The sequence below is a fragment of the Natator depressus genome, chromosome 18 (assembly GCF_965152275.1).
Source record: "Natator depressus isolate rNatDep1 chromosome 18, rNatDep2.hap1, whole genome shotgun sequence".
In the NCBI taxonomy this organism is placed as follows: Eukaryota; Metazoa; Chordata; order Testudines; family Cheloniidae; genus Natator; species Natator depressus.
The window spans coordinates 20,557,967-20,630,055 of NC_134251.1; the positions used below are offsets into that span (position 1 = coordinate 20,557,967).

General features: G+C 44.2%; 2 long non-coding RNA genes across 2 annotated transcripts; one reads left to right on the forward strand and one right to left on the reverse strand.

The window, feature by feature from the left end:
- Positions 1–12,080: 12,080 nt before the first annotated feature.
- Positions 12,081–22,104, reverse strand: LOC142000880 (uncharacterized). Its single transcript, XR_012642348.1, has 5 exons — positions 21,702–22,104; positions 18,584–18,664; positions 17,890–18,004; positions 15,036–15,134; positions 12,081–12,226 (listed from the first exon to the last, which is right to left on the reverse strand). It is a non-coding gene; the product is annotated as an uncharacterized LOC142000880 (long non-coding RNA).
- A 2,233-nt stretch (positions 22,105–24,337) lies between these two features.
- LOC142000873 (uncharacterized) lies at positions 24,338–57,939 on the forward strand. The gene is made up of 3 exons (XR_012642342.1): positions 24,338–24,702; positions 56,968–57,053; positions 57,559–57,939. It is a non-coding gene; the product is annotated as an uncharacterized LOC142000873 (long non-coding RNA).
- Positions 57,940–72,089: the final 14,150 nt, after the last annotated feature.

The window sequence follows — 72,089 nt, forward strand, 5'->3', positions numbered from 1 at the left end:
TGGACAAGAAATTATTGCTGAGCATCCGGAGACATGCAATCTTTGTTAATGCATTCTGGTACCAGTGACACCCTTTGTTACTTCATTACTGGGGCCTTCGTATTCATCTGCCAAAGCTCCTCACTATCTTAGTATCCCAGAGTTGAGCTTTCTCACACTGCAAATGAGAGTTGCATTGAATTATGCCAAACTAGTTTTGGGAGGCAGGGAAAGCCCCGCAGGGACTAGAATGAGAGCAACAAACTTATTTCTAGTCCAGATCTACTTTAAGGCAGCATCTCATCTTATCTCCCCAGAGGGGAAATCTTGGTGGAGAACTCACACTCCAACTCAGCTTTCAAAATAATATTTGAAATGTTTTTCTCCTAAAGTTTGACACCACTTTAATTACTTTGAACACACCTAGGCCCTTTGGAGCAGACACACACACACCACTAAAATTCTACTTTAAATTTTACCCTTTGACATATTTTCTCATTGGTTTTTCATATGGTTCCACTCATTCCTGGAACTGATGAATACATTAAAGTTTTAAGGGAAACAGTAGCTCGATAACATGTTCTTCAAAAGGAAACAGTCCATTTTTTAAAAATTCACTTCTAATATAGTAGTAAAATAACCCCTAGTATTATAGTGGCATTAAAAAAGCAGGATTTCTCAATAAAGAATGGGTTTTTCTGAATATTATGAATGTATATAAATAGCAATACCACAGGAGATATCAGTAAACAGTGCTCCACGATACAGGATTTAGAATGCACTTAATTCTAAACTAACCTCTGTAAAGCCAAAGTCATGTGAAATGCATAGACATTTCCTTATATCCATCCCAAGTATATTTAACTGAATCAGTCTTTCATTCATGTATTCACATATAAATACTTTATGCTGCTTTACCCCTTTAAGCAGCCTGCTACAATCAGAACTGAGAAGGATACAGATATTAACCACAGCACCTGATTACATTTGCAGACAGGTGCCTGACTATGTTAACTTGCTTTCTTCATCATCTCATCTTTATTCACATATGCTGGTCCTGCTGTTCAGCATAGGTGTATTGAATGCATCATACCAAATACCAATTGGTTCAGGAGGAAAAGAAGTTCAAGGCTAAAGAGATTGGGATGTTTAGCTTTCCCACTGCTCTAGTCATAGAATCATAGAATAACAGAGTTGGAAGGGACCTCTGGAGGCCATCTAGTCCAACCCCCTGTCCAGAGCAGGACCAATCCCAACTAAATCATCCCAGCCAGGGCTTTGTCAAGCCTGACCTTAAAAACTTCTAAGGAAGGGGATTCCACCACCTCCCTAGGTAACGCATTCCAGCGTATCACCACCCTCCTAGTGAAAAAGTTTTTCCTAATATCCAACCTAAACCTCCCCCACTGCAACTTGAGACCATTACTCCTTGTCCTGTCATCTGTTACCACTGAGAATAGTCTAGATCCATCCTCTTTGGATCCACCTTTCAGGTAGTTAAAAGCAGCTATCAAATCCCCCCTCATTCTTCTCTTCCGTAGACTAAACAATCCCAGTTCCCTCAGCCTCTCCTCATAAGTCATGTATTCCAGTCCCCTAATCATATGTACATTGGTCAAACTGGACAGTCTCTACATAAAAGAATAAATGGACACAAATCAGATGTCAAGAATTATAACATTCATAAACCAGTCGGAGAACACTTCAATCTCTCTGGTCACGCAATCACAGACATGAAGGTCGCTATCTTACAGCAAAAAAACTTCAAATCCAGACTCCAGCGAGAAACTGCTGAATTGGAATTCATTTGCAAATTGGATACTATTAATTTAGGCTTAAATAGAGACTGGGAGTGGCTAAGTCATTATGCAAGGTAGCCTATTTCCCCTTGTTTTTTCCTACCCCCCCCCCCCAGACGTTCTGGTTAAACTTGGATTTATGCTGGAAATGGCCCACCTTGATTATCATGCACATTGTAAGGAGAGTGGTCAGTTTGGATGAGCTATTGCCAGCAGGAGAGTGAGTTTGTGTGTGGAGGGGGGGTGAGAAAACCTGGATTTGTGCTGGAAATGGCCCACCTTGATTATCATGCACATTGTAGGGAGAGTGGTCACTTTGGATGAGCTATTACCAGCAGGAGAGTGAGTTTGTGTGTGTATGGGGGTGGGGGGGGTGAGAAAACCTGGATTTGTGCTGGAAATGGCCCACCTTGATTATCATGCACATTGTAGGGAGGGTGGTCACTTTGGATAAGCTATTACCAGCAGGAGAGTGAGTTTGTGTGTGTGGTTTTTAGAGGGGGGTGGGGGAGTGAGAAAACCTGGATTTGTGCTGGAAATGGCCCACCTTGATTATCATGCACATTGTAGGGAGAGTGGTCACTTTGGATGAGCTATTACCAGCAGGAGAGTGAGTTTGTGTGTGTATGGGGGTGGGGGGGTGAGAAACCTGGATTTGTGCTGGAAAAGGCCCACCTTGATTATCATGCACATTGTAGGGAGGGTGGTCACTTTGGATAAGCTATTACCAGCAGGAGAGTGAGTTTGTGTGTGTGGTTTTTAGAGGGGGGTGGGGGGGTGAGAAAACCTGGATTTGTGCTGGAAATGGCCCACCTTGACTATCATACACATTGTAAAGAAAGTGGTCACTTTGGATGGGCTATTACCAGCAGGAGAGTGAGTTTGTGTGGGGGGGGGGGCGGAGGGTGAGAAAACCTGGATTTGTGCTGGAAATGGCCCAACTTGATGATCACTTTAGATAAGCTGTTACCGGCAGGAGAGTGGGGTGGGAGGAGGTATTGTTTCATGGTCTCTGTGTATATAATGTCTTCTGCAGTTTCCACAGTATGCATCCGATGAAGTGAGCTGTAGCTCACGAAAGCTTATGCTCAAATAAATTGGTTAGTCTCTAAGGTGCCACAAGTACTCCTTTTCTTTTTGCGAATACAGACTAACAAGGCTGTTACTCTGAAACTAATCATTTTTGTTGCCCTTCGCTGGACTCTCTCCAATTTTTCCACAGTCTGTGTCAACTCCAAAACAAGACTAGTTGGCTGAGCAATAATTTTATACAGAGCCCGGGTCTACAATACAAACGATTGTAGGTATAACTACGTCGCTCGGGGTGTGGAATGCAGCAACACATTTATACCGACAGCACTTCCGATTTAGACAGTGTTATGTTGATGACAGGACTTCTCCTGTCGACCTGGCTGCCGCCTCTTGGGGAGGTGGAGTACCTAAAACCAACGGGAGACGCTCTCCTGTTGGCACAGGCAGCGTCTGCACTATGCGCTACAGTGGTGCAGCTGCAATGCTGTGAGTGTAGACAAGCCCTCAGTCTGATCACTAAGCAGTTGATCTGAGACCAGATTCCGCCCCCAGTACATAGGTACATCTTCCACTGAGCACTGCATGAGTGTTTCTGAAAGCAGGATTTGGTCGTTATATTTATTTCAGTGCAACACCTTATACAAAATATTAAGCCAATATATTCAACATTCCTCAATAAAATATTCCTCTGTTTGTTTCTTCAGAATGTGCTCACTTAAAACATTTAAAAATATATTTCAAAGTAAAAAATGTACAAATATACTTTTTCACAGCTCTGTGAGGAAACCAGATAGCACTTTGAGCCAGAGAGAGATACTCTTACTCAAGCTGAATAGTACCTGACACTATCAGTAGCCCACTGATATCAGTGGGTCTCACTGGGAGTTAGGATAACACACGGTAGAGGGAAAGAGCGCACACCTAACTGCGTGATCCTTGCGCTTTTAGAGTCTGCTTCAAAGTTCACTGTAATCAATGAGTGTCTTTTGAATTCCTTCAGTGGGCTATGGGTCGGGCCCTTAGATACTGTGGTTCAGTTCTATGAGATGTTGAGCACCCTCCAGGAGCTGCTGGGCTGAAGACTCTCCAACTAGAGTAGGTTGGAAATTTATCAACAAAACGTTTGTCAAAAATGTCAATTTTTTAAAACTGAAACCGTTTGTGAAATGAGTTTGGATTTGGCAAATCTCCCTACATAAAAGAAGTTGAAACAAAAGTTTTGAAATTGTCAGAATGCTCTGACATTTTCTAAACAAAACATTATGTTTTTCTGAGGCAAAATTAGTTTTCTTTTTGAAATGTAAGCTAATTAGACAGACACTGAAATGAAACATTTCAAACATATCTAAATGGAATATTTTAGTTCACCCAAACTGAAAAAAATTTTCAGCCAAGCCAGTTGAACATTTTTTTATCAAAACATTTTTTTCAGTGAAAATGGCTTTTTGACCAACAATGAAGCATTTCACAGAAAATTTTTGCTTTAGTTGAAATGTTCTGATTTTTCAATGAAGATCTGAACATCAAAACAAAAATTGAGTTTTCTATCCCCGGCTCCTCTTCTCTGCATTTCTCTCCTTTTCCTTCTCCCCTTTACCAGTGGAAAGGAAAGGGAAAAAAGGGTGACAAATGTATAGGGATGGGTGGAGTGGGGGGAGATAAAAGAACAAAGATTGAACTTTTAAGAAGTTTTTGTTTCACTGAGGAATCGGAACATTTTATGAATTTTTTGTTAAAAAACAAAAACTTATTTGTTTGGTTTAAAAAATCACAGAAAATATATTAAATATATATATTAAATTTTCCTAATCCTGATCCAAGTGTAGTCAATGGAGTTTCTTGCAGGAAGTTCAACAGGGGCCGGACTGAGTCTTTTTTGAAGCCCTAGGTCAGTGATCGGTCTGATTTTCTTCTCAAGTTTAACCTAACAGATTTTCCCTTAGACTATGGTTACCTTACATTTCAGATGTTTAGTCTCTGTTTAACTTGACTGTAAAGGAAAGTCATGCATTTATTGAGGAAAAACCCTTCAGGAGCATGACTAAGCTGTAGTGCATGGCCCCGACACACAGAATCCTGAACATTTATCAGAGATTTACACCTGTTTGCAGGCAAACACTCTCTTTTGGCTCACTCGCTGAATCACTCACAACTGAGACTCTGAGTCAGAGGCAACTATCCTTGTTTTACAGACCCTGTGGTTGCTCCATTTAAGTCTGAGGTTCCAGAGTCACATTAAGTTGCTGGAGTCACATTCTTATCGCTGGAGAATGGTAGGTTCATTAGATCACTATTGCCTTGTTAACAACCTTTGCTTTTATTTAAAAAGCCAGCAAAGGAAGGATGTGGGGGAAAGTATTGTGCAGAAAGGAACATTCACATTCAGCTTTCAATCCATTCTTCCTGTGAGTTCAAAATGAGACCAAGAGAATGTACTAAACTTGGACCCCATGACCAATTGTGTCAAAGGGATAATGGTAAAGAGATATAGAGATGGATTCTCTCCTGTCCTGCACCGTGTGTGGCTATTTACACTAGTGCACACTGGGTGTGAAAGGCGACATCAGCTCAGAATGGCAGAGTTTTACACCCAACTGCACTGGTGTAAATGAAGGAGCAAGGTCGAGGATGATGGAGAATCAGGTCTGAACTTTGCAACCATCCACAGAAGAGGTGTCAAGCCTTGCAGCATCACTTCCGTGGTTCAGCACCTTTTCAGTTAATCTGCTACTATTTATTGACTGATGGAAGATCAGCACTTGGCACATATTAACCATCGATGGGCCAGCCTCAAATGGCCCAGAGTTTGAATTAGTTTGAAGCAGCTTCCAAAGGTTCTGATAGGCCCCCAGACTTAGCAGGACTATTTAAGCCTGGGGCTCAAACTGGGAATCTCATGGGAACCGTATGGTGATAGTGGAATGTAAAGCTTAAATCAAATGTCAGTTCCACTGAGACGTGTGGAGCCCATGTCTGAGCCCAAAGTGATCTCAGGTACAGAACAGTAGCAGCTCGTTTCCAAAGGCATCTTCCTCTTCTACTGAAGGTTGGAAGAAGGGAATAAAATACAACCTTCTAAATGACTGTTTAAAAATGGGTAATTGGAAAATAACATGCACTGAGCAAAAACCTTCCTGACAGCAATGTTTACAGCCATTTGTTCCCATTCCCCTGGTGCATGTGTGGTTGTCCACGACAAGCCCGTGTGCTGGTCTCATCCAATATTTACATTACATACAAACTGAAAAAGAAAAACAGCCTATTTCCAATACTGAATGGGGTGGGCTATTAGGCAGGGGCCTGCCCATCAACATGGGTGCTAACTACCTCCTTGTACACACAAACCCAAGAGTATTCTACTATACCTTTAAAAAAGGACAAAATACCAAAGCCCCCCATAGCTGAATATCCTGAGTGATCACTATATCACTGATGTGTCGTCAATGAGACACTTTACTTTTCCAGCGTGATGCTACAGCCCTCTGAGGCATGCAGGCCACATCTTCATCCTGCAGTGAGTCCTGCCTTCGTTTGCTCTCATGTTATTAGCTCACTGTGGGGGCCTTCTGGCCAAGCGACTGCCTTCATGTGTCATTGTTCACAGCTGCCTTCCACAGTCACTCCTCGGGGTCTGACCTTGCCGCCCGCTATCTGGCGGTGAAGTGTGGAGCAGAATGAGGTGAGCGTGATTATCTTACCTCCTAAAAATTGAAAATGTAAACAAAGACTCCATGAACTCTGCACACTTGAAATAAGAGTGGAAAAGGTGTCAGTGTCAGGCCTGAATGAGAATTAGCATTCCTGTACAAAAGGGGCATCTGCTGCCCATCGTGGTGAAGTGCAAAAACACCAGAGGAACGTGTAGGAAAGCAGAGAAAGGGCAGGGATAAAGTTTTACATAAGTTCTGCTGGTACCAATACAGGCAAACATCATGACTATTAGCATTACGGTACAGCATACAAGCCCCAGCTGAGGTCAGCTAGGCACCATTTATACAGGCTGCAATAGAAAGGCAGGTTCCCAGCCCAGAGAGATTACAGCCTAACTTCTGATCCTGCAAACACTTATCCACACATTTAACTTTACACAGATAAGTAGACTCATTGAGATCGATGGGCCTACTTATAGGAGTCACATTAAGCATAGGCAAAAACATTTGCAGGATTGGGGCCCACATCAGCCAATATTATGACTGACCCATTTGTTTTTATTTTGCTTGAGAGATGAATGGAAGCAGCTTGCTGTGTGAGTTTGCCAACAGCTGAGATTAGCTAATGTCTGCCTACCACTTTGGAACATAAAGAACTATATGGAAGTGCTAAGGATGACCGTGATTATTACTGCTATGACAATAAAAGCCTGTACTTGACCAGACTTGTCCTGATCCTACAGTCATGGAAAGAGAGGAGCCACAAGCTAAGTTTTAAGGCTCTGTCAAATATGCCTAATTTCCCCCCTCCCCAAAAGGGATCCCAATTTCAAAGCAAATATTAAAATTCAAGGTTATCGTTGGTTGAGATCTGAATTTCTGTCTTCTGCTGCAGCGGTTTTGTCTTGCAATGGTTTTGAAGTTTTACATTTTAGCAGCATTGAGAGAATGAGGCAGGATTTGCGTGTGAAATGAATCACACTTGGTGTGATTATAAATGGCCATAAAGGTTGGATTTAAGACTTCTTTGTTACATACTATTATAGTTTTCAGTAATTTTCCACCCCCTGGGATGTGCATCATTCAGATGAGGTTGGAGAGAAAGTTTCTCTGCAATTCGTTGCTTACAGACTGATCCAAAGGGAATTCTTGATTTTTAAGTAAAAAGCAAGACTAAAAATAAAAGTTGCTTTTACCAGAGAAGGATTTTTGTAGAAATGCAAATGCTTTGAAGCATCAGAGAAACATTTTAAAATTTAAAATGCAGAACATTAGCAAATTGATAAATTACTGAGCCCAAGGCTAAAATCCAGGCCCCACTGAAGTCAATGGGGAGTTCGCTATTGACTTCAATGGATACAGGATTTCACCCTGATCTCTGTTAAATTAGGATCCTGGAACATTTCTGCAATGTATGGCTCTCTTAACAGATCTCTGCCACATCAGACAGGACAGCATTGACAGTGATGAAATACCAGGCTCAGTGGTGGACTCAGCTCTTGCTGCTTAGAACCAGAGTTTCCATAACCTGTGGGAGCTGAAGTTTCTCCAAAACAAAGTAGGTTCTGGAGACATGGGGCGTGGAGAGGGGCGCTCCAGGGGCAGGAAGAAGCAGAGGTGCCTAGTGTTCTGCTAGATCCCAGCTGGTGCAGCAACTGGCCACGAGTGGGGTAATTTGGAGACACCTAAGTGTTGATATAAGTTACACAGAGACCGGTTTGGCCTCTGGCCAGCCCAGGATCAAGGAAAGAGAAAAGTGGCTCAGGAGAGCTAAGCCCCACCCTGGACTTCAGAGCCAAGCCCAAATGTCTACACAGGTCTTTTTGGCACCATGGTGCAAGCCCTATGAGGCCAAGTCTGTAGGGTCGAGCTCTGAGATTCGCTGCCGTGGGCTTTAAAATGCAGTATAGAGGTGCCCTTAGAGTCACTTACCCCCAGCCTCTTCTCAGCTGTGCCAAGTGTATATTCAGCACAGCAGAGGACTAAGCCCAGCTTGTCTCAGGCTTGGAGCGCATGCCTAGAGGCCAAGATTCCCTGGTTCTGCTCCCCCCGGCTCTACCACTGACTAGCTTTGTGACCGTGGGCATATCACTTAACCTCCCTGGGCAAAACTCACCCCTGCAGAGAGGGTCAGCACAAAGCCCATACATCAATTACATCCGAGGCAAACCCTACATGTAATGTGAATGGCGCACAGGTCATTCTGCACAGGGATGAATGTTCCCCACAACGCATTAGTATTTCCACAAAATGGGGTTAGTAAGAACATCCCAGGGACATTGTGCAGGTTAAACCATTAATGCTGGTAAATCACTTTAAGATTCTTGGGTGAAAGGGGCACTACAGAGCTAAAGTATTGTTAGCATTAGCATTAATGACAATATAATATAATTTGACCTGGAAAACACAGCACCAACCAGCTGGGAAAGGATAATTTCTCCCTGTAGCTGTATCATTCCTTGCACAGCTCTGACATTGATTGACAGGGCTCTCGGTTTCTTGCCAGTGTGCAGACCAGAACTGCCAACGGATGATTTCAAATTCTTTATGAACTGAGCTGGGCCATCCTTAAAATCTTTAGCACTCAAATAACTAGAGCAGAGGGAAGCTGTTTCCTGTCAGTCTTTTCTTGATTGTTTCAATCTCAGCCCACCACCAGCAGAGACTTATAAACAGGGAAACACTTCCCAGTTTGATGGATAGGTCCAGGATATATAACCCTTGCATCTTCGTCCAGCCTCAGAATGCTATGTAGAGCCAACTATAGAGATATTTCTCCATGCTAGTTTAGTTAGTTAGGAAGGAAGGAAAGCAAACAAGCAAGAAGTTAGGGGACAGCCCAGCATCTCATGAGATGTCAAAACCTAGTGAGATATCAGCTTTAGCTCGGGAAAATTAAAGTGTGTGTGTGCTAGCGGCTTAATTTTAATAGAAAGCTTAAAGAAAGATGAGATTGGGGAGAGAGACAGTTAACAATTTTAAAGACAACTGAGTAGATGGAATTATCTTTAGCTGAAACAGAATGTGACAATTCATCTGTGCAAAATCAATATTAGTGAACCAGAGCGCCGAGGAATACGATGCAAAGGACAGGAAATCCAGGGGGAAGGTTAATAGCAAAAATCAATGCGGGCTTAACTCAGCAGAAGTGCCATTTCCATGGGCAGCGGCCAGAGAGTTTTCACGGAATTCCACAGTTCGACATCTGCATACAGTGTCTTAATCTTGAGACAGGGCACAAAACTCTCCTTTGGTCTCTCAGATACTATGGAATAGGCCCCGTGCTCCCGGCTTTGGCTGCATGCCTTAGATCGCCATGGAACATGCCGTACATTTGGGAAGGATAAATGTGTCCAGCTCAGTAGACAAGCATTATGGTTGCTAAAGCAGATAGTGTCTTGGATGCCTCCTCTTATACTTTATTCCCTGGTGAACACTGAACAATTTGTTAGTCTCTAAGGTGCCACAAGTACTCCTTTTCTTTTTGCGGATACAGACTAACACAGCTGCTACTCTGAAACCTAGGATAGATTTAACACCTTCCTCCCCATTCCCTGTTTCCTCAAGTCCATACCTTCGTACAGGGGGAGCCTCCTGCAAATATTTTCAGGGACTCTGCTGAGGTCTTCTGGGGTATTTCTGAGCAGATTATCCTGCCCTCCAGGGAACCCTACCTGCCACAGAGCTCCTCCTGATAAATGCATGCAAGTTGTTCTAAGCAATTGGTTCAGGCGTGTGGTGGGACAGGGAGACTGGACCTGACTTCACAAAGGCTCGTAAGTGTCACTATTTAACAAGGAGCCTTCTCCTCTCCTCACCAGAGTGGGACAATCCCACAGTAACAGGGTGCTGTCCCTCTGCCCCCTAGCTGGGGTGCACTCCTGCAGCAGGCTGCTGCATGAAAAGTGTGCCTACCTCAGTTTCCCCTCCTTCCAATCCCCAGTAACTCCATGCAAGCTTATTTGATTCAGCAATACACTCCTGGATCTGGTTTATTACCAATGAACAGTTCAAGTAAAGTGCCACAAAAGTCCCAAACATAATTCTCACACACATGCCTTAAAACCCCACATTCTCTAATCCATCAGCATAGCACATACCAGCATCTTCCACCACACCTGGACTCTTCTTTGGACCTCTCATCTCCTTTTACTGGGACAGCCACTCCACTTTCAGCTGAGGAGCAACTCCTCTCTTTCCAGCAGGAATCCCCACAGCCCCCTTCCGCTCTTCGGCTTAGAAGTCAGCAGGCAAGTCCATCTGCTACTGTCTGATCTTCAGTCTTCTCCAGCCCTCTGGCCCTGGCTCTCTGGCTTCAGGACCCCAGCCAGCAAACCCCTCTGCTGCTCTCCTGCCTTTAGCCTTCCGCAGGAACCACCTACAGCTTCCTTCAAGGACCTTCTGCAGCCTCCGGACCTCTAGCAGCTCTCACCTGCCAATCTGTACCCTCTAGGGCACAGGTTCCTTCTTTGAAGCTCAGCTGAACCAGCCTCTTCCATCTTAAAGGGCCAGTGTTGTCCTGTGATACCCACTTACACCGAGAGAGATGACAAAGGAACAACAGTGCAGAGTAAATGCCATGGGACATGATGCTGCCACACTAGAGGGGAGTATGTGGTGAAAAGCAAACTCCATGAACATTCACTGATATTGGGAAGTGATTATGGATTTGCATTCGCTTTCTGTGCACATTTCAGAGCTTTGCCAGCATGACTCCTTGCAAAAAAGGACATTTTCTCTCAGCCTTAGAGATGAAGTGCTGCTGTGTACATCAGGTAGGAGTGTCTGATTTCTCAAGGAAGATAGCTGTTTATCTGCAGATTGTCAAATTTAAAGATGGATGGGACATGGCATTCTTGTCCCCTGAGTATATTTTTAGAGTTCAATGTTTTTCCCCAACTCAGATCAGGATGAAACATCAAACTCTCAAAACTATTCATGCACCAAAAACTGGTTTGTGTTTATTTCAGGCAATCAAAAAGTGTCATCATCATTTGATTCGACTTCAGTGGGTTTTTTTTCAACGTGTTTTTCAGTCTAATTAGCTTAAATTTGGAAACAAAATGTAATTTCAAACTGGAAACCTGGAACTTTTTATTTGGAAAGTGCTGAAACATTTTAAACCTTTTCCCTCGACATGGTTTGAGTCAGGAAGTTTGTCAGAAATAACCTTGTTTCATGCCCAGTTTTGGTTTGGATAAATCAGCACTTTTCAACAACAAAGATTCATCTAAAAATTTCCAGTCAGCTCTAGTCATATTAGGAAGCCTATGGCCAAACTCTGCAGGGAGGTTACTCCCTAGTACACACTGCTGTCTGGGGGCCCTCTGCTTTTCACCTCAGCTGAGATTCATCTGGGAACCTGGGAGTCCACTGGCAGCAATTTTACAAGGTAAAGCAAAAGGCAACTTTCCGCTGGCTGAGCCAGTAGGAATTTCATTGAGCTGGTCTAGGCCTGAAGTTGCTTATTGCATATTTCACACAGACCAAGCACTGTGCACTGACACACAGTTGCTGAGGTAACTGTGTTTCTTCCCGTGAATAGTTCCTGTGAACTAATGATGAGCAATAAATGATTAGCATATAGAGCCTGCATAATTTCCCACTGCATATGTTATTCCTTCTGTGGCAAGACAGTTCTGAGACCCTGCTTCTCCAGAACTTCATCCAAAGTCTCCTTGGCAGAACTTCTTGCTCTTCCTTTTCCTCTGCTGATTCAACATCTTCTTTCCTTTATCTTTTGTCCCCTGTTTCGAGTGATGGGAGCTATGTGAGTAAAGAACCAAAACAAGGATATCAAATAATAGAGCAGTAGTATTCAACCTGTCGTCCAGGGGCCCCTGGGGGTCTGCAGTCTCTGACTAAGATTTCCAAAGGGGCCTGGACCTTCTTTTGAAATATTTTAGGGGTGCACAAAATAAAAAGGTTGAAAACCACTGTAGTAGAATGATTCCAGGTTATTTACATGTGGTCCTATAAGTGATGTATTGACAAGTGATTTTATCCCCTGGTCCATATCGATACTGGCAAGATTCAATTGGTGATCGAGAAAGAAAATACATATTGAAAGTTGAAATGATACTTGTATGCAAATGTGTTGTTTCTAATGCATGTTAACTAATCAGTTGCTATAGAAGACACTGAGTATTCATAGCAGGGAAGCTTTTTAATATGGCAAGAGCTATCGAAAGTATTTTGCATGATTTTTTCCCTGACTGTCAAAGTTTTACCACAATGTAAATTAAAAAATAATTGAAACAGATCATATGCAACTCAGAGCAGGCATTATTCTCCAGTGAGGGGTAAGGGAAGAGTAAAGCGGCAATGCATGGCTTTTGTAGTCTTGTCACTTTGATGAATTCTTGAGTAACGTCAGCCTTTAAAGCAAGGATACTCTTGCTTTATTCTACATTTCTGTCAATTAAATACCAGATGGAACAATAACTCAGGTTGGCATCAGAAGGCCTAATTTCTGTGTTTTCTGCTAATCAGAAATATATTTTTTGTCTTGTAAAAAAAATTGCAAATGGAAAATTTGTTAAAAGGAGCCACTGATTCATTCCTTTACAGTGCAGTGTGTTTCCCTGTGATCTGTGCTTTCTGGCCTATTGCAAAAGGAAACTAGCTGGCAAAGATGACTCTGAGTTCACTCTAGTCTCACTCAAGAAGGAAAGCAACATGAACTATTTTTGTTTAAAAAACCCAAAGGTTGTGAAGTGTGGCGTGAGTGAGTGAGTGAATCAATACGGAGTAGGGTTTATTTTCTAATTAACCATGCATGTTATTCACAAAAGCAATCTCTTATTACAGTCGAACATGCATCACTCCGAGGGGGCTCCTCAGTAGCTTACAGAACATCAGGAAATAGGGTTTAAAACAATATTCCCTGAATGTCAAAAACAGATTTTCTTTATCAATGGCTGCATTCAGAAAGGAGACTCTCTGAACATGTGCCTTACATTCTATTCTCTGAAGAAAAGATTATCTGAAAGCCTAGTAATATTCTTGTGCTCCCTGGAATTTCTCTTATTATTATCCCCCCAAACCATACAATTCCAGCAAGGCATGTGAGGTGCCGTTTGCACTGAAGGTTTGTAAGATATTTCAACTTCAATTATTGCATTTTCCCTCGGAGACAGCTGATGAGAGCAATGCATATTGATTTTGTTATCACATTCTATTCCTTCACCAATAGCAAGGTTTTGTGGATACCTGGGTAGATCATGGAATTGTCGAAGCAATAGGCAAGCTCTGTGGCCTGCTGTTGTGATCTCATTCATGGTTTAGGAAGCAGATGGGAAGGTGACATAAATAAGCAACCTTTTTGTGGGTCTCTACATGTTTTTGTGTTTGAAGACAGGTGAAATGTAGAGCTGAGTGAAAAAATGTGCAATGACTAATTTATGAGCCGAAAGTAGCCTCTTGTTCCTCTCCTGGAATATCCACAAACAGGTTAAGCTTTTTTAACACAGTCATTTGTGTGTGAATAGGTCTGTGTGAACAATCCAAACTTCAAAATTAGTTTTTTGCAAGCATATATATATATTGCTAAAAGAAAAATACAATCACTTGCATGTGCAGAGAAACATAAAGGAGGCATGAACTCAGCACAGTAAATATTTGCAAACATTTTTTTTCTAAAGTATTCCCCGAACTCTAACAAATATTTCCCAGCCTTTTGCTAGAGTGATTGGAATGCCCTCATATATTCAGTGAATTATGATAGTAATTGCACTGTCTTGATCTTGTCAAAGTCAGTTAATTTGATTTGACTAGCTCTTCCTCTTCTCCGGTGTATACAGTGTCACTAATCCATGTGGAAAGGCTGAAATGATCAACATACAGAACATGCAAATGATAAAAATTACCCAGCAAGCCAATCACAAAGCAACATAAGTCAGAGATGCTCATAAAAGGGCTTGCATGCATACTGCGCAGTACGGGGCTGTAATTTATTTTTCATTAACAACAGTACGCAGTCTGCAAAACCTTCCATCTCCTGGGGTCGGGGTCTCACTTCCTATAAAGTCCAGATAATTTCCAGATGTAACAGAATGGGACGTTTCTTGGACGTTTACAAGACATAAAACTAAACAGTTGTGTGTGACACCGTTCAGATTGGAACCAGTTTGCCTCCTTATCAAAATACATGCATCACACACAATTTCAGCTCGAATCAAATGAAAAGCCCCATGCAGGACAGCAACATGACCTTTCCAATCCAATTTCCAAGGATGGAAATATTTGCATAGCATCATTGTAAGCACAGGCTTAGTTTAGTTGCCGTAACAGCTCAGACTGTAGGTCCATCTAATCCTGCATCCCATCTCCGGCAGTGATCTGTACACGGGGGTGTCAGAAATTCAACCTTCCATTGTCCCTAGCGCCTTGTGACATTCATACCACCTGACATAGGGGGCTGTGCAGATCTGCACCACCAAGAGGAGGGAGTGAAGGAGTGAGCAGACCCTGTGCTCCCTTAAAGGCACGGTCTCCAGTACCACATGCCCCATTGCACAGGACTTGATATTTTGGGAGACCTTCACATGGGTTGAGCAAGGGGAGGGGAGATTACCTGCATTCTCCTCCAGCCCAGCCTCGTAAGAGCCATCACAATGAACCCCGCCGATCTGTGCAGGGCTGATCAGGAGAGGGGCAATCTCTTTTCAGTCACCTGGGGGGACAGACAGAAGTGCTGAAGCCTGAGGTTTGGTTACCCCCCTAGCGATGGGTCAAAATGCATCCCTGGGATAACTGTCACAAAGCCCGTGGAGATCTGGCAGGGGTGATTATGGCCCCACGTTGTTAATGTCCACAGCTGCACATGTAAGTGATCTTCACAGTCATCGAGACCTTCCTAGCAGTCAGACACAATGTCTGTCATTTCAATTACTTCCCCTAGGTTCCTTTTATAAAACCCTCAGCTCACCCTGATGCTTTGGTTAAATACCCATCTCATCCCACATGGGACGTGGTCCAGGGAATAGAGGAGAGATGGTGGGCAAAATCTAAAGTTTTTAATGACCGCCTCCAAAATTGCACCAACAATGCCTTCAGATGCCACTTTCACACAAACATTTGGGGGTTCATGTTAATCAAACTGCTGACATAAAATTGGAGCCTGAGCTGAGAAGCCCCTTAAAACATGGTCTCCTGCCTCCCACGCCATCTTTCTGGTGATTATTTTCATCTTGTTTTGCCTCCTCGCAAATAGACCTTTCCCATAAAAATAAAAACAAGGCATGGTTTAGAATTATATCTGTGCATGAACATTTTCATTTCGCATCTGCTGCTTTGAATTAGGACTTGAATATTCATTTACAAAATGTATAATTTATTGGTGAGGCAGACAATTAATAATTTAAAAGTTATTGCCCTAAATTAAGTATAACGTTTAAGCTGGCAGAGGATGGGAGCACTGAAGCTTGGAATCACAGACAAAATTGGAGGAAATCCTTTTAGGTCATCACTGGCCCAGCCCCTGGAAGGAAAAGATTATAATTTACAGCACAAGGCATTTGGGTCCAAGGGCCTGATACTAAACCTAATGAAGTCAAGGGAAAGACTCCCATTGACTTCAGTAGGCTCTGGAACAGACCCTAAAACACACTGCAGCCAGCACAGGTCTGCATCGTTCAGCTAGTTCTCCTCCTCCTCTGATAGCATTTATTAGACAAAAAGAGACAGCAGAAATGAAAGTAGAGAATTAAACATGAAAATTTAATTAAACCATCCTTTGATCACTCTCTGCGGAATGGACTTTGGTTCGAAAGATTATTTGTAGGAGTGCAATAATAGCATCTAATTAGGATAGGAATCAACCTGAAATGAAAGTTAGAAAAACCCACAAATCAACTCACCCCATAAACATTAAAGGGAACCAAATCTTATTAAAGTTATATTTTATAGCTCAATTATTTGCCTCCTTTCTATTGTGTATCAGCTTGCTCTTTTTGATTTAAAATAAGCACATACATGTAATCAAAGAAATATGTGGCCAAGTTGGAGTTTTGCCTAAGTGAGGATTGCATGACAGTGACCGGATTTGATCCTGTGGAAATTAGGCATGGAAAAGACCTTTATATACTCTAAAGTCACATGCATTTCATCTCCTCCACATGCCCGTGTGGGACTGTTGCCCTCAGTATGTTAGGGAGTGCTTTTTCCCTATGCGTTTTGGTCTAATGCTTCTGAAGTGGCTTTGGATTTGTGACATGAACTAATTACTTCCCTAAGGGCTTGCTCAGCCTTGCTCGGTCACCAGGGAAGAGTGCAGACTGGAAAGGTTCATCCAAAAAGGATCCCCATCTCCATCACTAACTACGTGGATACAGAGATACAAGAGCAGAAAAGCTAATCACTTCAGACACTAAAGAGAAAATATGCATCCAATTATTACAGGGACTCACACTCTCCGGGAAACATTTTAATAGAGGCTGAGGTGATAGAGAAGAACTTGTGCAATAATTAAAACCCCTTTTCTTGGCACCCTTTTGTAATATTTGGGGATATAAGGCTAGAATATGTTTCTTCTTTTTGGAATATATGCACGCAGGACATTCTTCAAATAGCATTCGCAATGGAAGCAGATCTGTATCTCTAGGACCTCAGGGCAGACATACTGATAACTAATGTGACATGTTTGTCACCCTCTGGTATCACTGTCTTTTATTATTTGTGTTACAGTAGCAGTCAGAGATCCCTTGAAATCAGGGTCCCATTGTAGGAGAGAGGTAGTTCCTGCCCTAAAGAGCTTACAATCTAAATAGACAAGACAGACAAAGGATGGGAGAAAGGAAAGATTGTTATGCCCATTGTATAGATGGGAAACTGAGGCTCAGAGATGAAATGAGTCCCCCAGTGTCACACAGGGTGTCTATGGCGGAGCTGAGAACAGAAAGCCAGCATGTTAACCAGAAGACCATCCTCCCTTTCTAGCTTTATGGACATTTCTGGAAACCATACACTATCAGTCTCTGCTGGGAATATGGTTTTTGTTCCGTGCCAGGGAATAGGTCTTCCACTATATGTGAGCCTAATGGTATAATCATTCAAAGGGTGGTGGAAAGCAGAAACTTTGGATGGCAGTAATTATCTTTTAGGCTTTTCCTCACACAGAGTAAATTCCACAAAAGAATATGCATGTACCTGGCTTGGTTTTGTGAATGAGGCCCTTAAAGATTTGCATATATCATAATAAATGTGAGTCATAGCCAGTCTGCATTTAAAATGCTCACTGAAAGAAGGAACCAAATATCACCATTAGTGTTTTTATCCTCTGCTATTTCATATCACAATAAAATGTCACAAGAAAAAGAGAAGCAGATTTCTGATATTATTACTTTGAACTTTTCTTGGCTATAGTCCCCCGAAGCATGACATTTAGCGAGGGATTAAAAAAAACGGACTATCTCCTTAATCATTTTTACCTGACTGCGGTGGTGCCAGGCTGCTGGGTTTCATCGTCTTATTTGTACTTCAGCAGTGAGTTGGCAGTGGTGCTGAAGCCCTGGGACCTGACGCGTTCCTCACTGCGCTGCCAATCTTTCCAACGCACAGGCACAAAATACATGTCATTTAAGGAACGATGCTCTAGGTGAAGCCCATGGAAGGCATTTGGCAAATTCAATAATAGTAATATTTAGCATTTTTAGGGCCTGATCCACAGCTATATACTAGATGTAGCCAGTTACTAAGGAATTCTTAAACTACATAACATTAAACAAGCCTGTTAATAAAAAGTAGAGGCATGTGGGAATGGAGGATTGGACAGCTCAGATGGCTTCACAGGGCACAAGTTACCAATGTAAATTCAGTCCAGGTTAGCACTATGGGAAACTGTTCCTATTTGCTGGTCTTCTGGTGTGCTATGGTGCCCAAAATGAGTTGGAGGGTCTCAGTCCAATTCCTAATGGATGAATGTTCACATCGCAAAAACCACCATGATAACGGGCATGGACTATCTGGTAGCGTGGGTGAGGGTGAAAGAAAGGGATGGCCAAAATCTTGGCTCACACCCTCAGGACTGAACCAGCTACCTCCAGATCTAAACGAAAGTTGTAATAGATGTACATCACCTGGGGATTGGGCACAGATTGGGCACCTGGGGATTGGGCACATCACCTGGGGATTGGGCATCAGCGCTCCCTGTGGTCTTGGGGGATTACAGCTTGATGTGCTTGCTGCTCTCCTTCATCTTCTGGCCTGCAAAAAGGAATCTCTTGTTTATCAACAGTCTCTGGAAGACATTTTATTGACCTAGTGCATCAGAGCACTCTTGTGTGCTGAGGTAAGTCTTTGTAGACCATCTTTCTTAATGGTGCCATCAATAGTTGGCTTTGAAAAGGGAGTTTCCTTGGAATGTGAATTTGTCTTGTGGAGGATTAAAAATGAATTAGTAAAAAAAAATTACAAGTCATTAAAAATTCACGGTGAAAGGAAAAATGTGAATAGATGTGATAAAAAAGTTATAAGAATAAAGTGTTTTTCCATCAAAGACTTTTATGAGTTCACTTAAAAAAATCTCCATTTTAACTGTATTTAATTTAATTTATGGACCTATCATCAGGCTTAGGAAAGACCAGATTCTTCTTTCTTTCTTTCTTTCTTTCTTTCTTTCTTTCTTTCTTTCTTTCTTTCTTTCTTTCTTTCACTTCTGTCAGAAGTTGTGTATGTCTCATAGGGATGGGAAGCTACTAACATAATAAATTATTTTAATTTTTGAACAAATACTTTCTTTCATGAGCAGATGGTGGCTTGAATTCAAGGGTGCCTTAATAATTGAGGATTACAGGTCCCTTTGACTTTCCAGAGGACTTATGCTCCTAAATCACTTGGAAGATCTTGAAAATCCTTGTGAGCCTATTTTTCAAATTTGGTCCCTAGAGCCTGGTCCAACTGTTCTTTGAGTCAACATTCCAATTGGCTTCAACTGGAGTTGGCTGAAGCCCTAGATAAAAATTCCCAATTTGGGTGCTCAAATCAGCATAAAGGACCTCAATCTTGCAAGATTTTCTGCATGGAATCACTTGAGAGACTGGGGCTTAGGTGCCTAAAATGGGCATTTGGGTACCCAAATGAAGAATGGACTACCCTAATTTAGATACCTAAAGTTTGAAAATGGGGCCCCAATAGACTGTGAGCAATTTATACACAGAATTCCACACTTTTTTTCATTTGGGAATTGTCTGTGGACATGTCACTAAATTCCTGAATTCACTCATTCTTCAAAATTATCATGAATATTTTCAGAGAATAGTTCTTGGTGTCCAGATCATTTGCAAGCAGCTCGCTGAAAATATTAAAAATCTATGTGGTGCTGCCTAGCTGCACAAGTCACATAACATTGTCTCCATTCCTTGAATGGATGACTTATGAATACATCAACAAAAGTTCCAGTTTCAAATTGTATTTTCAAGCATAAAATTTTCTATTTGACATTCAAAATTTGCACAGTTGTTGGTTAATTCTGCAATTCCAAATTTGCTTCTTGTAAATATTCAAGCTTTGAGCTATTTATGTATTTTCACACTAGCAAAGATGGGTTTCTAGGATATTTGCAGAAAGCAAACACAAAAGGGGTGTGAACACAGCTGAAGCAAATTTATTTAATAATTTGAATGAATATGGATGGAAGCTGTTTGGCAGTATTTCCCCACTTCTGCATATTATATGCAGGCTCTTTGACTGCTGAAAGTGAAAAGCTGATAATTGATTGCAGCAAGTCAATATAATCTGATAATATAAAAGGAGATGTTGAAAACACCTAATTCTATTTTCTTATTTCTTATGGTTCTTTGTATCAGGCTTTAGGAAGACTTCCTTCTTTCTTTCTTTCTACTCAGTTTGCCTGCCTTCTGTATTTTCAGAAATGTTTTTTCTTTTACATGAGAGATTCTTAAGCATCTGATATTCTGTATCAGTTTTTCTGCCCACGTAAATTCCATGTCAGGTCCTTTGACATTTTGAATATTTCCTCCTGTCAATCCCTTTTATGTCCTGTTGGATCAGTCACACACTGATGCCCATACTCTGCAATACTCTTTGATTTCATTTGGGTAAATGGTATCATAGAGGGAGGCTCTGACCAGGACATCCTACATTTTTTGGCTATGAGAGTTGTATACTGCCCTTAATCCACAGGTGTAGCTGATACAGACTAGCATTGAGATTGTCAGAACTGACGAGGGGATTTAGACACATGACCTCCATAATGCGAGCTGTGTGTCTAGATCCCTAGACCACTTGGACAGTCTCAAACTAGAGCTGCATTTAACCCAGAGGTTTCACTTTGCAGGAGTTCACATAAACCCTCCCTTAGGTTTCGATTCTGTGGGTCTCAACCCCTTTGTCCAATTCTCCCATAATTGCATATGTGCAAATCTCATTGTCTGGTAAGCTTCCCATTGGCTGGGAGCGTGGACAGGGCTCCAGCATTTTTACCGCAGTGTCTTCTAAGCCTGGTCCTAAAGTCTACACCTTGTCCACACTACAGCTTCCAACACAGTGACCACTGGTTAGGAATTATAGATCCCATTCCCGGCCAGTGTAGCAAGGTCCTAGAAGTTCTGTGCAGTCTATCATGCACGGACAAGTTCATATATCAACAAATCATTGAAAACATTATGAGTTTGATTTAAATCCACCAAAGCTAAGATAATTCGGAGATAAAATAACTAGGGCATTGGCCTTTTTTCTGGCCTTGTGAAGAGGGAAAAATGTCACCCTAAATGATGAGCTATCCACAGGCCGCAGGATTTTGTAACATTTTATACCAAAGAAATTGTTCTATAAAGCAATATAATACTATACTGTAGTTTACATGGCTGTTAATGCATGGGCCATCATGAAATAAAATTAATTTCATATAGTGGAGGTGAAAAGAGACAGCCTGGATGAAGGAAGCCCCCCCTCTCTCTTCATAAACAGTCTGGTCAATAACAGCACAAGTTCACCACTCATTCATTCACTTAGACTATTGTAGTGCCAAGAAGCCTCACTTTCATTGGGGCCCCATCATGGTCGGTATGGTAGAGCCACATGATAAGTGACAGCCCATATGCCAAAGAGCTTGCAGTCGGAAAGACGTGGGTGTAACAGGTGGATGAGACAAGCACACAGGCAGGAGATTGGAGAGGGGAGAGCAGACTAGCAAGATACTTTTGCACACACTAGCTGTACACAACCGGTGCACACACAGCCTTATCCCTGAGCTGGAGTGACTTGGCAAAGGGTGGCTTACCTTCCATGTCAGCTGGTCCTCAGCCTCAGGCTACCAGGAAAAGAATCAGCAGGAATGATTTGTGATCTGCCAGGACACCAGTCCTCCACGAGCTGCACTGAGACTACCAGCCCAAGAACTATCTGACAGATAACAATTGTCAGTCACTACTGTCCTAGGCTGGATTTGAACTGGGAAAATAGAGCTGAAAGGGTCCCTTGGCCATTTCCAACCCTCCGAGCTACTATCTAGTCTCTCTTGAAATCAGCCATCTCATGAAAATTCTTCAGTGGCTCTCAATATTTAAAATGATATCTATATCTATTTTTTTTTCAGATTCTGCTTGCTAGAGACTGAACTGAATTCCGTCACTGTGCTGTTTTGGCCTTGGTCCCACTGGCCGTGCTATGATGGTTTTGAGCTCTGTAAGTGAATCTAGTTTAGTTGATTCATCCTGTGCATTTAATTTTGATGTTTACATAACAAGGTTATATAATTGCACAGCAAGAGCCCAAAGGCAGGATCTAGAATTATAACAGACAGCAGGATTAAAAATTCTTACGTGAAGTACATTAAAAACAAAGTTCTTAAGCTATATTTTATCTCAGCGGTCTGGGGAGCTTTCAACTTGATTTGAAAAAAAAATCAAAGCTACTGGCATTTGAGAACCACCGTTTTGTCAGGATTAAATTATAAATAAGAAACTGGCACCTCACTAGATAAATATGTTGACTAGGTAATTTGGAAGGAGTGGAGACAAGATGATTGCATGACACAGAGAAAAATAGAGGCTGCCTACCAAGGAAGTCAATTTCTCAGTGGAATTATATGTTCTCAAGTAAGTTACTGAAATGAGGGCCCTTTGACCAAACTATTGTTAAATTCCTTTATTACAACTAACCTTGGGTTTGTGAAACCCCTGGCAGGGTGCTGGCCCTATACAAACCCTGCTAACAATAATAACAACTGAATGAGGATAACCATACGTAATAATTTGGGGGCTATTTGAATCAGGTCCATCCCTTGTTCAGGTAGTGTAAAAACCTAGTGCAAACCTCCCCCCTAACTCAGACTAAATGCCAAACTCCTCTGAAGTTTGAAAATATCTGGTAAATCTCTTCCCTTTTTAAAACATCTGTGTTCTTCTGCACTAGGCTTTCAGATGGGATCAGGAATGTCATAGGAAGTTGTTCTCATAGCATTTCTGACTAAACAGAATCCAGGAACTGGTTGAAATCGTCTAAGAAAAATGGTGTTCCATCCTGATTCCCATCCCGAAGAGGTTCCGGAAAGCATAGATATGAGCTTCCAGTCTGTGACAGGCCCTCACAGTAATGTGAATGAGCTAAATGGAAAAGTGCAGACTAATTAATACCCTTGTCACTAAAACTGGTCAAATAGCAGAAGAAAGCATTCAGCATGTAAACCATACAATGGAGACTGGTGGTGATAGTGGCCAAGTAACACATTGGCAGAACACCATTCGACGGCTCTGTTCCCTGATGCGCAAATTATCGAAGTGGCTGGGCAGCTAAGGAGAGCTAAGAGCCAGTTTGTGAAACTGAGAAAACATGGAAAATAATTGCATGTACAGATGGATCCAGCCTGAGATTTGTCACTTTGAATTAACACTGGCAGGCACCTGCACCAGCAGCATTTGGAGGGGAATTCTTTGCCTATCACCACAGCGACTGTACTTCTGCAAGTGAGATGGTGGCAGTTAGTCTCCAGAGGGGGAAAAATACAGTCAAAGGGAAGCTGGTATTTAAACTTTGCAGAGTGGGAGAGAAAAGGTGTTGTTATGGTAACAAATTGCTTGTATTCTCCAAAGGAAGCTCTAGTTTTGTTTAAGAGGGAGAAAATGCAGAGAAGGCAAAAGGATAATATTTCAAAAAAAATTTAATGAGACATGAATTGCACATTCTCTTTCTGCTGGAGTGTGTAAAGGTTCAAGAGGAAGGGAGCATGGCATTTCTAACCAGGTCTTAAATACAGTGCGTGCACTGTCTTCCTGCTGACAGCTCTGCACCGCGGACTGCACAGAGCCAAACGTCAGTGACTTTGTTCCTTCTCATGTTGCAGTCTCCGAATCAGGCTCATGTTTGTAAAATGCAGAGAGCAGAAAGCACCTCGGGGGAGCCAGGGATAGCCCCTTATTAATTTCTGGAGAGAGAGAGAGGCTGGCTCCTGCCAAAGAGCACAAGGGGAAGCCATGGTGAATTGGACAGGCCAGCATGGTGTCGATTCTCACTACCCTCTCTGTGATGCTTCCAAACAATCCCTCCCCGAAGTAAACCCTGAGAGGGGAATGCAAAATGACATGCTGTGTGATAATGGGGGAGGCACTGGAGGCCAGGCGAGAGAGTGCTGCGAGGTGGCCCCGAGGAAAGCCTGGTTCACTCTGTGCGTGCGCTCAGCTCAGCACTGCTGGTGCAAAAACGCTTTTCTAGTTCTGTGGAGACAAAAATTCCCGTGCGGTCGCCCCCGACGCACCCTGCAGCTCAGGTTGTGGCGCAGGAACACAGCGTGGCTCGTATCGCTCAACAACCACGCAGGCCTTCAAGCAGCCTCGCTGCAAGTTTACTGAACAGATTTCAGTTTCACAGTTTCGCCTGCCCTCTTCTCCTCGGCACAGGCACTCACTCGTCAGAGGAAGGTGGCAGTTTGACGAGGAACATGATAATTAGGCACGTGCCAGAAATCAGGTATTAATAGAAGCACGATTAGAGAGTTTATGGATAATTTAAGATGCAGCACATTCTTTTAGTGAGTGCCTTGTCTGTTCAAGAGCAGTAATTGCCTGTTACTTTGCAGCTTCTGATGTGCTTGGCTGCATGACACATGAAGATACAGCATATATTTAAAGAACTAACACTCATTCAAAGTACCTGCTTGCAATTTTAAACACAAGAATCCAATAAACTTCTAATGGCAGGAAGGAGATTGACCAAAAAAAAAAAAAAAAAAGAAAGAAAGAAAGAGAAGAAAAAAAGCACATACAAAACAGCAAATCAACAGCCAGGTCAGTACCCTATAGCAAAACACTGGATGTAGCTCTTATTAACGGCTTAAACTACAGAAGGCAGTTTTGCTTATCTTTAACTGTGATAAATACTGCCTCACCTTTACGATATGCCACTTGTTTTGTGCCCCAGAGCAAAGATGCTTTCTTGTGCATTGATCAAACAGAATGTGGTTAGTGGTTAAGGGGAAATAAAAGAGCTTTTGCATACTGAGTAAGCCCTACAGCACATTACTTGTTTACCTTCTGCTATGTCTCTAGAAATGCTCTAATTTGATTCTTCACAATGTGATGGAACTTTGATCCCGGCTGTGTATTAACATAAAGGAAGATCCTTTATTTCTGACCCAAAAGGCGCGTGCTGTCTCATCTCCCCCTAGCCACTGTAGTACGAGCAGCTCATGGCTGGTGGTGGCATTGTGACATTACCTGTCAGTCCCCCCAGCCAATCCCATGTAAATAGGCAAACTAATTGGATGGGATACTGGAAGAGGCCTCAATTCTTTGTGTTTCATTAATTTGCATGTAGTAATCCTATTGGGTCAAATGCACTGAGTCAGCGGGGCACGTGAGTGGGAACGGGACACACATTTTGAAGGGCAATAGAACCCCGATTTACATAGACAACCCCCCAAGCCCTGTTAGCACAGGTGGAAGTCTCTAGCTTTTGGGTGACACCCTCCCTATCAAAACTGGTGGAGACACAGTAGACCCTGGGAATTCACTCAGGGCAGTTTGAGAAATAATAACAGAGGGTGCCTCATGCACGTAGGCTAAGATTTTCAAAAGCGTCTAATGATTTTGCGGTGCCCAGCTTGAAACACCATGAAGGAGTCTGATGAAGGGGTCTGATTTTCAGAAAGTGCTGAGCACTTGCCCTCTGACAATCAGCTCCCTGTCAGACATCTTAAATTGGGCCTCTAAAAATGGTGGCATCTGAAATCACGAGTTCCATGTGCACGAGTTCCACTTCAGTTTCGTGACAACAGCTCATTTCCAGTGTGCCAAAGCTCAGTGTCTCTGGTGCACTGTTCCTGGCTCTTGACAGCACAATGAGCCCCTTGCACTTTTACAAGCACCAACAAATTTAAATGAAAATAAAGATCAGATTTGACAATTGTTTGCCTGTGGAATAGTGGGGAGGTGTCCCTTGACCCCAGAATTTCCACCCTATGTGACAGTGCCCAGTGACATGAACCCTCCTCACATTTGCTGTTCACTTGGCTGAATCATTGTTTTTGTTGCAGTTAAAGGTGGGACAGGGTTTTGAATAAGTGTCTGTGGCTGAGAGTTGGAATTCAAACCAACTCTTTAAATGCAGTGGGGCAGAGAAGGGGTTTTGTTAGGTACCACAGAAGCCAAGGCAAAAGGTAAGAAGAATTCACTTAATGGACGCCTGGACACCACTAATGTCCACTTTCTTTCCTTTTATGTTTTTAAAATAAAAATACTGTAAAAATGTTTTTAAAAAAATCCAAAAAGTAAGTGAGTGCCGGTGAGTCCCTGGGGATAATGGCGAGAAACTTGAATGCAGCTACCAAATGAAGCGCAAAGCTGACAGACATGAAGAGCGTCAGCTCAGCACGAGTATATAAAGTTTCTCCCCCATTCGACTTTTGTGTTCATACTCATCACCTTCGGAGTCACTTTTCCTTTCATGCAATTGCAATGTTGTGCCATCTCGATGGAGCAGCCGATCATTTTCCACCCCTGGATATGCATCTAGATATAGTCCCCTTCACGCAGCAGGCTGCTTCTTCATTAGGAAAGATGACAGGCAGCCCAAAGTATTGCACTTCTCAATGAGCTTCCTGGTAAGGGGGTAGAAGTAGGCTGGAGCAGCGTTCTATCTGCCAGCTGCCAAAATGATGGGACGGCAGTCTCAGCAGAATGCTTGTCGACTCATCTCATATATGTTGAAAGGAATTTTAGGTTGTGAAAAGCTTTCCTATAGGTAAAATGAAAGTTCACATTTTTTCAGAGTTCCCAGGGCTCTGCCAAACTCTGCAATAAATCAATCACTTTTTTCATCTCCAGTCACACTCGTAGGGAACCTTGTTCAATTGTTATTTCCCAGGCTTTTAATGTAGTGCAAGTGCCCTTTGGTATGTTGATCTTTGTGATTACATGATGAATTGAATTTGATTTAGATATAATTTTTCTAATTTGTGCACCCAGTTACTTATCATTTCTACATCATGGATTTTGGATCACATCCAACCATTACAATTAAGGTTTGTACAGTGAGTAAATGATACAGGAGGGCTTGAACACAGGATCAGCAAAAAATGCAACTGAGATTGCAAAACCCAAATTATTTTTGTGATAATTTGATTCTTGAGAATTTCAGTTAATTGTTGTGTATCTCTCTCTTTCTTTTAATGAGTTCATTTGTTTTCAATGGTTTGCCTTCCTACTACTGTGAGTCCAGAGAACTGAAATAGCAGCCAAATTCCAGTCAGAATGGAAAATCACTTTGTATTATCCAAGTCCTCAGATGAGCAACATTCTTTGCTTTCATCTTCAGTGTGAAACATTTTTCATACTGTCTCGGTGGTGATGAAAAATCCTCCTTAAATTCAGGCAGAGCAGAGGTGAGAATTCAGGCTTTAGGAATTGCACAAACCCCCAAACGTGTATACCAAGCTGAATTGAATCAGTCCTTGGACGAGAGACCTTCAGGAAAGTGGTAGTGACAGCACTGGATCCTTGCTGTTGGCCCAGTGTCTCAGTTGGGGTGCAACGTGGTGCTGTCTTTCTGGGTGGGATGAAGATGCCAATGCACAAAGCCTGATGGTTTATAGCCATCTCCAGCATTTCTCATGAGCTGTGGTGCTAGCTCCATAGCCCTGGAAAAATCCCAGTGCAGGTTATTTTATTCTGCCTCTCTAAAATCCCCCTGCAGTCTCAGCTGGAATCGTCAGTGCTCAGCCCTTTACACAGTCAGGCCCGAAATAACTAACTTTAGTTTTGCCCTCTGTAAAATGGGGATAATGATCGTGACCTCCTTTGTAAAGGGCTTGGAGAGCCGCGCGGTGTTAGGTAAGAGCTAAGCCTGCTGCTGATGATTAATAGTGACTGCAGGTGCCTATCAACTCTGAAAGGCGGACCCTCGGGGTTTGTCTGCACAGCTAGGTTCAAAGCGCCAGCTGCACTGGTAGCACAAGCCTTGCTATCCAAGTCTGTCGACAGGGCTGGGCGGTTCACTGTGCAGACGTACCCTTATTGGCTCCAGCACGTTTCTTCACTCCTTGCCCTAAGCTGACGTATGCCATAGCTGCACTGCGTGAACACTCAGCTGTACCCCGGTGGTAGCTGCATTTCAGAGCTGTGTGAATTGACCCCTCTATACCCATGACCTGCCTCCTTGCAGGCACACTTTCCATCCTTAGCATCCTTAGCAGACTTCCAGCAGTAGCAGCTGGTCCCGAAGGAGTGGGTTGTCCTGCTTTCGCATTGTCCCTCTCCCTGGGGGACCTGCCAGGGTGGGGCAGCTTGGAGTTACATCCGGAGCCCCTGCTGGCAGAGACTGCCCAGTGGATGTACTTTTCTGCCCACTTTTGGGATGAGGGCAGTGCAAGGTTTATCGGTATCTTCGGCTGCTGAGGCCCCCTTTCTCTCAGGGTGGACGTCCCTTGCCAGGGTCCTTGTGTGACGGTCTGTGCTGGTAGAATCCAGTGCAGATGTTGTGGGAATCAAGCTCTTTATTTTAAGATAGAAATAGGTTCATAGAGTCACAGATGCTAAGGCCAGAAGGACCCATTAGAACATCTAGTCTAGCCTCCTGTATAACACAGGCCAGAAAATTTCACCCAGTTACCCCTGTATTGAGCCAAGTAATTTGTGTGTGACTAAATCCTATCTTCTAGACAGGTAACCAGTCTGGATCTGACCACATGATGAGGTCATGAATCCACCACTTCCTTTGGGAATTGGTTCCAATGGTCAATCACCCTTATGGTTAAAATTTTGGGTCTCATTTCTAATTTGAACATGGCTACGACTTCCAGACACTGGTTCTTGCTTTGCCTTTTTTTACCGGATTAAGGAACCCTTTTGTATGCCGTGTTTTCACCCCCTAATGGTACTTGTATATCGCAACATAGCCACATCTCTTATCTTCTTTTTGATAAGAAAAACAAATTGAGCTCTTTAAGTCTTTCCCTGTGAGGCACTTTCTCCAGCCCTCAAATCATTGTATGGCTCTTTTCTGCACCCTCTCCAATCAGAACCCTTTTTCTTCACGGAGCCTCTGTTTTGTTTTAGTTTCCTTAACTAACTTAGTTTTTGTAGCAAGGCCCGGCTTGTGGGTGGTGCTATAAAAAGCCATACATAATAAATAACAATAGTGATAAAGGCTTTCGCTGTCTCTCCAATGAGCACAGAGACGTGTACTCTGAGGGAGCACTTCATTACTCTGCTGCTTTTCCAAATTCAAGAGCTTTAAATACCTAGCTTCTTTAAAAAAAAACAACAGTTGGGTGCTGAGTATCTTTTCCCCCAGGAACCTATGGTACACCTGGCCCTCTCTTTTGAAAACCCCACGGTGACTCCCCATTGTTTGACATTTATTTCTGATCATTCAATCTCTGTCACTCTGGTTTCCTAGTGGGCTCAGAAGTGACAGTGACATGGCAATCACTGGCTGTGATCTCCCAAGCAGCCTAGCTGATGAACACGCACTCAAAGCTGCTGCTGGCATGTCTGAGTGGTTGTTGTCATATAAATTGGTTTTGAATGATACAACTAGATATATAGAGATACTTTTAAATTTAGTCCTTCAATTCAAGTTAATTGCTAACCTCTGCTGCTTCCAGGGCAGGTAGGGTCCTTTATTCACTTCATAATGTTTTGCCTTGGCATGTGTCTTGCCACTTTCTCTAAACCGTGGTGAGTGAAACAGCTCTGAGAAGCTGCTAGTTGAAAATAGATGCATCTGAAACCCTCTGGGGGACTTTGCAGTGAAAGAGCCCTTCAGCGCATGTGCAAACATTAAACAAAAAATCAGGAAGGAAGAATTTAAAGCAATGAGAGCAGGAACCCAGCTGCTGACTGCTCATGGAGGCCTATTGTTAATTAACAAATGGCTGAAACTTGCAAGATTATATGTATCACCAGTACTGATGAATTTATACCCCTGCTATTTGTGATAAGGGATTAAGGCATACAAACCCCTTGATGAGATCAGGATATGTCTTCTGTTTATAAGTTGCATGTATCCTCACTGCTTTCTTGATCAAGATCTCTACAAAATAACCTGGCAACAGCTATACTGTCTATTTCAAGGTTAATTGAATAAGCAGTTGAAGGTCATGCGAAATGCACTTGCTTTTAGTAAAAGGTCTAATAGAAAATAGACTTTTGTTATTTCCCATAACATCGAAATCCAAAGTGTTAGTGCTGGAAATATGCAGCTTTCCTCTGTTGGCAAATCTTACTTGCCAGATATCCAGATGGATAAGCTCTGAACCAGTTTGATTTGAAACCCACGATATGCTGGGGTTTTGATGAGTCAGGTAGCTTGCACTGCTTTCCCCTAAAGTGATAATTAGGGTTGTGCATCATATTTACAGAGAAATCTTGTTGGCCTCACTTGGCTGGGTTTTTAAAAATGTTTTGTTTGCTAAACACTTATGAAAAATGAGTATAGCATGCCAGATTATATTTGGTCGTGACTATGAATCCACAGCACATAACAGCTGAATCTGAAGGAAAGGTGGGTTTTGCTCAGAAAACTACATTTTAGTCGAGCCAAGGAGCTGCACAAGGTCCAGGCCTGAAAGACTCTGTAGGCCTTACAGGTCTGAGCTTGAAATAATAATAATAAAAAATGTATTTGGGGTTGGCGGGGCTTACAGCTTCTATACTGGCTCTGAAGGCACTCCCAGTTCTCTGTGGCTTAGGTCGCCCACTTGTTTGGGAAATGTACAGGAAAGAACTAACTAAAATTCACATAAGTCACTGGGGTGGTCTTCAGCCTCAGACTACTGTCTTTAACATAGTGCCTGCAATGAAATCAAGTGAAGTACAGGAGGCAAGCTGGTGCTGAAGCTGTGGAAGGGAATGGATAGAGAGGAGAAGTATAAAGATGCAGGAATCCTATTGACATGGGATATGTTTGTCATTCACTGCTTGTTACATCTCTTAATTGTGTGTCTCCATCACTTGAGCTTCCCCCTCCTGATCTTGACAGTACGTAGTTTCTATGCATTCTCATAATATCACTTTTTCTGGAATCTTTGCAATCTGTTTCCTCTTTTAACTCTCCTGGGCGTGCACGCACAAACAAAGCCACACATACTGCTAAGCAACAGAGCCCACGCACCTAGAGTCCTTACAGTTGGTATTCCAGCCCTTTAAAAGAGCTCTTGAGCCAGCATCTTTCCATATTTTTAAACTACAGGTATTATACGTCCTCAGCGGCGGCAGATGACATCTGAAAGTGAGGAGGCAAAACTGACTCACAAAGGTGTATGCTGAGCCAGTTCAGAGTAGTGGGTGAGGATTAAACTGTATGTCTATCCTCAGGAGAGTCCACTGGTCCTCCTTCCCCCTCACATGGCTAATATTTGGAGGGATGTTTCACACTGTGAATGTTCACAGGTGGTCACCACAGAGGGAGGGTGTATCAGATCCCATTGGGCCTCAGAGCAGGACTAGGAATATTTACCCTGAAACATTTCATCAGGAGGAAAGGACTAGTAGGATAGAAAGTGTCACATTTGGGGGGAAGGGACCACAAGACAGCCTCGGGCATCTACATGCTCCCCACTACCACAGCATCTGAGCACCTCACCATCTTTACCCTCACAACACCCTGAAGAGGCAGGGAAGCACTAGCCCCATTGTACATATGGGGAACTGAGGTCCAGAGAAAATAAGAGACTTGCCCAAGGGAAGCTTGTACCAAAGCAGGGACTTGAGCCTGGGGCCAGCCTTCTACTTAGGGATAACAAGCTCCAAGTAGGGTGGGGGCATGTAACAGGCATGCAGGGGGTCATTGTGTGTATTAGGCTCCAGTGCCTGAGGGATGAGCAGAATCTGAGCCTGGACGAATGTCTGGCATGCGCTGTGCTGCGTGTGGAAAGTGGGATGCCTGCCAAACGAAGCATTCCTGCTGGAAAGTGCAGTGCCGGCTTGTGATGCTGCCTGGGGGACAATGCTGGGAGTCCGTATTGGTGCCTGCTCGTGCACCTGGCTAGGAAGTGTGAAAATGGGAGAGGGGGAAAAGCACTCCAGAGGTTACATGGAGAGAGCCCCAATGAGTTCAGCACAAAAGCTGGTAACAAATGAGCCGTCCCTAAACCTCCAACTGCCAGAAGCTGGGGCTGGATGACAGGGGATGGATCACTGGAAATTGCCCTGTTCTGTTCATTCCCCCTGAAGCACCTGGCAGCAGCCTCTGGCAGAGACAGGACAGTGGGCTAGATGGAGCATTGGTGTGACCCCTTATGGCCACTCGTATGTTCTTATGTTCATCTTGGTCACATCCTCCATGCTGTCCACACAGAGGCTGGGACCTTCTCTGTGCAAAAAGGGAGCCAGGCATTTCCATACCCCTGAGGTTCCCCAGGGAAGGGGTAAAGCAGGCCCATCGCACCCCCTGCCAGAGATGCCATATCTGCCCTGCAGCCTGCAGCCAGAATGTCTCATTAATCTAGAGCCCCTGCATAGAGGAATGCTCCCAGCGGGGCTCCCCCTCCTCTGTCAGGCCATGGGTAATTGCATGAAGGGCTGGGGAGGTTGTTATATTCCACTGATGAGGCTTTAAGACAATGAGGAAGGAGGCACTGTCATTGGGCCAGGCTTCTGCCCCAGCTGCAAAGCATGTGCTGCCTCACTAACTCAATCCTTAGCCTCAGGCTTCAGGGCCACCCCTCCCAGGGGCCTTTGCACTTTGTCTGCTCCCTGCAGCTTCCCACTTTCAGTCAGCTCTGCTCCCCCCCTGGGGCTGAGTCGTCCCTTTCTCCTGGGACCCAGCACAGGAGCTAGCTCTGCTCTGGGGTGGCTTTCCCTCCCTAGGGCACAGCCTGTCTCCTTCCCCCATCTGCCCACGAGCAGCCCTTTATAGGCCAGGTGTAGCCCAGCTCTCTTTAATCGGCTGGATTGGGCCCACCTCTCTGATCCAGGGGTGCTGGGCTTCCTCTGTCCACAGGGACCAGCTGCCCTGGGACAGGCACATACAAGGGCATGTGGCTGCTGTGCTGTGTCATTCGGGGGTTTCCTCTCCCCATGGTTAATTCCTTCTGGCAGGAAGAGCAGAAGGGGCTGGTTGCCCTTAGCAGCAGCTGTTAGGAAAGGCACTCAGAAGTGAACTCCCCTGCTCTTGCTCCCAGACCTTTCATCCTTCTCTCTTCGCCCCCCTGTCCCTGCCCCTTTTATTGCTCTAGCAATGGCAAGCAAAGTTACAAGGAAAGTGTGCTTTGCCCGGCACACCCCCCGACACACCCACTCTACATAACACACGGCACATCCACAGGCCACATCATACCACCCATTGCACCCACCCTACGTGCACATCGCATGCCCCCCCCATACCATACACCCCACTGCAAACACCCTACATAACACACACGCTCTGCACCCACTACGTACCCCCCCACACACACAGAACTCCCTGCTCCACACACAGAACACCCCCACAAGACACAGATCCACTAACACAAAGCAAAGCACTTAGGGCTAAATTTTCATTCACTTCTACCTACCCACACAGACTCTGCCACAGCACATGTGCCTTTGCTCCAAACAACCAACACATTCAACTCCATAACACATACCTCTTCCTCTTACTAGTACCCCAAATAATCCTTCCACATTCACACACTGGACCCCTACTCCTCTCCACGTACATCGGATGCTTGAGTAATATGAAAAGACTTACAGAGAATGACCAATAAAATAAATGGGTGAGAATGCTCCCAGGAGCAGAGGGGTTACTTAAAACATTAGATTTACCCCCCCTCTCTCCCACCCAAAGATCTATATTCTGTTTTGTTTGGTTGTGTTCTTTGAATTTTCTATTCATAGCTGATTACTGGAACCAGGTTGAGCTCATTTACATGCAATTTACATAAAGAGTTATGAAGTGAAACTGCCAGGGTTTCTATTATCCAGCCCATAAACTTCCTTTTTTACTTGAGAAAGTAACACACAGATCCAGAACGAGCACTAAAACTTCACCCGGGCCTTTAATTTCAGTCCATCACATGGTCCAAATTCACTCTCAGGAGAGCTCAGCCCCAGATTACAGAATCATTTTTATGCTAGTGTCATAATACCCACAATAATTAATTAATAATCTCTGGTGGTAATAATAATAGCCTTATAAACCACCTTCCATCTAAGAATCTCAAGGTGCTTTGGAAAGGTAGATAAGGACTTATCTACACTAGCATGTAGAACTGCCTTAACTAATCCAGTATAGTTCTCGTATCTTAGCATGGATATAATTATAATGGCATAAAGTTACTTTATACAGATATAGCTGTTCCCATATGGGAAGGGGAATAATTACATCACTCTAGGTCACCTTTACACTGGTAGTAACTGCGTCTACACTGGGGCTTTTACAGGTATAACTACATTGGTAAAAAATCACACCCCCTAAGTGAATGTTATATTGACACACCTGATAAGTGCAGAGCAACCTAAGTACCACAGTCCCCATTTAATAAATGGAGACACAGAAATATTAAGTGACAGGTTTCAGAGCAGCAGCTGTGTTAGTCTGTATCTGCAAAAAGAACAGGAGGACTTGTGGCATCTTAGAGACTAACAAATTTATTTGAGCATAAGTTTTCGTGGGCTACAGCCCACCTCATCGGATGCATAGAATGGAGCATTTAGTGCTATATGGAACATATAGTACATGAAAGCTTATGCTCAAATAAATTTGTTAGTCTCTAAGGTGCCACAAGTCCTCCTTTTCTTTTTACAGAAATATTAAGTGGCTTGTCCAAGAGAGGAAAAAAAGTGAGCGAGAGAGGTGAATAAAAAACAGATTTCCTGACTTCCAGCTTTCCACTCTTAACCACTAGACCACACTACTGCCTTAAGTAGTGACATGATAGCTACATGTAAAAAGGTAGATGATTGTATATAATTGTATTGTGTAGAGAAAGGAATAAAAATGTCATTTGAGATTTGAAATGGTTAATAGAAAAGGCAGGGCACAGGCACCCAGGAAAGGTAAGTGTAAATATTTAAATGCTTTAATCAATAAGGTATTAGTTATTCAGTCTAAGAAAAACACAGTAATTCACTAGATAGAGAAAACAAGTATGCGAGAAATGAATTAATGAATCGACACTGCTGCCTGCAGCTTATCCCCTCTGCCAAGGGCAAGCAGAGTTCTCTGAAGCAGCCCTGTTGCGGATACAAGTCAATATATTTACATTAATCCCCAAATGCAAAACAAAAGTGCCATCATAAATTCAGCCAAGTGCATAGTACTCATTTAGGAAGAGCGTAGAGCACACTTGCTATTTCCCTCAATTAGAAAGTCACAGACTCTCCATACTTAGGGAGCCCAGGGGCTGTGTAAGCTGAGGTGCACAAACTTCTCCCAGTTTAAGGACTCAAAAATGATTTCCCAAGAGCCCAAAAGGCCATTCTTCATTTGTATTATGTGGAGCATATTGCTGCTACCTTCAGCTTTAATCCAGAGGTTTCAGTTACTAGAACTCAAAGAAGTAGCTAAAAAACAGGGGAATAGGTTTTTTGCAATTTGATTTCTTTGTCCATTTGACACCAATTCACACAGAGTTGGTCTCACTATTTCCCCTACATAATTAGGCTCCATCTATACAACAATTTACCGTGCTACTAACTAGTCAGCTCAAAACACTTGGGGCCTGATTTTCATTTACACTTAGTCTCTGGCAGTGTAAAAGAGCTGTCCAGTTACATCCACTTTAAGGTCCCTTTAAACTGCCGGAGTGGCGTAAAAGGTCCTTAGTGCAAATGAGAATCAGGCCTTTTGCCTCCACGTGGCACTTGGGAGTGTCCTTGCTATTATTATTATTAATATATTTGTGCTGTGGCAGTGCCTAGGGTTCTCACTCAAAGACCAAGAGCCCATTGCGCTGGCACCATACAATCACAGAACAAAACCACAGAGGAGTTTACCTTGTGGGCAGAAGACAAAAGAAAACAGATGGGTACAGCAAACAGCCACGGGGAGCACGAGGAAAAATTGAAATAATAACGGTCATCTTGAAAAGCAGTAGGCACAGCATTTCCGCCTGCTTTGCACTACCAAAGCAGCGTGGAGCAATTGTTACTGACTACAGACTCTGATCCAGCACACTTACAATCAGTAAATTTACATTTACTACAACCAATTTGACCCGTGTTAAAATACTGGCCTTCCAAGAGCAGGAGCATTCAGTAGGCCCTTTGTCAGCTCCTGTCTCACATGTATACAGACCAGCATGTTTGGGAAAGGATGAGCTCAAGCAAGACATCAATCAAGATCCCTTATTCAACTGACTTCTACCCTCATGTAGAGGGATTGTTGCATTCCTTCCATAGGGTCAAAACAGCTCTTTAAATCGGAGGTTTAACTTGAGTTTACAAAGAATCAAATGCCAAGTTAGGAAAAATCAAATTCTGCTTGGTATTTTGTTTTGCTGAAAACATCTGTTAGCCTTTTGATCTCTGAAATGGACTATTGAGAAAGAACGTGGCCCTTTGTTTTTAGGATTTTAGCACAGAAGTGTGTAATAATGTTCTTGGAATAACGGTGTTTCTGTAGCTAGCAGTCCTTTCTGTGTCTCCATGCACTTCAGCTGCCATTTAGTGCAATTATTTCCCATTGTGAGCTATCAACGTGGATTCAGATGCTATGACCTGTTAGGCCAACATTACTCTCAGAAGCAGAATTCTCTCACATTAGAATTTTCGCCCTGAAGCTTCTCAGCCCATGACAAGTGGAACCAGTGTAAACCAAAAGTAATTCTACTGAAATCAGTGGAGTCACGGGGCATAAATGAAATGAGAATCAGGCCCATAGATGGATATCACTATCACTGCTGATGAGAGATCCCGCGTGTGTCTGTGTCCAGTAGCTACCCCTTTGTTTTGAAGCTGTGCTGTTCTCCTGAGTATGTGGATATACAGCAGGGTGATGCCGTTAGTGGTTAATGTCTTTGAGGACCATTGTTACTGTTGCTTGAATTGCTGACCATGCTCTAATGTTCCCTTCACTGGAACACTTTAGATTCTGTTTCTCTGGGAGTCTCAGGGTAAGACCACAAGGTCACATAGATACATTAGATACATTCCACAGACATGGATGGCAGCTCAGCTTTCACCAGGTATGAAATAGACAGGGTACAATCATTTACCACAATATCACATCTTGTCCAGTTCAAATGTTACACTCTTCTTTCAAACACAGCTACTCACTTGCATAAATAATTAATGCCATGGTCTCCTACGACTTCTTCCTCTTAGACGTGCTGCCAGATCCGAGTATTCTGCTGCAAACCTATTTCCTATTAATTGCCTCTGATGTACACCAGTTCTTGGCCTTAGGTATCATTTATTAGTTCCTATTAATGTTCAGATGTTCCGTTCAGGGTGACCTTGTTCCTAAACCTCAACCTAGCGCTATATCCTATTAAATCACCACATTGTAACACAGTTGGAGTAGAAACAATTTACTGCTTAAATAATTTATCTAGATTCAGTACAGAAAGTCTTTTGAAGAGATTCATCAGCTAATAAAGAAAATTGATTCTGGAAGCCAAAGTCAATAAGAGGTTAGAGAAACACCACAGCATTTACAAAGGCTCTGCGTCAGGAGGTTTTCTGTCATCATGTTTGCTCTGATATTGTGATACCATTCCATGCCTCCCAAGCAGGGCAGACTCCCTATAATTATTAGCTCCCTGCTGGGTAAGGTTCAAGGTGTTCCCCCTAGCTAGTTAGACCCCCACTGTGTTCATACTTATTCCAATTTACTGTTTTTGTGTCTTTTTGTAACTTAAGGTTTTTCCTAGAGGGATTCTCTATGTTTTGAATCTGATTACCCTGTAAGGTATTTACCATCCTGATTTTACAGAGGTGATTCTTTTACTTTTTCTTCAATTAAAATTCTTCTTTTAAGAACCTGATTGCTTTTTCATTGTTCTTAAGATCCAAGAGTTTGGGTCTGTGTTCACCTACGCAAATTGGTGAGGATTTTTATCAAACCTTCCCCAGGAAAGGGGGTGTAGGGTTTGGGAGGATTTTGCAGGGAAAGACATTTCCAAGCGGGCTCTTTCCCTGTTATATTTGTTAGACGCTTGGTGGTGGCAGCAATAAAGTCCAGGGGCAAAAGGTAAAATAGTTTGTACCTTGGGGAAGTTTTAACCTAAGCTGGTAAAAATAAGCTTAGGGGGTTTTTCATGCAGGTCCCCACATCTGTACCCTAGAGTTCAGAGTGGGGAAGGAACTTTGACACAGGGCTATGGGGAACTCACTCCTGAGTACTGAGTGCACAGTTCATTCGATCCCAGGAACTCATGATGTTCTTGGGTTCAGTCCCTAGCAAACTGAAGGGTAAAGTGAGGACCAAGAAAAATGAGCTGGTGAAGGATATACAGTCACTGCTGATAAGAAACAAGGCACAGGTGAAATGTTTAAAGTAACTTTGGTAGAAAAGTTTTTATCTAGGCCTATGTTTGTAGGTCATATTATGCATATGTGTCTATATGTCATGCACATATACATTGGTCTCTACACAGCTTGCGTACAGTATATGTTGGACAGGAATTGTCTCAGAGGTTGAGATTTTTTAAGTAATCTAGGGGATTTAGAGACATGTCTTCCATTAATTCCAGTAATTCTAATGGGTCATGTGTCCAAATCAGAAAGACTGCTTTGAAAGCCTCAACCGAAGTCTTCACTCTTTCCTTTCAGACATGGCTTTTACATGCTCTGAAGTTTCTAAGTAGTTCTGAAGCATTATGGCTTGTCAGGGTGTATTAAAAATTCATCTCCTTATTGTTTGCATTACAAAGGGACAGCAGGAGATAAAATAAGGAGCCAGCTTAGACACAGCAGTGGCATATTTGCTTAGAAAGGAAGCATTGTCCCCCTTTCCCCTGACCCTGCTAGTGTCTGATGTCTATCAATAGAGGAGTCTTTTTAAAACTACCACCAAAAAGATCATTATCTATTTTATAAAATATGGCACGTACAATACTCCATATTTTGACCTATCCATGTAGTAGTCCAAATGGAAAAAATATGACTCTAGACTGTATCTAATGCAATGTAAGGTATCTTCACAGCATCCTCAATACCTTTCTTCTAACAAACAAACACACACACACATTACTAAAAAGAAAAGGAGTACTTGTGGCACCTTAGAGACTAACCAATTTATCTGAGCATAAGCTGTAGCTCACAAAAGCTTATGCTCAAATAAATTGGTTAGTCTCTAAGGTGCCACAAGTACTCCTTTTCTTTTTGCGAATGCAGACTAACACGGCTGTTACTCTGAAACCTGACGCACATTACTGTTCTTCAGGCTGATGGTGCTTAGAAAACCCATTGTAAATTGTGAGGTGGCGGTGAAACCAGTACAAGCATCTGTGTCTCTGTTTAGAATCAGTGGGCTATCACACTGTCCATCAATCTTCCTCAGCATGAATCACTCCAAGTAAGCACATGAGCACAGAAAGTGCAATAAAAAGGTAGGTGGAAAGGTCATAGATATAAATCACAGGAAGGAGACTGAAGCTAGTTGTTTTGATATTATAAACTTTACTTTAAAACTGTGCATCTAACACATATCTAGGAGAAGGGATCTGGGATAATTGCAGACCATGAATCAGTACCCCGCATGGAGTTCCCCTGTTATACATGGTATATCTTTGCCTTTGCTTTTAAATAACCTGATATTTCTCAGCTTGACTGGCTAACTTGAGGCCTCTCTCAAGCTAAATGCTAGAGACTCAAACGTGTCTTAAGGAAGTTTCTCCAAAGGGCTGACAAAAATTGGTTGCCTAATAGAAGTGTATCTCAAACTAAAGGTCAAACAAAATTGTACGGAAAACCTTAGGGATGCTGTAAAGTGATGGCTTATGACAGGGGATTTCTTCCAAGACTGTGTCTCTGCCTCTCTGACCTGCCAGGCCAACTGCATTTGTCTGCAATGCTCAAGATAACTATCCCCCAAAATGAAGTTTGAGGGAGCAGGGCACTCTCGGCAGGAGGTCCTCACCTTCACTTCAGCGAGAAACGCATCTGAGCGTGAGCCTGGGCAGGTTCAGGAAATGTTGTCAGAGCACTTTGTCCAGGCTTCTTGGTAAAGGCCAGATCTGGAATGCTCAGTACTCTGCTGACAGGCCTGGTCTCTCTAGCGAGGTAATTCTAAGGGTCCATCACCTCAGCAGCTGAACACCTCACCCGCATTAGTGAACATTGTGAGTCAGATAGAGCAGGGTTATTACCTGCATTCTAGAGACTGGGAAACAGAGTCCCAGAGAGATTAAAGGCTTTTCCCAAGGTCAGATAAAGAGTGTGTGGCAGAGCTGGGAACTGAAGCCTGATCTCCCGAGTGCCAGCCCCGTGCATTAACCGTAAGTATGTCAGTCTTTTAGCATTGCAGTGCTGTGATGGAACATGATATATTTTCTCCTTATACTTGGTAAATGGATTTTGGTTTTATTGGAGTGTCCCCAGATGCTACGGTGATGGGCACTTTCTCCACATTTGTAACAATACTGGGCCTCTGTGCACTTTTCACTGTAATGAAATGCACACTGAAGCGTGTGCATTGGGTAGGAGAAGTTACTATCTCGTTTGTGATTGGCCTAATTGCTTAGTTAATTGGTCAGTTCATTCAACAGTTGCTAGGAGGGTGATGCTTGCTCCTGAGCTAAAATAGAGAGAGAGTCTGTGCGGTGATCAGACCCCTCTATTTGTCTTGATTTCACAGGGAATTGCATGGGCTTTGTACAACAGCACACCCTTTCTCCTTCTCCTTCTCCTGTCCCCAAATATGAAACTGTTTGTCCTTTGGAATCTTTAACAGCTGCCTCAGAACAGAATATAATTCAGTAAACATTGGCCCAGACCCACCAAGGCCTGCAGCAAAGCTCACTTATGCACCTCAGTTCACTCAGACAAGTCCTGGAGAATTTATGACTCTTCTTTTCTGAACTCAACATCTGGAGGCCATGAACATTTGAACTGGCAAAAATAAATATTAAAGATGCATTACATCATTCTCCCACTCCTCTGCCTGCTTGTCATTTATTTGAACAGCATAGAACCTGTATAGAACCTACATTGCGAGCAGGTATCCTTAGGGTGAAAACAAATCTATTTTAGGAACATATTCTTCTCTCAGCTCTACAGATGCCATCAGTGGGAGTTGCACCTTTACAGATTTGAGTGGAATTTGTCCCTTAGTGGTTAGTGCACAAGAGAAAATCAGCAAATGATGTAACTAATTCATAATCATTAGACGCTATGACTTAAAGGGAAGTGTCTGCTTTTTCTAAGCATAATTTAATTTAGACTTTAATGGTGGAGAACTCCTATATCCAGAACAGCAAATAAAAAAAATGGTAAACGTGCTGGCTGTACTGAATCCTGGAATTCTGAAGCAAAGAGCAATGGCTTGATGTGCTAGTCTACATATCAATCTTCACAATGATTCTCCAGATCACAGCTATTTCATAGTGGAGCTAGAGTCGGAGCTGAGCTCAACAGGTTTGGATGTGCCAGGAGGGGTGCTGGGATCTCTTCCTCTGTGTGCTTTTGCAAGATATGAAATAAGAAAACCTCTAATCAATATTCACCATTTTCCTGGCTTCCTCTACTCTGAAAGGGGAAACCAACCATTGAAAATGCATGAGGCTGAGCAAAGTTAATTTCAAACGCCACCTCCTCCTGTTTTTTGCTATGAATCTTATTGGGAAGCTAAAGAAAGCCAAAGAGAGCCAACTTGGAAGTGAAAATTAATGTAGAAATGAGAACTTGGAGAAAAACGTGAAGTTGCTATAACCTTTAAACCTGTAATCATATTTCCATGTGCTGAGTCTATTGTATGAGTTTGATTTAAAATGAAAATTCAGAGTCGTTTCCTGGTGCAAATCATATGTAGGGGATGAAACAATCAATGGAAGGTATTGTTTCCAGCCAGCCAGAACATCTCATCTGTGAACACAAACTCATTAGCGGCGTCACTAAAAGGGTTTGAAATGTGGATGTCAGATGGTGTTAAAACTAGCTTTAAATTCTTGTCTCCACTGAACACATACAATATGTATGGTACCAAACCTTAGCCTTGTTTCAGCTTCAGACTCCAAAGGAGCCAGGACATTCAAGAGTGCCATCAAAAGTGTATTGTGAAGGTGCTTTTCAGTCCTAACGTGATGCCCATTTGAAGTGGAAATATTAGAAGCTTTTTTGAAATTTGCTGTTTTACATAAAAAGAAACCAAAGGAGTAAAGAATCTATTTTATTTTTGTCTAATTTCTATTTCTCTCATTTCTACCCACTCCAGCACTCCCTCAAAGGAGCTTCTTGGGTGTTGTAGAATCCTTTGCCCTACAACTTAAGCTCCTCGCCCCCACTGAGTTGCATCTGCATCAAGTAACCTGGAGGTGAAAGACTGTATTTCTCCCTGGAGCAATTTAGTGCCCCATTTTCCCCCAGTCTTTTCTTTTGGGGATCTGATTCTGCACTCGTTTACGTCAACGGGTGCTAATAGGTCCTTTTACTGGAGGGAGAAGTTGATGATGTTAATTAGCGACACTAACAGTAACTAAAAATAATTGCTCTAAAATGGAATGCAAAGAGTTGTGCAGAATTCACAGGATCATGTGAATTAGGTCACCGACTGCATGCCATGAATTACATATGGTGAATAGCCTTAGAGAATGGATAACAAACCACACACAGCCTGAAAACTGTGTGGGCCAAATTTTACATCAAATGCTTTCACAGATGAATATACAGACATCAGGATCAGTTTAAGACAAGATACAAAAAAGGTGTTTGCAGTCAATAATTAAATAATGAGAACATCACTGGTTACAAAAGGTAAGAAAAAGAAAGAAAGAAAGAAAGAAAGAAAGAAAGAAAGAAAGAAAGAAAGAAAGGAAGGTATCTTCTGGAGTGCTCCAGCCAACCACTATCTGAAGGCATTAGGATCACACTTCCTTTATGAGATGCTTATTCTATAAATGTTCATTCAGGGGTTTCTTGCACCTGCCTCAAGAGTAAGTGTCACTGGCCTGTCAGAGGTAGGATATGGGACTACATGAACTTCTGGTCTCACCAGTTGTGGCAGTTGCTATTTTCCTATAGAACAATTGACCAGTTCTAGTTCATATGGCCAAATCTGGCCTCAGGTTCCACAGCACATGAGGCTTGACCCAGTGGAGCTGGTGTGGGTGTAGGGAGGTGAGGAAACAGGACAGGGTTTGGAGACCCACACAAGGGGTCACTGACTTAGATCCTCAACCGTAGCTAGGGAGGAGAATTCTTTTCCTTCCACAGCCCTTGCAACAATCCTTGAGGCAGAGGCAGTGAACTGGGGCCTAGAAGTCTGTCTGTGACCTGAGGGCTGCATGGTATGAGGCTGGGCTCCTGCACTGGAATAAATTTGACCATCAGAGAGCAACACCTACCTGATGAAATCGTTACTATTATTATTATATTTTAAATAATGAATGCCGACCAGAAAGAAGTTGATAGAATATTTGTATTCATGAAGGATCTCATGCGTTTTCTCCTCTAAATGGCCTCCTTGATTAGATATATCAAAAGTATACCTTGAAGAACCAAGCTCCTTTTATGGATATGACCTATCATTAGTGTAAAAAATGCCTGACGGGACCTTTCAATTTCCTTGTTAAACACTGATCATTGTATAGCCACCTGCCTGTGAATCTCTCCAGTTCATTTGTAAGAAACCTCATTTGCCACTGGAGGATGAGCTGCATCCCATCACTCACCGCCTGTGTGTCATTTGCAAACAATGGAAGAATTATGTGCCCATGATGAGAATGCATGTCGCGCTACTTAGCCACATTGCCGTATATTTTCACTGCTGTTATCTAATAGAGGCTTCCACAGCTGGCAATATCTGGACACCTTTTTCCGTTCCTGTCAGCAAGCTGCTTCTTTTCCATTTTCATCTGTCATCTGAAATTAAATGGTGAAAATCCTCCTGCGAAAATGGAAAGTGCTATCACTCTATTAAAGCAGAGGGAGCTATTGCTAATTCATCATGTACCCTTTTCTTTCTAGTTTGGAGTCAAGAGAATGGGATTCAAAAGTAAGGGAAGTGCTTAACAACCTGAGACATAAATTTGGATTCCTCTAAACTCAGGTGCAGCTGTCAAGCCCCAGGCAAGGCTTAACGCTTCACTTCCTAGTTTCTTTGCCATTCAGGTAGAGCCATCTTTTTCTAAACTGGCAAGAAAATAATGACTAGGCAAGCTGGAGCTCTGAATAATGTCACAATGCCCCAAAATAATCTGGAGGTGTTTAAAGTTTCAAACAAAGACCCCACCAGGCTCCCCCTTTCTGTGCATACATAACACTAGCTAGTTGCCTCATGGCTACATACAACCACATACTTAATTAAGCCCCCATGAGTATAGTACTGAACAGATGCATTTTAATGATGAGTGCTCGGTAGCATGGGCAGGTGGTCAGCCACCAGTTTTTCTGGTCCAAGAGAGAGGCCTGTTGGCAAGAGCCCGCACTCTGCGTGTCTAACTTCAGCAGAGACTTCGGAGCATGGTCCAGGGCTGTGGTGGTTAGTTCCTATGGAATGTTTCTGAGCTCCACATTCCATAGGGAAATGAATACTTCCGGCCTGGTACCTTACCCAGGGGGATTTCAAGTGGGCTGAATGCGATTTGCCTGGAGCAGAATCTTGCCAGGACATTTGTGAAAAGAGCACTAGGTTCAGTTCCTTAATAACAGCAAGTGGTCAGGACCAGAACTTTATGTCTCATCCCAGAAAGGCCCCGCCAGCAGCTTAGAGCCTCTAGCACAGTGCAGGGGCTTTGGGTCAGGACTGACTCCGAGGAAATGACCAATACCACTACCCAAGTCGTCCATCTAATCGCAGGTCAGGTCCAAACCTGCTTAGCTTCCAAGACTATCGTAGCATGAGATTTCAGGGTTGCAGGGCTCCTGGTTGCCACTGGCAACCGGAACAAACATGCCAAGGACTGAATGGGCTAGTGCACTGGACTTCTCCATAATTGGCCCCTCCCAGGCAGGTTTGAGGCATCCTGCCACAGCAGGGTGTGTGCTGTCCATGACTGACGTGTTATGTCAGTTAACAGAGAGAGTAAAATAAATAAATCTACACAGAGCTAATGAGCAGCCCTCACATCTGCAGCCAGCTCTGCATTTATTCTACCTCTGACCCTGGAAAGGGCACAGATTGCTATGAAAATGATGAATTGCCAAGGTTTTTCATCAGGGGAATGGTCATTTCAAGATCCTATTTACTTCCTTCAGGCACATGAGGATGAGACAGGACAGAGGGGAAAGGTTTCAGAAATGTACTTTAAGGCTGAACTTCACCACACAGAAGAAATTAATTCTGCAGATGCAGTGGAAATGGTAGCCTATAAAGTTAATGAGATAGCACTGAAGGAAGGATAAACAATTAGGAGTATTAGCTGCAAAGATAAACCAAGATCTGTTGCCATCAAAAATACTGAAACTAATTAAATTGGAAAATACAGCGCGAGAGTGCAAAAACAAAAACAAGTAAAGTGAGGGTGAGAATTAACGGGCTTAATATTGCAATGACATTATTATTATTAACAATGGGAGGTGGGGATGGTTTTGATTAAACCCGTTTGTTCTCCCATACCTTTGCTAAAAAATAAAACTAATGTGTGTTTGGGAACACGCAGGGGACATGGAGTTCTGGACTAGAGGATTATTGATGCTCTTGCTTTGGATTCAGGGGGGGGCGTGGGAGGGAGTGGGAAGCAGAATTTCCTTCTTTATTGGATATTTGGCATCTGCATCAAACTCCTTTTAACATTTGATATCTGGAACACTGAACTGGGGTTACTGACACAGACGATTGCTCATCAGCTCGGGCCAGCTGTTAGGGCCAGATCCTGCTAGTCCAGGGGTTCAGAGAGCCTTACACACAATGCAACTGCCGTGCAGAGGATGGGGTTAGAGGTCAGGCTGTGAAAATTCCTCTGCCCCACTGCTTGCTGCAGAACGGGGCCACTGGCTGCCCCTCCCTGGCAGTGCAGAGGAGCGTTATGGGGGCAGGGGAAGGACAGGTTCATGTTCATTACAGCTGCAACTCTGCAGATCCACAGGCTAAACTTTGCATCGGGGGGATGAGAGGGGCCCCGTCGCCGTGAAGTGTGAAGGTTATAGACGTAGCTGTGCTGGTGCTCTTCTCTTTGGGGAGGGTGGGTTCTGCCCCCCCCTCACTTCGGCAGGCATAGCCTGCACATGGTGCTTTTACCCAGGCTTTGACAGGGCTCCAGAATTTGGTCCTCAGAGCTCAAGGCAGATGTTATCCCATTATTATTACTGAGCATGTGTCTGGCCATGTGTGGATCTCAGAGTTTCTGACCAGAAACTGAAGGAGAACCACAGACACAGAGCCAGATTCAACCTGGCTGGCACAGAGCCATGCAGACTCACCCCAGGAGGCCAGCCTGGGGTTGGGGAGGGTTTCACCCAGAGGAGAGCAGGTTTAATCCCAAACAGGCTCCAGAGGAGACTTGCTGCCAGAGTCTGCTAAGGTCGCTAAATCAAATACATCCACTGGCTACCCTGGCTCCTCCCCGCCTCTGCCCGCACCTCTCACGTCTCAGGGCTGTGCTGTGCCCAGGGCTCACTGGTACAATGGAAGCAGGGGGCACACTCTGCCACAGGCATAAGCGGGGGGCGCACTTGCTGTTGCGAGGGGCCCTATGCCTGGGACTATCCCTCGAGCGGCTGATGCGGAGCCGGGCTGAGTTTGCTCCATGCTCTCAGGAAGCACGTTTTCATGAGCTTTGCAGCCCGAGCTTGCAGGAGTCAGGACAGCTGGATGGTTGTGCTGGATAAAGAGCTAGGCTTTCTGACCCGAACCTCTGACCCATCTGCCATTCATTCATCATCAGCAAGGAAAGTGGCTTGTTCCACACTGGCAGGAACAAGCAGTCTGATACAGAACAGCAATGACACAAGAACATGTGTTGAGGAAGCCAATAGGTTCCTGTCAGAGGAGAGGGCTTATTGATTTGAAACAACACAATTGACCCATGAATAGAAAGCGGGGGCTAGCAAGGGCCCCTGTGCCTGCCTGAGCGGGAACCACCCATGGCAGCATAACCGCGTGCTCTTGGGCCGTACACGGAGAGCCCTCCCTCCCCGCGCTGGAGCTGAGCACTGGTGCTATCTCCACACAACAGCCAGAGCTATAATCTCTGTGGCACCTGGCTGACAGCGGAAATCTTTGGTTTAGTTCTCCTATGTCACGTCCCATGACAAGTGTCTGAGGCTCTACAGGTCCTTGTGCTGGGTAAATGCGCAGAGGGGCACAGTCAGTAAGTGCAGAGTGAGACCCTTGTGGATATTGGCAGATGGGTTTTTCTGTGAGCTGTTGATTAATTGAAAGCACCTGAGTGCCTTGCAAAGCAGCTAAAAATTGGCACCACTACCAGGCTGCCTGTAGTTGTATCGGAGGGCTCAAAGGAGTCTGGCTACTGTCTTTGATGCAATGAATGCCTTTGATTAATTATGGCATGAAGGACTCTGCTATGAGCTTTCAGGAAACAAGAAACCAATGAAAGCTACAACATTCCTGCCAACTTAGTTCAGGAATATTTGGAGTAGGGTCTTCCTCTCAAAAGCACTGCACCTGCAGGCCTGAGCAGCCAAAGGGGGCTACTTTGCTTCACCCCCTCCTCTTTCTGGGATTAATTGTCTGGTTCCTGCTGATTCCATTCCATTGTCTGACTGGTCACCTTTCTGGGTCAATCGGAACCCCCCTGGGCCAGGGGAGTCATTCAGAATGTGTGAAAGCTACTCAGTGAGACAGTCAGGTCCAGCGGTTGCACAGAACGACCCTCAGTTGCAGGTCTGGGAGTCTGCAGAGACCTTTTTGCTGCTTATTAGCAAAAGGAGTGCAAAAGCTGAGCAAAATGAAGGAACAACACTGTTAGAGCAAGCAAAGGAACGACAAATCTGTAAAACATAGGAGCTTTCTCAAGGGCTTCTCTGTGAATTTAGGAAACCTACAGAGACCTTGTAAGAATTTAACTACTAGTCTGGGTACTGGGGAGAGATGGGCAAAATAAACAACAAAAACAACAATAATAAAATAGTTTTCACTCTTGCACAGAACCTTTCATCCATGGATCTCAAAGCACTTTACAAAGGATACCAGGTATCCTTATTCCTGTTCTATGGATGGGGAAACCTGGGCAGGAGAAGGGCGTATTTTCAAAGGCGCAAAGGGGAATTGGACGCCCAGCTGCCATTGACTTTGGGGAGTGAGGTTTGAGAACAGACTTCCAGCAGGAGTGGTTGGGGGCAACAAACCTCTCACTGGTTTTAATATAGAGCGAGATACGTTTCAGAACAGGATTACATGAGTGCCTGCAATAGCAGGGCCCTGGACTCGATGACCCAGGCGGACTCTTCCCGCCCTGCGATTGTAAGTAGGCATCACACTGCCCTTTGTATCTTCAAAAGACTCCCCTGAAGTAACTTGCTCAAGGTCACACAGTAAGTCAGTGACAGAGCTGTGAAAAGAACCCAGGTCTCCTGACTCCCAGCCCAGTGTGCTCCCCACATGCTTTCAGTTAATTCAGTAAGCCCGCTACCTCTGCCTTTCGTTGATTTATTTCAGTTTAAAGAGTGTTTACTGTTTTGTGAAACAGAGAAAAAGAGAAAGAAAAAATATAATGATTGTTTTAACATGGCTAGGTCGGGGTTTAAAACGATCCAGGAACGTGAAACAGAACTAGCCTTAGCAAAACAAAACAAAACAAACACCGGAACAAGGACACTTAAAGCTATCTTTTAAAATTTAATTTATGGGAACATAATAATTTTTCCATTAATTAAATAATATAAGACTCTGCTAGCAAAAAATGTTAACCTGAAGGAAAGTATTTAGCTGCAAACATTTCAGAGGGTCATTTGTAAAGCTTAAGCGTAACTGTGCTTTATTAATTTAGCATTTGCAGTAGCTTTAGAGGTTTTGCAGCATTCCAATGACTTTACCAGCAGACACTACTTTGATCTACTTTTCAAAATTTAGATTTGTAACTCTTGGGGCCCTGGCCAAGGTGACTAGTGATTGCGGGTGCCCTGAGGTAAGCATAGCGGGCCCAGTTTTAAAAGGGCAGGTGCTCAGCACTGTCTGAAAATCAGGACACCCCAAAAGTGGAGACCTTCAAAACTATTAGTTGCTTTTGAAAATCTTGAGCTGTTTTAAGCAGTTGGTTCTCCATTTCCTGGCATTGGAGGACTGATATTTTTGCTCTAAAATATTTCTGAGAAGGCAAAGGTAACTCTTCGTTCTACTTTTTCCAGAGGTGCTGAGGGCACTGCCGCAGCCCTTTCTTGAAGTGGTTTCCATTATTTACAGGGTTTGCAGTTCAGTTAAATGGCTCTCAGCACCCCCACTGTACAAATTGTTCCAGCCCCCCAGGTTTCCTCACCTGTGTATTGAAACCTAAACTGTATAATAACAATTTAAAAAATAAAAAACTGCAGTTGGGAGCGTGACTGAATTCTGAGGAGCCTGGGCTTGCACAAACTCTTGATTTCTTTACTGTTTCATTGTGTTATGAATTTTGTTTTAAGAAATTAATGAGGAGAGTTGCGGTGACAATGATTGACCGCACGTAGAAATGCCCCCTGACACATGGGAAGGCTAGGGAATATCATAAGGAAGAGCAAAAGCAAAAGGCAACTGAATGCTGACAGCATGGGCAGTGCATCTACTTAAATATCCTCATTGGTTTGTCTGAGTTATTGCTATTTGGTGGGTTATTGCTGCTGATTTGATGCCTGCTTGCAGCTCCGAATGGGCGCTTCTGCTGGCTCCTCAAGTGCAAGCGCATTGTGCATTTGGGTGTGCCCTGCTTTGGAAATGTCTGTTTCCATTTCAGAGCATTTATGTGAGCATTACCAGTCAATGAGCGGCTATCCGATGTGAGGAATCCAGGGGACAAGCTCCGAATGGGCAATGTTTTCTAACACCTGGAATACTAGAGACCTAATACAGCCTCTGCTTCAACAATAGCACTTCAGTCTCCTCCCGTGGCCACTGTACAATAGGCTTTTTCTGGCTTCAGACCCTGAACTGCTCTAGTCAGCCACTGTCTGGCAGAGACCTCCAGAAGAGTCATTAGCACTTAAATAATTGGTTCCATTTAAAGAGTTTAGCGCCAATTTAACTCTATGGTTTGCCACCCAGAAATAATTCCACTTTAAGTGGTCAGAGTCATCTGTGGCACCCAGGGAGACAATGAGTGGGCTATGTGCTGCTTGTGGGAGTTCTCAGCAGTCTACAGGGCTGGTAGTCTCTCCTCTGGGGAGCTCCCAGCATGCCTGATGAGGTGAGCTACATGGAGGGCCGATGCCTTAGCCACGGTTTCATCCAGCATTGCAGTGGGCGTGACGCGCCCTGGAACAAACCTGAGATCGACAACCTTCAGAGGATTTAAAATCAGATGCCAGGATGAGGAGGCTTCAGGCAAGAATCTGTGTATTCCAAAGGGGAAGGAGGCAAAATTCCCAGCTATATGCGGAGACCTCATTCCCAAAGCCATCTGGTCCCTGTCCTTCTCGTCGAAAAGAATATAAAAGCATTAGTGATTTCTGTCTGAGCAGGGATACAGATATGCTGATAGCACAGACTGTCTCACTCCCTAATTATTGTGGTGGGATTAACTCACTCAGAAGAAGATTGCATAATAGATTTACATTTGTCTGAGATGCTCTTTGAGAACAACAGAAAAGTTATATAAAACTAATGAATGGCATAGTTTGTTTTTCCATTCTGTCCTGACTGGGCAGGAGATTGCATCACCTGGGTGAGGGCATGAAATCTTGGGCACAGCAAATGCAATGAAAAACTCCCAGAGATTTCAATGGGGCAGGGATTCTACCCCTTCTTGAAAAGGCTAATTTGCTGGTTATCTCAATCACTAGCTCCAGAGACACAGAACTTCGCTAGAAAATAACATTCCTTCTGCTTCCATGTCTGAGAGCCTTAATCACTGCTACATTTCCAGTCGACTGCATAGGATTTAGAGTCAGCAGAGGTTGGGGGGCTAACCTCCAAGGGTGGAAGGCCATCCAGTGCTGTACACACTACAGTCATTCTTCAAGATCCCTTTTAGTGAAGAATAATTTACATATTTTGCCAAATGTGTGAGTTTTTAGGTTTCATGCTGATTTTAGATCCATGGGGTCTATTCTCTCTCTGACCCATGTGCATAGCTCCTGATTATATTTGCATTTCTAGGACTGTCCATCAAGAGGTTTGCTCTGCAGGCACTGTGCAGTATTGAAAGAACTGACATGCATTCATTGGTATTGCCATGTTGACTTCTGTCTCTGTGCCACAGATGATGCCAGTCTTGATGGCCCATTTGCAAAATTTCCTAAAAACCTCGTTTCTACTTTCTCCCTTGCTGATCCTTAGGCAAAGGAGGAGCTCCACAGAAACATCTACAAAGCCACCTCATTGTCTCCCTACAAATCCCACCTTAAAACTAACCCTGCCTTGGTCCCTACACAACACTTGACAACAGTGCCCTGACTGCTGCTTATCATGTTTTGTCATTGTCTTCTTGTTGTGTTGTGCTCTTCCGTGCAGGGACTGCCACTGAGTTATGTGTGTGTACCTTTCCTTAGCAGTATGGTGCTGAAGTCTGTAGATGCTTCTCTAATTCTAACAACAATAATAATAACAATGATTTGCTAACTAATGGCAATGTTAAGAGTCTCATATTTCAAATCAGTTATATGATGCCTCCTACTGGCTCCCCTAGGAAAAACATGAGAAGTGGTTAGCCTCACACTTGCCCAGTGAGGTGAACAAACTCAGGTAATGCACAAGAGCAAAACTGTACCATCATCACAGCAGATCAGCTGTAAGGGAAGGCAGCATGGCCTAGTGGATTGGCAAGTGGACTGGGAGTCAGGAGACCTAGGTGTCACTCCTGGCTCTGCCACTGACCTGCGTGTGATCCTGAGCAAGTGATTTCACCACCCCGTGCCTCAGTTTCCCCATCTTTAAATGGGGATAATGACATTGATCACCTTGGCAAAGCGATTTGACATCTATGGATGAAGAACCAGGCAAGTAGGTATTATTCACTATGATACTTACTTATCTTAGCAAGGATGTTTGAATTCTAGAGATGGAAGAGTTAATTATTAATAATTATTTTTATTATTAGTCTGAAAACACTTTGGGATAGAGAGCTGTCTTTGACAGAACACTTATGCTGCTATAAGAATAATAAATAATAATAATGTTAAAGCTATGAACTGAGGCTTTACCTATCTGCAATGTGATAGATACGAGACTGATGTTAATGCCATATACCTGCCAAATATTCACCCAAAAGGCAAGGTATATATAATGTCTCAAAGGAAGCATTACAACTTCTGATCAGAAATCTAGTGGCATCTGGGAAACTAGCAAGAGCTAGAAGAAAATTTATAAGAATGTACGAATTAAAGAGACAAAATTAAGATGAACAAATTCAAAGGATTTACCTTATCCATTCTCTTAGTAGAATCTCTGATCATTAATGAGATAATCCGACAAATGTAATCTACTGAATTATGCCTTACTTCTTACATTTCGCTCATCTGAGATGAGGAAACCAAACTGGTCTGTTTCATTTCTTGGTTCTTGTGGGCTACCCAATACCTATTGCCTTCTTTATTCAAACTGGAACTATACTAAACAAAAATGTGTTGTGAGAGAAGGCCAGATTCCCAAAGGAATTTTGACGTCTAAGAGATGCAAATAGGCACCTGGTGAGATTGACAAAAACACTGAAACAGATTAGGCCGCTGCCACCCCTTAAAAGGCACTGCACGGCAATGGTTAAATTACATCAAGCTACTTTCACAGACGTTAAAAGCAGTTGTGGAAATATTACGTTTCAAATTAACTTTCGTTAAACCCTTGGCTTTATTTTTTACAAACCTCAATCTGGGGCCTTGACAGTGTCACTTTAACCTCATACTCCAGGGAAAGTCATCTACTGCACTCAGACCCAGAGCAACAATGCATCCTGCTCAGGAACGCTGGTGCATGTGCTTAATTGCTAAAATACTTGAATGGGCCCCAATCCAGGAAAGCACTTAAGTATGTGCTTAAATCCATTCCTAATTCAGGACAGCACTTAATTACTGTCCTAAAAAGGGATGCTTTGTCAAGTCGTGGCCATGGTGTGTGACATCTTAGCACAGTGGGAGGGAAACCCAGAAAATGCTGAACACTCCAGAGGATAAATCCATCAGGGTTTGAGTTTGGTTTTGATTTTCAAATCTTGAAGAGTGCTGCAAAGAAATTAACTGAAGAGATTTAAGGATATGACTCAATGATCAGCCTGTCAGCTCAAGATGTTATATTGTTAAAGTGACCTTCCCCATTTAATCAGTCAGCCGCAGAATACCAGGCTGCATCATCTGCAGGCCAGAGTTTCAGTTCAATTCAGGAATTTCGGTGTGTTTATGGTTTTCCAGTGAAACAATAAAGGCCCTAGAAGCAGCTGGGCAGGTTGAAGAGCTGGTGCTTCAAAGCAGCTCGTTAGAGTGTAATGACATTTCTGAGACTAAATGCCCATATGAGCAGCAGGCAAAATCCTTGAGTATGTATGGCTTGATATATGGCACCCATCAAGAAGCAGCTAGGGCTGAGGTGCATGCCAGGACTCAACTTTACATCCAACTGTCTACTCTTAATGGATACAAATTGTTGCCTTTAGCCCTGAAAAAGCTGAATAGATACAAATATTACCAATATCTTAAAGGTTTACTGGGCCTTGTTATCCTTGGGCAATTGAGGTTATGTGCAATTGTTCTCTCTTATCTGTCAGTGTCTCTCCTGGCAACATGCTGAAGCAGAAAACTCAAGGATGAATTGCTATAAACTTGGTAAATGTACAGAACCCAGAAATACCGATATGCCGACTGAGGCACTTTGACTGCAAGGTCTGGCCCTCCAAAGCAAATGATCAGCTATGCAGAATAAGAAGCTTGTGCACGGCCTTGCAGCTACCTGCATACTTCCCATTGATATCAGTGGGAGATTTAAGAATGTAAGAATGGCCATACTGGGTCAGACCAAAGGTCCATCCAGCCCAGTGTCCTGTCTGCCGACAGTGGCCAATGCCAGCTGCCAGAGGGAGTGAACCTAACAGGTAATGATCAAGTGATCTCTCTCCTGCCATCCATCTCAACCCCCTGACAAACAGAGGCTAAGAACACCATTCCTTACCCATCCTTGCTAATAGCCATTAATGGACTTAACCTCCATGAATTTTTCCAGTTCTCTTTTAGAGAGAACAGATTCTGACTTTCCTGCTGCTCACACCAAACTAACGTTGTGTCTTGTATTCCTACACCCTGGAACTTGAAAGTTCAGCAAGGAAAAAAATATTCCTTGAGCTACGAGATGCTGGTATAGAATATAGGATGTTATTGTGCCTACGACACAGTACTTGGATGGTTTCAGTTAGACCTGAGCAGATCATTAGAGGGAAACATTTAAACAGTTCATTTTGTCTTTGTTTGTGAAAAGCCTGTGAACAGACAGTGAAATTCTCAAATGGATTCATAACTGTTTCCTAATTTCTCCAGGGAACATTACAATGTGTACTGTCTGGTAATTCCATGCTTCTGTTCTCTTACTGGATCATCTTCTACTTACCCACCAACATCATTGTATATAAAGGCTGCTCTGGTTAGTTACATGTGTCAAACAATCAATGAACAGAAACAGTCCATGTGACTAACCAACAGCAAGTGAATTCCAAAGGTGTGTTGCTTTGTAATATTCATACTTCACACTGTGTTGGTTGGTTCCATAAGTCACAAACTGTTCTTTATGTTTCCTGATAGGATGGCTTATGTAACAGCACAAATCATGTATTTTACAGCTGAATGTACAAAGCAACATTTGCTGTCAAGAAATATTCAGGCATTCAAGCTTAAAATTTGTTTTTTGCAAGCATTCTGGCTAATAAAGCTCCGGCACTTAAATATTCTTGGAAAGTGCTCACAAAAGGGTTGCAAATATGTCCACTCTCTAATTCACTTTTCAGTTCTAAAGAACAGTCAGACTTTTTTTCCATGATTTGCTCAGCTCTAGTTGCAATGTCAATTTTTACCACAATGGGGGACACAGAAGTGCTCCATACAAGTCATAACGAGTCGGTGTGTTCAGATACAGTGCTACTAAAAACTCTCCGCAGATATTAGCCAAAATTAACATGCTGAAATATTAAACATCATTTAAAAAAGAGTCAGAAAATTCCAACTCCGTGAACTCCTGTGTCATTTTCAACTGCACTTAACAGACATCCCTCCCTCCTCCTTTGGCTACCTCAGCAAAGACGCTGAAGACTAGATGGGCCACAGAGACTGAGCTGCAATATTCATTCCTACAGGTGGCTGCTCCCAGCTAAGATGGGAGCAGATTGGTGGAGGGAATCCTGCACCATTTCTGCTCCTGCGGTGCATGACTAGAGGACTTTTGTTGCCAGGGATGAAGATGCTACTTAACCAATTGTTTTAAGTTCGCTGTAAGGGTTAATCAAAGCCTTTTACTTTCCAGAAGATTAATGTAACTTCAGAGGTCAGTCAAAGCAATGCTCCTTTCCTCACTCTTTTCCTACATACACAAAAAGTTATGTTGATGTTATGAAAATGGCCCTTAGATTTCCACCAGCAGATTTTTTTTAATATGGCACCATTCCTTTCAACCCGCAGCTACGATAAAGAAGACAGATCACCTTTCTTGGGTTTAAAGGCTTTTAAATAGAGAGCAGAATTGATTTTATCATCTGAATAACATTCATTTAGCTTGTCAGCAAGAGGTTGCTTTTGATGACAAAGCATCTCACTGTGTTGATTCTCTTCAGTAATACTATACGTCTATTTGTTTCTGTACAGATGTAAGGACATAATAGATATACTGTTTTGCTATCATTCCAAAAGTTTTAAGTTGAAATTTTCTTGTCCTAGTCATTTCACAAAGATCTGCTTCCTCTCACAGTGAAAAATAATTTTGAAGTCACTTCAGTTCGATTCATCAGCAGTTTAAAAACTCATTTGCTTTAGATAATTTTCTTTTCTTCTTACAAATTTTACAGAGATACTTGATGGGACTGAATGTGTGAACATGATCCTAAAAGTAAGGTCGTGCTTTAGTTCAGTGCAACAGATCTCACAGATGTATGCTAACACTGAGACCTAACACACAGGGCTTCTCTTCTACTGGGTGCTTTGCCATCCTGGGAACGCTGACACATAAGACTTGCCATATTGAATCAGACCAGGAGTCTGCCTCCTGTAGTATCCTGTCTCCAACCACACTCTGAACCATAGCCGTAGTGGCTCTGCTGCGGGGCCCTCTGAAGGGATGGGTGGTGGTCGGGGGGGGAGAGGTGATACAAGGACCCAAGGAGTTCTCCTCTCTAAAAGAAAGAGCATCATTTTGCAATGTCATTCATATTGCTCGCCCTCAGCTTCCGCGAGACTGACGTGGGATGGGACAGCAGTGAGCTGGTTGGTTTTCATGCAGCTGTGGCTGATTCCACCAACAATGTGATTCATGTGACAAAATAATCCATCAGCAAAGGCAGCTCCTGGCAGCCCCGATCCTTTCCTTCTGTGCGGGGAGGTCTGCAAATTGCACCCACACGGTTCTGGTGACAGCAGATGTGCTGGGTGACGTGTGTGCTATATATCACTTTCCCCACAGCTTCCTGCAGGCTCATTTCACAGGGGTAGCAGGAAGGTTAATGGCTTTCATTGGCTGAGGAGCCAACGCAGACGAATACAAACGGAGGGCAGTTACCTCCCAGCTCAAGATTACACTCCAGATAAAACAAATTCCTCATTCTAATCCCGTTTCCCAAACTCCCAAGAAGAGATTGTAATGGGTAAGCCATGAAGGGAAAAGTAATTACCTTTCTGTGGCACATTTGCACATCACTTTTATTACTATTCATTCTCTGCATGCACGTTGCCCCTTTTCTGATTTATTCTTGTGCTTTTCAGGTGGAACAATGTTAATGTTTGCAGATCCTGTTTCTCAAGAGGACGTTTTAACTCTTTCTTCACACAGCCACATGTCAGCCACCTTGGTAAATGAGAGAGCAGGCGGAAACTCTAATACGTACGGGGCTGTGGGGGCTACCACTGGCTCAGTGGATTGACCGTAGATCTTCCCACTGTGCCTAGAGGCAAAGAGCACTGGGCTTTCTTCTTAGGAATCACTCTGGCAACCTCCACTGGGAGAGCAAAGGGGCTGTCCTGGCATACGTTTACATCGTGGGGTGGGAAGAAACAGAGAGAAGATCTTATATTCCTTTATTTATGCTGAGGGGGTAGGGGAAGGGTGTTGATAGAACCGTATGAGTCACGGAAGGGCAGGAAGGGAGTTAGGGGGAAGAACCTAAAGATACAAGGACATTTTAGTACTCCACAGAGAGTGTTTGCTGCAATCTTAGCATTTGGCCACCGGGCTCAAGGTCCAAAGTTAGATTCCCCCACCCTTTCCCTGACAGCCAAGTCCAATGTGAACCTGAATCTTTTCCACCCAATACAAGTCTAATTACCATTTTGTTTGTCCTTTGTCATTTTTCCCAGCTGTCCCTGTACTTCCTTGTCATGGCTGGAACTGGAAGCAGGAGGTACTAAGATAACACAAGAAAGCCCATGCTCAGGGTAAGTTCCTCCCGCCTGACGGGAAGCTGGGCATTCCGGATGTCTCACAAGAAAGAATATGGACATCAGGCTTCCAATCTGAATTTGTAAGCCCAGGAAGTTGGGAAAAGGCTTGGAGAAACATCCAAACTTTCACATGCTTGTGCAAACTAAACATCTACCTGTCTGAGATCTCCCTTGTGGCATATTTAGTCATGCAACTGTGATGCCTTTGCTTTCTGTATTGTGTACCTTTAAACCTCCAAGGACTCAGCTGTCTGCAGAGACGGGCAGCCATTTTGTGTTCAAATGACTGCAAGTTGTCAGAGGAGCCATAAACACTGTCTGCTGTCTCATGTAGTCTTTGCTTTCATTCTTTCTGGTTCTTGGGACCTGCTTTTCAAAGATATTTAGGCACCCAAAGATGAGGGTAGGCACTTTGTGGGGTTTTCAAAAGTGCCTACGCAGGTTAAGCATCTGCCATTGAAACCAAAGTGACATCAAGCAGCACAGGGGCCTCGCCACATCTTTAGGCACCTAGGTACCTTAAAAATTCCTAATCTGAAATCAGGCAAGGAGCGTCTCTTTGCTCTGTGTGTCTGGAGAGGGACAACACTCCACAGCACGAGCAGTCATTCCATTTTGCTTGGAGGAGGATCTGTAGGTGAGAAATACCCACTGGAGCGTCTCTGTTCGGAAGGTGAGGTCCTGAAATCTCCAATGGTCGTGATTCTCTTCTCATGCCAGTTGGACACGGGTGTTAAATGAAGGACTGTCAGGCTCAATAAGAGGCCATCACTCTGGCTAACCCCAGAGCTCCCAGCGTGACATTCTCTTGCATTGCCATATGGTTATCAAAGAATTTTCCTGCCCTCCCACAAACAGCTCCCCCTGCCCCCCTGCGCCCCCCCCCCTGCGCCTCCAACCCATTACCGAGGCAGGGCTCTACATTTGCTCCTCCTACCACAGGTTTATCAGGCTTTGCAGGCCTGTCAGAAGTGGGGGTCAGGTTTAAGCAGCAGTGGCTTACACCGGGAAACATCCGGAGTTAATTCTGAATTCCTGCCGTCCGGGGCTTTGCGGAGGTAAAGCTTTTAATGGAAAGAGGAAGTGTAAAATGAAAAGATGGGAGGATTAGAGATACAGTAGGCCAACCACTGTAAGATAAAAGTGAACAGAACAGAGGAGGCAGGAGCCAGTTCATTATGGCTGGGCCCACTGTGTCTAATTTAGATCAGATAATGGTTATCAGAATGGAAAGCACATATCTTAATCTGCTGTGTATTTTCAATTTTCTTATCAGTGCTACGCAAAGGGCATGGGGAACCATGAGAGAAGAGCTGCCTTGATGCTCTTTTACACTTACAAACGTGCATCGAAATAAGCTTCTTTGTATCGTTCCCAGAGACCCTGCCACACGCAGGCACACCTTACAGAGGACACGGAATTGGTGAACTGGTTAATATAACAGGAGAACTGACCTGAACCTTCACTCAAACTCAGATCAGATCCCGAATGGAATCTTGTTGGGATTTCAAAAAAAGTTTCAATGACTTTCCCACCTATTATTTATCATTATTGTTAATTTCTTCACTTCTGGCTTCCAGCTGTTATTGGAAGCCAAAATGCTGTCAAGCTGCTGTATTTCTGGAACTGAAATTCATGGGGGGCCGGAGGGGGAACTGGTTTCCAGGAGCTTTCCAGACCAATTTTGCAGACTCAATATGTTTGGATAAATATCTGGGCCCAGATTTTCAGAAATGCACATCTGCATCTGCACATGCAAAAGTGCGTGGGCATTTTCAGACCTGAATGCACTAATTTGCATGCCTAGTTATCACAGGTATCTGTGCAGAGGGTTGGTTAAATCTTTTATTCGTCAGTTATGTGCACACTTATCATGACTGCACAGACTGTCACAGTAATGCACACACAAACAAAATCAGGTATACAGATTTGCACCTATGACTATATGCTACGTTATGTGTCCAATTCCGTTAGTCTGGGACCTGAACTTTTATCTCAACTGAAAATCAAATCTTTGGAGATTTGCCCTGCACTAACTTAACCACCATCTGATTGCCATGCTCTTTCCCCAATATATCCTTTACAACCATTGACTCTTCATAGAATCATAGTAGAATCATAGAAGATTAGGATTGGAAGAGACCTCAGGAGGTCATCTAGTACAACCCCCTCCTCAAAGCAGGACCAACCCAACTAAATCATGCCAGCCAGGGCTTTGTCAAGCCAGGCCTTAAAAACCTCTAAGGATGGAGATTCCACCACCTCCCTAGGTAATCCAGTGCTTCACCACCCTCGTAGTGAAATAGTGTTTCCTAATATCCAACCTAGACCTCCCCCACTGCAATTTGAGACCATTGCTCCTTGTTCTGTCATCTGCCACCACTGAGAACAGCCGAGCTCCATCCTCTTTGGAACCCCCCTTCAAGTAGTTGAAGGCTACTATCAAATCCCCCCTCTCTTTTTTGCTGCAGACTAAACAAGCCCAGTTCCCTCATCCTCTCCTGGTAAGTCATGTGCCCCAGCCCCTGATCATTTTCGTTGCCATCCACTGGACTCTCTCCAATTTGTCCACAACCTTTCTGTAACAGGGGGCCCAAAACTGGACGCAATACTCCAGATGTGGCCTCACAAATGCTGAATAGAGGGGAATAATCACTTCCCTCAATCTGCTGGCAATGCTCCTACTGATGCAGCTCAATATGCCGTTAGCCTTCTTGGCAACAAGGGCACACTGCTAACTCATATCCAGCTTCTCATCTGTAATCCCCAGGTCCATTTCTGCAGCTGCTTAGCCAGTTGGTCCCCAGCCTGTAGCGGTGCATGGGATTCTTCCTTCCTTAGTGCAGGACTCTGCACTTGTCCTTGTTGAACCTCATCAGAGTTCTTTTGGCCCAATCCTCCAATTTGTCTAGGTCACTCTGGACCCTATCCCTACCCTCCAGTGTATCTACCTCTCCCCACAGCTTAATGTCATCTGCGAACTTGCTAAGGGTGCAATCCATCCCATCAAACAGATCATTAATAAAGATGTTAAACAAAACCGGCCCCAGGATCGACCCCTGGGGCACTCCGCCTGATACCGGCTGCCAACAAGACATCGAGTCGTTGATCACTACCCGCTGAGCCCAACAATCTAGCCAGCTTTCTGTCCACCATATAGTCCATTCATCCAATCCATACTTTTTTAACTTGCTGGCAAGAATACTGTGGGTGCCCATATCAAAAGCTTTGCTCAAGTCAAGATATATCATGTCCACCGCTTTCCCCATATCCAAAGAGCCAGTTATCTCATCATAGAAGACAATCAGGTTGGTCAGGCATGACTTACCAAGACATTGTTCTTCAAGGAAAAATTCTAGTGTCGTCAGCCAATTCCTGTTGTCTGATTCATTAATCACAATCCATATCACAATCCACTGCAGTGAATTGTGGGGGTCACACAATATAACATTCAAGAAACACTATGTTATTGTCCTCAAATTAACCTCAGTCTGTCAATGCAAATGGACTTGTCCAGGTTCGGTCACCCTCACAAATACCCTACTCCATGACTAATCCCACTGAGGTTAACAGGACTCTGATGAGTAAGGTACTACTTTAGCAGTAGCAGAATCAGGACCATCGCTCATCTCACAGCCAGAGGCCCATCATGAACATCACTCCAACTGACTCAAACTAGAACCAGCAGGTCATGAAGGCAGCAGCTCTACCAAGTGGACAAGCAACCACCTGCTGGCAAAACTGAAATGGGCAGAGTTTCTCTAAGATGGAAACTGTTCTATGCATGTTGTGAGACCACAAGGGGCAACAGACTTGGCCACAAAACACAATGCAGCATCTTGATTTCCTTTCTGGGCTCTCACTTGGCTGTTACCATTACAGCATTTAGACTGGACAAAGATGGAACTTTCTTTTTAATGTAGTAAATTTCCTGGAAGATGATTAAAGATTTTCTGTTGCACACTGATTAGAAATCACCTTACAGTGTGCGCATTGGACAGTTCACTCTCTGTGGGTCGAAAATGTTTGATTTGGGTCCAGCAACTGCTCTTGCAGTGGAAACTCCGTATCCAGTTGGGTGCATATTTGCTACTACTTTCTGTCTCACAGCTACACAGAAGAGAGGAACCATGGGTGGTCTCACAAACATCATCTTGATTCTTCTTCCCACACGTGCGTGCACACCCACAAATATCTGTTCATTACAATGGTCGTGATGCTATTGCTAAAGGAACAGAAAGTATCTCTAGCACGAGCAATTCATTTAAACAGTACAATTCTGAAAGCAGTGTCATCCTTAGGCCAGTTATCCACAGGTCCTGTTATTATCTGTCTTGTTAATGGGGGAATACCAGGTCTGAATGTATTTAGGCTTGAATATGGATCAGGGATTTACTGTTTTCCTATCAGTCCTTTTTGCTAGGTATTTAATTCAACACATGTTGTTTATTTAGTTCGGATGGAGAAGCAGCTGCTTAATTCAATATAATTTATCTTTCTGTCAAGCTCTCTGTCCAGACAGGTAGAAGGGAGAAAGAGCCCCCACCTCTGACTGCAGGAGTCCTGGGGTTGCTTTGCACGTGGGGATATGAAAGCACACGCTGCAGTCGGCTGGATCACAGCACTAGAACTGGTGGGAACATTTGGATGACAATGAAAATTTTGACTCAATACAAAATGTTGCAAAACAGAGTCTCAGGTTTTTCCTATTCCCCACCCTGACGTCCAGGCAGGGGATGTCTCTGAACGTGTGTGAGGCCAAAAATGCTGGGCCGCATCCTCAGGTGGCATAAATCAGCTTCTGTCTGTGGACGTCAATGGAGCTATGTCTGTTTACACCAGTTGAGGATCTGGCCTATTATATGATGGAGAAAACTACCCTGAAACTACCCCCTGACAACGGCCATACTGTGATGCCAGGTAAAGTGGAAGGAAACTTATTGGTATCTTTTTTTTTATACCAGCCTCCTGTATTTCATCCAGAATGCACCACCAGAATCCTCTCTCTCTCTCACTTGCCAGTCAGCCTTGGATCCCCCCCACATCACACCTCATTCAGACTCCTTGTCCTTGCTGTCACAGCCCACGCCCCGTGCCCCATGCCATTTCGTTCCACCGCAACCCCCTCGCAATCCCTGTGCCGCCCCCTGCCTCGGGCACCCTCCACACACCTGTTCACCAGGCCACCTGCCCTGTCTCATGCGTAGCCTTCCTGGAAACCTGCTCCGATCGGAAATCTCCAAGAAGTGGGGAAGCGAAACTCTACCCTGCCCTCCAAACCCAGGGGTTAGGCTGGAAATGTTGTTCCGTTGGGTGTGCTAGCCAGCAGGCTTAATCTGCAGCTTAAATAACATGCTGCCAGCCTAGGACCCTTCTCTGGGGTGCAGGAGACACCTGCCCCTGGCTGCCAGAACTCAGTGGGCCGTGAGACAGAGCAGTGACTGTGATTCTTTCTTAAAGCTTCTGGGATTTGGGAGCACCCCGGGTTCTGAAAGCCTTGTGGGCCCCCTCGCAAACACGTGCATCTCCCTCTCTTGCTGAAGTTCTACGTGGCCCTGGGGCTCAGAGGAAAGAACCAGGCGCAGATCGGTGAGGACAGCACTGCACTCGGATTGACAGGCACTTGGGCTTTGTGTAATGGGAGGGGAGGGAGACAGAGCGCTCTTGTTTCTCTGCGACGCTCTGGTTTGCCAGAGTCCCCAGGGACTGGACAAGGCTCAGTGGTTGTTTTATGAGATGTGTAAAGGCCTCATAGCAGTGTTTAAGATTGCTCCTGCTGGGAGAGAAAGGAGAGCGATGATGATTCGCCCACTTCCCCAGAAATCTCAGCGTAGCTCTGGCTTGTTCTTTTTAATTGAATAGGCCGCAGCTGTGAAGCGCTAGACAGATAGCCCTGGAACCGGCCTCTCACTCCAGCCCCACCCCAGGTGAGGCACAGGCCAGTGCAGCCTCTCCCCTGGGCTGCCCGCTCTGCTACAGGGCTCACTTCTAGGGATCCCATTGCAACGTAGCCCCCGACACAGCCGCTGAGGGTGCCAATCAGCCCCATGATGGGGGGGTTGCAGTGATGGGCCTGTGCTGGAACATTTCACACTCAGGCCCCTGATCCATCCTCAGCCATGACCCTTGGTTACTGCTGGCTTGAGCCACGTTCACACGGACAAAAGGCTGCACATCCTGTTACCAGCCCCAGGAGTGTCCCAGGCCTTAAGATCAGCAGGGATGGCAGGACTTTTAGGGATCTGGGGCAAAAATTGGGGATTGGTCCTGCTTTGAGCAGGGGGTTGGACTAGATGACCTCCTGAGGTCCCTTCCAACCCTGATATTCTATGATTCTATGATTTGGGCCAGATCCTCAGCTGGTATAAATCAGCAGAGGTCTACTGAAATCAATGGAGCCATGAGGAACTGGCCCCTGGACTGTAACTGGTGAGCAGCAAAGCCATCGGTGGCGCGGGTGAGAGACAGAGCTGCAGCCTAGAACCCAGCCAGGGACGGTTTTCCAACCCCCCCTTCTGAATCTGAGATTGTTAAAGCCGCACTGTTAAAAAAAGAGAGGCTGAAATGTACTGGAAATAATTCCAGCGTTAAACGTATTCATCTCTGTCTGTTTGTTTGTTTTTAAATTAACCTAGGCTATACAATTATTCGCTGAACTACAAAGAGATCCCTCCGCTTGACAAGAATTACAGGCGGAATTTCCTCCGCTTTCGGTTATCACAGGAAATGGCATTTCAACATCTTGCTCGCTCAGCGCAGGGGAAGGAGTTTTGTACTGTGTGCCTAGACAACAAGAGCCTGATCAAAACGTCTCAGGCATCAGCAGGGATCGGGTGGCATGGGGAACGGGGAGAGGCATTCGCTCTGGGAATTCGCATTCAGTTCCTGCCTTGTTGTGAGCTAAACTGTGTGCTGCCCCCAGTAGAATGCCGTGGGTCAGGCACAGGAGTGAGGGGCGGAGACCTGGGCTCTGTTCCCAGCTCTACCATGGCCCACGGCGGTCACTTCCCCTTTCTGTGCTTCTGTTTCTCACCCCACTCTGTGTCATGTCCACGGGGGCAGGGGCGGTCTCTTACTATGTGCCTGTGGGCAGCTCCGTTGCAGCCACAGATTGCCACCATGGGACCAGAAAGTGCATTGAATCAGAGAAATGTCGGGATGGCAGGGACTCGAGGGGTCACCAAGCCCAGCTCCCATGATGGAAAGGGCTGAGGGTCCCAATGTGCAGCCCCCGGGGTGGGGGGGCTGGGAGGGGCAGAAAACTTCCCTAAAGCCTGCTTGGCTTGCATAAAGGATCCCCAGCTGGTGTAGAGCTGCTGTAGTGTCTCTCAGCCACAGGCACAGGGAGGGGACGTGGGCGGCTGTCCCGAGTTGCTGGCCTTCCCTGGCTGCTGAAACAGACCAGTGGGCTCAGAGGAGCATACCGGCAGCTGGCCGCCACACCTGCGCCCTGGCCCCTGAGCTGGCTCGTCGTGCACCCCATCGGTGGTGGCGGAGAGACAGTGTGTGGACACAAGCGGATGTAGCCGATCAGAGGCACTCATCCGTTAAAAGCTGGAGTGAGGCTGGGGCAGCAGGAGTAACTCCAGGGCCAGTTTCCTTCCAGCTGTCTGTGTCTCAGGGACAACTACTCCACACTTCAGATAATGACCCTCGGGCAGGATGCAAGTGACCCGGATGGAGGGCACTGAAAGGCCTCAGGAGTGAGGAGAATTCAGGAGACTCCTGACCCCTGTCCCTTCTCCGTGGACGCCAGCACCACCCACTTGCCAGTTCACCGAAGTCCCTTCGGTGCTCCTTTGCTTTCACACGCTGGTGACTAGCACCTTTCATTCCATGCCAGCTGTTGCCCTTTAGCTACGTGATCCAATGATGTGGTTAGAGTTCACACTTCCCAGGATAACTGATGCTGGCCGGCCGTATGCTCGGGAAAGATATACGTGCACAGAAATGTGCAATGAGAGAAGGGAAATCAAGCTGAAATGCAGCAAGGTGCACTTGAGAGCTGGAAAAGTCAGATACCTGATGGCTTTGACTAAAGGGAAACAAGCCATCGTTAGCCTGCACATTGCTGTCACTCACACCCAATGACCCATCACACCTGGTACCACATCTCTGTCCAAAGGGCCAGGCTCACCTTTGGCTTGCCCATAGTATGGGCAAAGCAAGTGTGAAACACAGTCAGATCAGAGCAGTGAGCTTTTACAGCCACTTTGCAAGCCCGTTGCACTGGTGTGAGTGAGTGGTGCAGGGCAATGGTGAAGCGGATCTGTAGTATGAAGTCTGCCTATGCTTCCTTTTCAGCCAGTCCCTTTGCTTCCTAGACTTTCTGTTTTCTGTCCTGTTGCCTTGTATGCCTGCCACAGCCTGTTGTGTGCTACAACCCACCCCTTGCCACCTCTTTGACCCCACCTGTCAGTGAGAGCTTCAGGCTGTGATGTGTGTGCTTGTTTGGTACAGCTCTGTGTTCTAATTCACCGGTCTGTGGCTTGACAGTCCCTCCCATGGCGTGGAATCATGGCGTCCCTGCACCATTGCGGAAAGAATCAGGACAGGAGAGTGGGGGCTGGTTCTGAAGGGGAACGTTACCCACAAAGACCTGCAGAATCTACAACCCTGGAGATGGGAATGGGGAGAATTGCCTGAGAGTAAATGGAGCTTTAATTAAACAGGCATCTGGGGGCAGCAGGCCTCCTTAAGCAAACACCATGACCTTCACGGTTAAGCTCATTTTCAGCACCTAATAATCTGCAACATTCTGACCTGTCCATTTCCCTGGTAGCGCTGCACTTTGTGTGCATGAACTGGAGCCCTCTAGTGGAGCGTTGCACAACGGAGACCTTCACAGAGCCAGGGGAAGAAAGGAAGTACAGTTTTCTGTCTCCTATACAGTAAACTGCAATTGCTGTTCCTTGCATCGCTCAGCTTTCGGACAGTCAGATGCTTGGGAGTAAAAGGAACCGTACAATCCTTCAGAGGAACTGGAGTCTGACAGCCCAATTTTCCTGACAAGACAGAACTGATGGCATGACAGCAATTTTTCCAGATGAAGTAGACTGGTAGCAATTTAAATAGACCTTTGCCTCGGATTGGAACGGGCATGGATGGAACCCTGCTTTCCCAAGAGACAGTAAATTCTCGACTCTTTCTGACTTGCCCAGATCTGGTGTTTTCTCTGAGATTCCTCCAGACAACACAGTTCCTGATTCTGACCATCACTGAACCTGAGTCCCCGAAAGGCATGACTGGGAGAGAGAAAGAGATCCTTGCGTGAGAGCTCACTGCAGTACAAACACACAGATCCCTCTAGGAACACTTGGAGTCGTCTCCAAAAGCCGCAGTTTTCCAGGAAACACTGGATTTGTATCTATATATCACAAAGACCTCTGTACACCGCCTCACTGGACATGTCTAGGAGAAGAGAAAAGCCAGTGAGAGGGCAGGAGGTCTCCCATACTCTTAGGAAGCATGTGCCATGTTCCACTTTAGGACAGAGCTTTTATGTTCTAGCAATATTGACTAACAAGGCCAAGAGGAAGCACAGGCAAGAATAAGCATGTGCTCAGAGGGAGAAGGGACAGAACTCCGGCAATTTGCACCCAGTGTCAAACAAATAAAAGTTGCTCACTGATTCTCTTGAAGAAGAAACCAAGATTTAAAGTGTGAACTCAAAAGACACAGGGGGAGAGAGGGAAGGAGAGAGGAATATCCACACTGCAAGCGCCATCTCATGACTCTCTGCTCCTTGCATCCCTTGTGCTGCAGAGCCTGGCTCTCTAGGGTAACCAGGCTGCTCCTGCTTTACCTCTGCCCCGTGCCCTGCTCAGACCCACCCCGCAGCACTACAGGAGCTGCCCTGCTTTCCCATCTTTCCCTGCACGCCTATCCTAGCCCTGCCCACACCGCAGCCAGCTGATAGTCTCCTCGCCACTCTGAAAACTACGTCATTGCTGTCACGGGGTGTCAGCAATGGGTGCACAAGCAAAACCAGTGGTCAGCATCACGTCAGAAACCTGCTCTTCTCACCCTGGGGTCTCCACACCCTGAACTTTCTGTCTCACGCAGGCTCATGCTCCCCACTACACAAACACACACAGACACAGAATACAGCATCCTATTACCATGAATACAACGTCCTGTTATTATGAACCCCTCCTCTCCCCTTTCCCCTTGGTTAAATTCCTGCCAGTGACCCACAGTCATGGGTATTGCAAGGGACTCTAGTTATTCATTATCCATAGATATTTTGTGCACATTGAGGTGATGACAGTAATGATGATCGAGATTAGAAGATGAGGCAGGGAAAGCAGGGACGGATGAGCTGGGCTAGCCAAAGAATACAGAAAGCCCAGGGCCATAATTAGACTTTTGGGAGAGAATGACCTTGTGAAGTATCAAGGAATAGAACTTATAATTAGGAGGCAAAAGGGTCAGATCCCGTAGAAGATGTCTAAAACACACGAAATTGGTCTGGATGACTTTATTGCCAAGAAGATTAGGGAGAGAAGCTGACAAGCACTAGCAAAAGTGACCAAGCAAGAAATGACTGCACATTCTTTTAATGGATGGTATAGGACTTAAGGGCAAGATGGTAACATGGAAATGCCAGTACTGATGGGGTGGGGCAGGTAGGGGAGGGCATTTGCTGGGCAATGGAGCTGAGAGTTTTAACAAAGAACAACAAAGGGAGGTGAAGATCTGCTGGTAACACGAGTAGGAGTGTGGCAGGTCCAATCGGTTCTTCCTGCTGGTGTCTGCAGGGTAGGTTAAGATTACTGAGCTGTAGGTGGATTAGGGCTGGGAGAAAACATTCGCCTCATTGATTAAATTGATGAGATTTTGATTTGTGGCAAAACCGATGAGGGGGTGTGTTGGAGGGAAGGGCAGAGAACATGAGGTTACAATTTCTCATATTTCCCATGATCTTAGTGGGGGACTCGTTCTCTGACTGTAATGCCTTGGGATCTAAGCACAGAACAAACTTACACAGAATCAAAAGAATCCAGAACAATTGGCATTTTCTTGCCTTTCCCCTGGCATTTGGGGAGGCAGAATACAACTGCCCACTTTTTAAACTCGGAGGAACATCCAGTTCTTGTGAAATGTGCCCTGAGATCTTTAGTGACTACAGGTTGCTTTTAAAAGCACTTCTTGTAGGACACTGACATGTCTACCGTTAGTTCTCTATGGAACCCAGAAGTTCAGAGGCTGATGAATATGGAAAAAGAAGTGAAGGGACCTTAAACAAAGTTTGCAGATTAGCTGGTTTCTATTTTTATTTGAACTAGGTTGCCAATTCATGCTTTAAAGCTTCCGACATTTCCAGATTCAACACTGTGCTAATAAGCTTGATGATCAAGCTCTCTTTTTCTCCGTTAGGTCTCTTTCCAGCTAGTTAATGAAAAAATATAGCATCTGAAGATCGGGATCATCCTTCTTATTTGTCTTCTCTGGTCCTTTGGAATTAGCTCACTTTAGACTGTTTTTTATATCATTTTAACAAATGGACCAAATTACATCCTGGCTGCTCCCTGATATACCCAATTCTCCAAATTTAATGGAGCTGTTTCTATTCTCTGGCCATTAATTCTATTAGTGTCAGATTTTGTGTTTGGTGTTAGGCATGTGAGAGATAATAAATTGCATTAATATGGCACAAAATAAAATAACAGCTCTTTGGAGCACATCCCTGCATTAGGCCACAGAGATCAAGAGCTGTGTTTATTAGCAGATTAACAACAGCTAATTTCCTTTCACCTGCCCTCTCCCTCTTCCCAAATATGTCTCTGAATTAAATCTCTGAATCTATAGAGAAAGCTGCTGAAGAGTCCAAGAAAAGCTGTGGGATTTGCATTCCTGTGTCACTTCCCTACAGGCGATTATCTTAATCCTCTGTGTGTACAGTCTGGCAACAGGCAGTAATCTCCCAGCTGATTGATCTAAAGCAATGCGGATTGAGATGGCTGCTCTGCCACATGATTGTTCATTACATCTCCAGCCTTGCTGGCCTCCTCTTTGCCTTCTGCCCCAGCTTTCAGGAAATGGGACAACGATGAGGCGGGTGAATGCCGAACTATTTTAACCCTACTTGAAAAGGACACTGAGATATCACAGTTAGTACTGGGTGGCCAATTTGTTCCAAACATGGCTCTAGTTTAGACTGGATGCTTGTCCCAGGAATTCAGCATTAGATAGTGGGTCTATCTATGCTGCACCAAGTACCTTTGTTCTTATCTGTACATAACATACCATATCTACAAAGGGAATGCCTGCTTGCGTATTTAACATGTATGTTTAATGGAGTACTTACCTGTCAATGGAAAATACTTTTTAATTGAACAAAGTTTAACCCCAAAAGACATTTGTAAATAACAATAGGGAAGTGAGCTGTAGCTCACGAAAGCTTATGCTCTAATAAATTGGTTAGTCTCTAAGGTGCCACAAGTACTCCTTTTCTTTTTGCGAATGTTGACCAGAGCTCTAATTATTTCGTATGTCGCATGTCCTATGGCCCGAATTCTCGGGTCTGGAGGAGTTTCTGTGCCAGCCGAGGAACAGCTGTAGTGCTCCAGCACCTCCTATCCCACCAGCAAACCCCGGACATGCCCCCTGAGTTGGAGAAGGACAAGTGTCAGGAGGTTTAAGGCCTGGGTTCCCATCACACAAACACAGAAATGGGCTCGATCCTGTCTAGCTGGGAGGGTGATCCCAGTATGGAAAAGGGGATCTTGGTGGGGAAAAGACTGAGAACTATTCGTGTGAGGGACAGCTGCATCTGGCAGGTTATGCTGGCTTTCCAACCCCTTCACCACGCCAGCAGAGCAGCGCCAGCAGGAGGAGGATCTGGCTCTCTAATCTCACATTGCACCATATCATGGCACCAGTTTTCCTTTTTCTTTGCCTCCCATCCCTTCTTTATGTATTCCTTCCAGAAGAGCTGTGTGAAAGGGAGCAAGTCCCTTCACGAGGCCTCACCCTCTTTCTAACTTAGCTTCTGGGGACGTACAGCCTTGGGGTTTCAGCACACTGGGACTGTGGAAACCGCAAGGTTTGGAAACGGACCCACAGTTCGCAGGAAAAGATGTGTTCATCTCTCAGAGAACCTGCGTGGAGATGTGATACACGAATGAAGCCCCGCAACAGGGGAGCTGTGTGTGTTTTCCTTCTTCAGACAGTTCTACTGTGAGTCAGCTTAACTCTGGTAAAAGGTCCTTTATGTACCCACAGAACAGGAGCATCAGGGCAAGTTTCCTTCTTCTCCTGCCCCAGGCTAGCCCAGAAAGAAGTGGAAATGTTATTGCAAAGCCAGTTTGTGTGCAATTTTCCTCCTCATATCCAGACCAAAGCAGTACGTATGAGTCTGGGACACAGCCAGCTTGCACTTCCTGCTTGCCCATCTTCACAGCTAAAACATGTGCAGAATTCAATATGGGACGCTCCTAGTCTGTTCAGTCCCCATCTGGGTCTCTAGCCAATACTATATGCATCTCATCCCATTGTCTCCTGGCTTTATTTTGTTTTTGCACTTGTCGGCTTGGTAGCATTCCAAGTTGTTGTTGTTTTTTAAAGAAATCCTTTTGAGAGAAAAGGGACTGGACCAAAAAGTATAATAAAATCTGGTATTTCAGCTGGTATAAATCTAATCCCTTTTTAAAGCCAGAGAATTAAAACTTCCTAGGATGGCTCATGACAGAACCTTAACAGACAAAAACATGTAGAAATTAGACAGCGGGAGGGGATATTTGTGCAATAAACCAATAGAACACGCAGGCAGGAAAATAAGAGTTGATGAGAATGAGCTTGCCCGCAGCAGATTCTGAATGGCTGCAGCTCATATTCCAACAGCAACCAAACCTCATTCTCTCTTAAAGGCCCCGCAGCTTTAAGGTCACTTTCCCTTCAAGAGTCCTACAATTTGCAGAGTAATGTCTTAGTTGCACTCGAGAAATGTGTGTGCTCAACTGTTGCACACAGAAACCGCACAACTGTGTATCTCCACTCTTGTCGCGTGCATGGTTTTCATGCACACTAATTTTGGGAGAACAGTTTTCAGACCTCTACGAGAAAACTTGACTTCCATGGTGAAATTTGCAACTAGACTTCAACTAATAAGGCACAGCAAGGGTGCTGTTGCAATGAATTTCTTAAAGCTACTTACTGTGTCTGTGTAATGAGAGATGTCTGCTACCAGTTATCTGTTAGATTTTCCTTCCTCCTATCTGGTTGTTTTTGTCACACAGTCCACATGTGGTCTGTGTGCAGTTTCAATTGTAGATGTAGTCTGGTGACATTTTAAAGGCATGGGTGTAAATTGTATATGTATTATGATTTGTATTACCATGCCGTCTAGGAGTCCTAGTCATGGGCCAGGACCCCATTGTGCCAGGTGCTGTACAAACAAAGAGAAAAGACAGTCCCTGCCCAAAGAGCTGACAGTCCATATATGA